Raw genomic sequence first — 71,856 nt, 5'->3', positions numbered from 1 at the left:
CCTTTTGTCCCTCTGTGGGGGGATACTCCCACTAGGTTTATATCTGGGACTCTCCACCATTTGACCTTAGAACTGAAGAAGCTTCTCGGATGAGAGGTGAAACGTCTTCAAGCAACTTAAAGAAGTCCAGACGCTTTTCTTTGCAAGCTCCTTTGACCATGGCAGCTCCAAGTTTGTAACAGGAAACTAGGATTTGGCCCATGTCTGTTTCTAGCCTTCCCTCCATGTTCCCTCCAGGAACTGTCTCCCTGGGCCACTATAACACTCTTCTTCCATCAGTACAACCCTTTTAAAATCCACTTTGTGTAACGATGCAGTAAAACTTCACCACGTACGTCTGCACACGTGAAAACTAAGACTAAATACAGCTCAGCAAAACAAAACTATGCATAGAAATTACTCTAAGCACACGACTATTCAAAGGATTTCACATTAGGTTTATTGAAATAGCTGCTGTCAAACATTAGCATTGGATGATGATCCAGTCTCTTGGAAGTTAATATAACTTACTGCAACAGAGGGGGGCATGAGGAACACAGCAAAAAACAGTAACAACTAATAAACAGCATTAGGTTAGTGTTAAAAATGGTTACAAACATTAAAGTTAATCAGCATTACAAAACAAAGATCTCAGAGGCTGTACACACACATATATATATATATATATATATATATATATATATATATATATATATATATATCGCAAGGCACGTGGACGTCTGGTTTTCCTGTATGAAACAACATGTTTAATGCCTACACACTGTTTGCCAGTGAGACTTTGACAGTCTGGACCTCAGAGATATGAGAGGATTTCTGGATGATGCGGTTGGTGAGAGCGGGCCCGGTGGCACAGCTCTGCTGTAGACCTGAGGCAGATCCTGTGTTGCTCATCTCGTCTGTGATAGTGGTCTTTGCTACAGAGAGAGGCCCTCGGGTGTAGCTCTGCCCTGTAGCAGCGCTGGACACTGGAGCACTGCTCTGGTCTGCAGTGCAGCTCTGCCCCTGGGCCAAGCTTGTCAGAGCCACAGCAGCGTGGATCTCCCTCCAGCCTTGGTCATCTTGTCTCTGCTGGCCTCTGAGTGGCTGCTGGTCCCTGTGAATACATACATACATATAGAGTATACACATATCATTTGTAGATAATTTATAATCACCCACGCCTTCCTTTAAAAAATGATCTAAACGCCAATTTCAGATATCCAGAGCCAAAAACCCCCCACAGAAAACAAAAAAGCATCTCTTTATAAAAGTCAGATGATTAGTGGTTTGATTTCAGTGAGATTATAAAATGTATGTATTCAGTAATGAATGAGTAAACTTACCTGTCACATTTAGTTGAATTGTAGTCGCTTGTATCTGTAAAAGAGAATAAAAAGACTCAAAACGTGCCATGAATCAGTTCGACTCGACAGCAGTGAAACTACAGACAGTTTAGTCATGGGACAATGAGTGTTTGGATTAAGCTTTGGAATCATATATTAGTGATAAATACATGTTTTTTTGTGGATACCCATGGGCTTGTGTGTGCTTGTGTATGTTTTAATGGCAGTACATTCTTATATGTTTGTGTCTCTGGATGGATTTTAACATGCTGAAAAGTGTATTGGTCTGTCTGTCCTCAACTATTCAACTGCTATTCAGTGTTGAGCGTTCAAGAGGGAGAAAAAAATCTTAAATGTACACTGTATCTTGTGGACACCCTGTTTTCATGTTTTTTTTAACAGCCATATGGGTCACATAAATTAATACGACCATCATCTAAACCTGTTAAAGAAAGAAGGATGAGTTGCTCTGTCAGTGCCCTAAATAGAAACAATCTGGGCATTTTTAGGAGCAAGAGAAGAAAAAAAACGAACTTTTCAGTAATATATCGCTACATGGTTTCTGTTTGTGGTCAGCAAATAAGTGTGCATTATATGTAAAACATATTTTCCATTTCAGCTTTGGAATATTGCCTATTTTCACTGGAGCAGATTGAAGCTGGTCAAAAACAGATTTTTCTTCAGAGAGGACTAGACAGGGAAATTAGAGGTCTGCTGTGAAACACAGTCTTTCAATGCTAACAGCCTGAAACATTCCCATCTCTGACTGTGAAAAAACATAGGCCAGGGCCAAAAGCAACTACTTGTTGATAGTAAATCATTTTGCTGTCTTATGCTTTTCTTTTGCTACTGAATGTTCTTCGGCCTATAACCTCGCCAGTAAAATAGTTTAGCACTTCAGTTGTATTTACTACCCCGAAAAAACATTGTTTCAGCTCTGGTGAGTCTTAGATTTGCAGCAAAGATCAGTTACAACAAAATTTTACAAGGGGTAACATGAAGCTGCTGAGACGTCTCCCTGCTATTACATTGTCCCGCAGTGATGCAATGTCATTTCATGTTGGATCCATAATTATGGCCATATAAGGGATGGTTTCATATTAAAAAGAAACAAACTATTTCATTTTGTTCCCGAGTACAACGACAAGAATGATGGCGCTCAAATGTCTGTATAGCAAATAGCCCATAAAACTAAAGCAAGCAAGCGAGTTAATTTAGCTCAGTAAAAACTGTCTCGAGGTAACAAAATCCACTTTTTGATGGATATACTATATTTGTTTCAATAAATGCCAAAGTTTAGAAACATGTAGTAGCTACATAGCAATGTCGTTAAAAACAATATGGTGCCTAACCTGTAAAACTCTATTTGATGTTTTTATAATTTGTTTTTTTTTTTTTGTGTGTGTGTGTGTAGATGATATGACTGAACAGATGGTATAATTAATAAGTTCAGAAAAGCAACATTTTTACATTTGGAAAGAGGCTGTTTTCCCTACTGTTTGGGCTATGCTAAGCTAAGCTAACCATGCTAAACGTATTACTAACCTACTAAAAAATTTGAATTTCTTTAAATATGAAAAAGTAACATAACTTTTGCGTTAACATTGTCTAGCTTATGCAAGTTTCTGGCATGTTGTCATGTATACATTGTTTGAGAGTTTTTGGTCATATTGGTTGTGCCACAGCTACATACAGCCACCGGTCATGAGGGAAAACTCTGTATAAACAGCCTGGTTGGAGATTGGTTGTTGGAAGTTGCTGGCTGGCACTAGGTAATTTTAGTTACAAAGATGTGGCTTTGGCCATTAATGTGTATGATACCAAATTTTCCACAAACATTTGCTAACTACTTGCCAAGTGATAGCAAAGCTTGAAAACTATAAAAGTAAAGCGTTTGCCTTCTAAATAAAAGTTGCGTCTCAGCACAGGCTCCATTTCTGGTCCGTGTTACATTTTTCACTACTGCACAGAGAGTAGCTAGTTAGTATTTTCAGATAAGCCGGTGTGCTTTATACAAACTACGGAAGACCGCGACAATCTGCTAGTGACTATTATTCACCCGATCCTACATTGCCACATGTCCAAAATGGTGGACATGTTAAAATGATGCGGTTAGTGGTCACAAGTTTGCAAAACCTCAATACTATTTAGTAATAAAAGATTAACAGATCACCAAACAATGAATTAATATCTACATGAGATCATTAAAACCTTGGCGCTCTCCCACAATATAAGTTGAAAACCGCTCACATGTCCCAGTGTCAGTGATTATGAATTTTTTCCCAGATGTATAATTCAGATCCACAATACTGCATATACGAAACAAAAACCTTCATCTATGCTTTCACTAGAAACAAAACAGGTAGTTATGCATTTCACTGCTCCGCATCCAATAAAACCTCATTCTAGTCTAGTTTATGACCCTCCAGGCTTTTTAAGGGAAATACTGAACTTGCTGTGAGTGTCAAATTATATAGTACAGAAATTGCTATACAGCCAATATTAACATTGCAAACATAGACTCTGCTACTAGACTTTTACTGCCTGTGGGAAATAAACCGATATCTTTTAGGTGTCCTCGTAGGTTAGTGTGTAGTGGCATCACCTATTAGCAAATCACTTTGAGTTTAGTGACTGTTTTAATCGTCTCCCGGGCAGAGTTAAATGTGTTAATGGTGTTAGCGCCTGTCATGAAGCTGGCAGCTTAACTTTCCACTTCACCTCCACAGAGGAGTTGCAAACGCTGCAAACACCCTTAATATGACCGTCAGGGATACATTAAAAGTTTGTAAAAACATTTCAGCAGCGCTGCATGTAGTGTTTGATGACATCATGAAAACCTCAAAGAACCACCAAAAGAAATATAATTTCAAGTGAGTATATTACACACTTACAGGAATGGTTCAGCATTTTGGGAAATAGAGTTGACCTCAAGAATTATTCTATGTCTACCAGCTAAGCTAAGCTCAAGTTGATCGAAATAACTGAGCTTGTTTGGACTCTTTCTGTAAATAGTGCTGCCTATTAACTAGTTACATGCAGAGACAGATAACTGAATTATAAACAAAAAATGTTGATTTATTGACTGAAAAATGCATTTGAACCATAATTACTGGTCAAAAATTTTTAAAAAAGAATTTACATTTGTTCTCTTTTAGCTAACAAAGCTAATGTAACATTCCTTTAGTTGTGTCTTTCCACCATGTAGGAATGCCATGTTTTGGCATACTATACTTTAAGATAAAGAGGAGTACAACGTTATAAAGTGTAGGATGGCTTAGAGAAGCCCTGACTCACTGATGATGGACTGCCAGATAGAAGAACATTCATTTCTGTAAGCAACCAGTACTGTTGCATGTGTCATTTGACAAGAATTCCTTTCAATGTTGAAAATTCACCATTGCTTTTAACCTGAAGTTAGTATAGGTTTGTAACACTACAAAGTATTGTTTGATCTGTTACCAAGTAGCAACAACCAGGGCTGAAACAGGACGAAATGTGGAAGTGCAAAAAGACGCAATTCCTTCGATGGCCACATGACACTAGCTAACAATTTTGGTTGCTATAGCTAATTTTGTCTTCATTTATCTATCCGAGTGTTGCCAACTTAGCGACCTTTTTGCTATATTTAGCGAAAAATCTAGTGACAAATCTGGCGACTTTTGCTGATGTTATTGGAGACTTATGATGACTTTTTGACGTGAAGGCACATATCGCTCTTACTCTCAACAATCAGCGGGTGCTGCCGTTGGTACCTCGCCCGTGCTATAGCACTCACAGGCAGCGGATAGTCCTTATGCAGCAGTCAACCCCAGCTGCTGTCAGAGCAGGAGATGTTCACACCTTGCTTCCAAACTCCAAATGAATCGTGCATGAGCTCCTGCCCTGACTGTAACGCAGTCAGTTCTTCTTTTACTGTTACTTTTTGTGGATCACAAGGTTTAAAACTACTTAAACACACACACAAACACACAAAGTCGCTGCGCCAGAGTACCTATTTCGGGTCACTTTTGCTGGTCCCAAGCCCAGATAAAGGAGGAGGGTTGGAATTCTGACATTAAAATAAACAATAATTGCTAAAAGAAATTTAATTTGTAGATCTAAATATATTCTAAATGCATTTAGGGTGTTTTTTTTATTCACTTTATGTCTCTTCCACAATGTTATTTCTCCCTCCTACAATGTAGGTTACAATTACATAAGCATGACCAATTATCTTAATAGCAGTTTTCCTTACTAAGGAGTTGGCAACACTGATCTATCCCATCTTCATTTATATCTCACTGTTCAAGGTGTCAGTAAGACCTAAAGTTAGGTGTATGGCCATTGTGACGAGAGCTGTTTGCTAGGTTTAAGTCACTGAAATGGGTGTTGGTTCCTTTACATGGATTTATCTAAAAGATAATATGACCTGTTATATTTTACATCCCATTCAAGAAGTTTGTGCTTCAGTTTTGGTGAGTGACACTTACTGAATAGTTTATAAGTGCAGCTAATTAAGCTTCCTAGCATTAGCTGATAACAACTAGCCTAAATATTTGAACTTTTGCCAAAGTAAACCAAAGTGGCAATGGCAAAAATGCTAATGTTGTGACTTAAAAAAAACAACGAAATATATTTTTTGCTGTTTTAATCGATTAAAACAACAATTAAGAAGCGGCATGTCTTTTGGCATCCTACCTTATTTTATACTGTCTAGATAGATAACAGTTAAGGCAAGGCATTATATTTCATGTGGAATATAAGTTCAGTGGTTTATTTATCTACATATGTTTCTTTCTTAGACTGTAATTTACTCCCCAGGTTTTTCAAGTCAGCCATGACATTTAATTTAGCTTTCACAGAAAATAAAATTATCCATTAAATAACTTCTTTAGACTGGAACAAGGTGATTGCCAGGAAACTACTCTTAACATAATAAAACAGAACCTTTTTTGATTTTAGAGTCAAACTAAAGAGAAGCGCTAAAGAGCAGAATTGGTTTCAAAAATCTTTTCACAACTTTTATAATGTAATGTAAATTTAGATTGACTTTGAGTAAGAAAGTAACACTTGGGAGAATCAGACTGCCAAAGCACATAGCAGTCGAGAGAGCGAAGCCACAACTTCAAACACCGAAGGGGGAAGCCAAATGGATATTAGTGGTCTTGCTCTGCGCTGTCTCACAGATGAGTGGCAGCACCGACAGTCGCTCTATGAGACCTCTCCGGTGTAGTCCTGACAGACTGCTCCATTTCTGCATTTGGCCAAGGTTTCCACTTCTCACCCTGGGAAGAATAAAGTCTCAGACATTCTGTAATTGTCCTTGAGACTGGACTGGACATTTCCACCATGGCAAGAAGCTGAAGCGGAACAAATGGCACATTCTAGAATATGGAAATGATATTTGCGGTGTGCAGCAGCAGCCAGGGCGAGCTCCATCCAATTTTAAAATGAGGGATTTCAGCGTCTGCATGAGACTTTATTAGTAATGTTTGTAGAGGCTTTGGCTCTTGCGCCTTAGCGGATTCGAGGCTTGTCAGTTTGCTGTGCTCCCTATAGGTCTGAAAGGGCACCCAGGTGTCAAACTCCCTCCCACTTTCCCTCTAACTTTATAATTGAATCTCACAGAGCTTCTGACTTTCAGTGGAGTGCCAGAGATTTATTAATATCAGGGCGCTCCGAGGAGCCATGTGGAAGTTTCTGTTCGTTCTGTTCTTACTTTACTGTACACTGTGGTGTGTTAAAAATGAACAGAGGGGAAACAGGGTAGTTAAACTGTCAGTTTGCCTCACATTCAGCTTAAATCCACAATAAACAAGGAAGATGCTTTAGTAATTTCTATGGATGGGGGGAGATCCTACCATTTCTAGACTACTGTGTTGTTTTTGATTGCTGATTGATGCATGAAGCTAATATTGCATCACATCTTTCTAAATTCGTGTATTAACACATACAGATATTGCATTTGTGTTAGAAAAGAAACAGGTCTCACCCATATGGTAGACAAAGTTGGTCTCTGTTTCATAGGACGATGCAGGCGAGACGACATCTCCATCACATTCGTTTGAACTGAACGACTCGGAGTGGCTTCTTCTCTTGCAGGCTGGCGCAACGCCATCGGCCTTCGCCACCATCATGTGCCGCAGGGTGTCGTTCAGGTAGCGATTCAGTAAACTGCTCTTGTACTTGGAAGGAGGGGACGTGCTGTCATCACTGTTGGCGCAGTCAGCCATGGTGAGCATGTTGCCTTGTTTCTCCAGCACGCTCTTGTGGGATGATGACCTGCTGAAGTTTGACTGGCTGATGGGAGTCTGTAAGGGACATTCTTCATCTGCAGCAAAGGAAACAAAGCTGTCACTGATTTCACACTAAATCGATTCATATCAGTGAATATGAAATGTTACAAACTATGATTAAAAAAGAGAGACTGGGTACATCTAGTCTGATGACTTAGAAACTACTAATTCCCTGAAGGTCCTTACCCTCTGAGTCAGTGTCATCACTGCACATGCTCAGCCTCTCCGCGTTTCCCTGGATATATTTATTGTATAGTTTGATCCTCAGGGCCCAGCTCAGGTCTGGCTGCCTCACTGTGTTCTTCAGCCTTCGTCGGGCATTTGCAAACCAGTTGGAAACCTGCACAGATGCCGCTGTGTTTTTTTTAGGACAGCACTGACTCGCATAAATCAGCACTAATACATCTTTCAAATCACTTTTGCTTCATTCTTCTTTCTTGCGTGAGCTCGTCTCACCTGTACTAGTGTCATGTGCGAGCCCAAAGCGAGTAGGACCTTCTCGGTCTTAGTCGGGTAGGGGTTGTCCCGGTGTTTGTATAACCAGTGTTTCAGGGGCCGGGCCATGTCCTGCAACACCTGTCTTTTGTGACGAACTTTTACGCCAGTCGGACGGGACCTGAAGGAGTAAGAGGTCAACAAACATTGTCCAGCATGCTTACCTGTAACCTGATTGTAGCACTGTAGCAATACTTTCGATCTACTTCACTGTCAAATTTGACTAAATTATGTCATGCAATTAATTTAATCAAAGCGTAGATATCCAAAGAAGTACAAGATCTGAGATCGCAGCATTATTTTAGATTCTTTATAGGTTTAATGTGTTTTTCTGCCATAAAAAAAAGCAAAAAAGTGATAAAATACCCATATCTTCTGTACTTCATGGCAGAGTTGTGTTCTGCGGACTCTTGGCATCGCAGCAGGTCCGCGCTCTGTCCTTCTGCTAAACTTGTCTGAGGTACGTCTGCACAGTTCAGTCTGTTCCTCTCCTCTGCTCTCCTGCCGTCGTCCAAGTGAAGCTCAGACTTCATCACAGCAACTTTGTTCATTCTTAAACGCGCCGAGTCTTCCTCAATCAACAGGTGCATCAGTAAACTCCCAGATGTAAAGAAAGGCAGTAGATTCCCATTCTTGGTAGACTTGGTGTAAAAAGGAATAGGTTAAACATAAAAGTGTCCCTTGCTTTTCTTTCGGTGCTCTCGGGAACAGACGTTGACAGACAGAAGAGGAGAATAATGTTTGAAAAGTCAGATGATGTTGTGCGAGGAGAGTTCAAATAACCTGCTGCTCCGCCGCCTATTGGCTCCCCCCACCGTCCAATCGCTTCTGTGGAGGGGTCTGTGAGGCAAAGCTTGCAGAGCAGCGGTAGCACCCGACGGTTTGAGCGAGATTGCACATGAAAAGAATATCAGCAAATACGGTCATTAGATTTACAAGTGAGATTTTTGCTTGGTGTGACTGCAGTCTGTGCTAAGCAGTTCAACATGCCCTCATATTTTCTACATGAGGCACATGATTCATGTGGACCTTGCGGTTTTACCAAAAACCGTGTCAGCAAATAATAGTACATGTTTTACCAAGAGATTCTGGAAATTTATGCGTGTAATTACACGGTTACTTATAACCAGCAAAACCACGGAGCTGTGCCCTGTGATAGGCAGCAAATCCTGCTGTTTTCAGATGGATTTCAGTACAAATTGGCCAATCCACAGAGGCCACACAAACACAAGAAAATGACATTAAACTGTGTGTGTGTAATTATGAGTTTGTATTGCGTCTGGGGTTTAAAGTTTTTAAAGTCTACGTATTTATTTGAGTGTCAGGACTGCATTGCATCCCTTTGCACTGTGAGTAGGGTTAATCCAAAGATAATGCGCATATTTGTTAGTGTGGGTTCCCATTTTTGAGCAACCGGGACTGTAAATAATTATGGAAACTCAGTCTGAAGGAACTCTAACATCATCATTAGTGTAACTAAATGACAACATGTGGGCTCTGAGCCCAGTATTTGAAGACTGGATGGCTCGGCTTAAGCTGTAATTCACGTATGTTTTTCCTCTAAACACTCTTATGTAAGCGTGTTTGGATATACACTGATGACTTTGCCATGCACAATCATAACTTAATAATCTTTAAGCAAACATTTGTGATAAAATGGGGTTTTGGTCATCCTGGCTGCAGTTTAAACTTTGGAAATTGTGGCTAAAATCCAAGTAGCACTTGTTCGGTGTATTAAAGCACTCTAAAAAGTCCCATCCACATTCATAATTCAGGACTATCAGCGGGGGAGGTTGAGTTTCAGTGCTTTCAAAGCTGAAAAACACATGTACCAGAAGCGTCCCCGTTAGGTGCTGTAAATTCCTTGCTCACATTCCTCGGCAGCAGTCGGAAAAGGCTACATGCTATCTCACACCATTTACTCCTGTCCCTCTGTGATATGTTCACCGGCTCAACTGTTGATATTAGCTGGGAACACGCCTACATTTGGCAGCCAGGAGACCTGTAAAAAAATCCAAGTGGAAGGATATATATCTCGCTTTGTTTGGATACTTTGGCACTTGTGTCTGTGTATGTGTCATGCAGGTTCACAAACTCCAGGCCTATCCAAAGGGACAAACACCCAGTAAAGTGTGAAGCAGAGAAACAGATCGCCAAGCATTCTTTTTATTATTATTATTTCTAATCCGTTTGGTTCAAACAGACAATTATTGATAGTGCTGTCAAATGTTGTAGATTCTGTTGCATGCTGCTGGCGCTGTGTCCTATTTTAGCATTTCAGCATTTTTTAGCTAATTGTTTTAGTTTACAGCCTGCAGTTAGTGGAAATGAAGCAGCTCAAAGTACTCTAATTAGTTAGCAATTAACAATAAACTGACAAATTAAGTTTCTGAAGAGGATGCATTTCCCCGGTACATTCAGACATGGTGCTAACCAAAATCAAAAAACTGTAGCGCCAAGATAAATAGGTAGTGCTAGCATAAAACTTAGTCTATTTCTTCAATTATTATTTCTTCAACGCTAATGATGTTATGCTCTGATGAATGGTAAAATGGTAAATGGCCTGTATTTGTATAGCGCTTTACTAGTCCCTAAGGACCCCCCAAGGCCATGAAGACAAAGCGTTAGCATGTCTGTTGATGCTTGAGCGAACTGACAAACTTGGTGACTAGCTCATGAACGCAGTGTAGCATTTAGCGCCTAAGGAGCTAGCCATTTGCCTCTGGAGTGGTTGGACCCAAAACAGAGCAAAAAAGTTAAGGTGAAAATTCGAATTTGATTGGTTGCAAAATTGTCTTTTTGAGATTTTTGTGTTGCAAAGTTGTTTTGAGTTAATGTCAGCACAAATGAGTCAGCCAAAGACTCTCTAAACCTACAGTATTCTGCAATAAACTAAAAACCTTTCCCTTCCTGCTTTAGGTTTGTGTAAGTATCTCCCATATACTTTTACCATGTGCTTTACTGTGTCGGTTGTTTAAAAGTAATGAACGTTTCCTGCTAACAAACTAGATGTTGTTTAACATTGGTTGTATTTATTGTTACATTCTTCAGATAGACAGCTACACGACTGAGCCAAATTATCCGAGACCAATTGACATCATACTTCTGTGTAATGTTTGAAGTGGGAGCTACTCTGAACATAAAACGGCAGGTTTTCATTGGAGCACTCTGGTGTCTTTAATGGCATCATTATGATCTCAGAGGGTGCCTGCAGATTCTCAGCGGTGTGATGAAATTACACTGCCAGGCTTTGGCTCAGGTTGGGCTTCAGACCTGGCAAGAGTGTCGAGTGTTGTCTTGAGAGTCTGCATTTAAAATAGAAAATAAGAAAGAAAGAAATGCAGACATACCAGTGGATGCATCTATGCTGTCTGCGTCCACTCAGTTATGTTTGACTCTTACAATAAGCTTTCCAAAGACAAATAAATATTTGAGACTCGATGATGCTCCCTTTGCTGCTGCAGCCCGATCGACTACGTCTAGCTTCACTGTGTTTTTAAAGTACAATTTTATATGTTGTCATAACTTCTCTCCGTACGTCTACGAAGGCCTACGTCCCTTGAAAGCCATTACCGTCTCCCCACATCACACTGCTCTCTCTTCCTCGCAAACACGACATGATAGAGCCATTAACACTCCTTCACACCCAATTGAGCACACCATCCAAAAAAGAGGAAGGAAACACCACGGCTGTAGTGAAATGTAGTCATAAAAACATTGGATTACCCGCCATGTGTGAGTGAGAGGAGTAAAATTTGTACCCGACGACCAGCTGTGATGCTCAAATATGAGTATTTGTTAATGGAGTGTCACTAATGGTGAGTTTCTGCCAATTGTTTTTAATTGTCTCAATATGTTTTCGGGTAAAAGACACCTCGTTGTGGTTAATGTTCTATAACAAAGGTGATTTTCAGAATAGAGCACTTAACAATTAGTTATTGGACCTTCTGCACCTTTGGGTCTTTGCAGTATTTGCGGCATTCTGCTGTTCGCAATCATAAAACGGTTTTTCATCTTGCTTCAGCAAAAGTTTATGATTATTATCGTGTTTGTGTCCCTGCTCCATATAGCATGTAGCTGGCAAAAAAAAGCCTCCCTGACTGCTACTAATAATATTTCTCTGGTGTACATTACAGTTAATTGAAGTGCAGCAGCTGTCAGAATAATTACATGCTGATGTTTGCGACTTGGCAGGGAGGCATTACACTCAGCCACAAGCTCTGGAGAGTTTCCTTTTTTCCCCCTTCTTCTTGTTCTTCTTCTGCAAACTGAAATGTTTTCACCCAAATGCCAACAGAAAAGCAGGAGCAGAGACAGATGGAGGGAGAGAGAGATGGAGAGAAGTGGAGAAATGGATTCTGCCTAACTGGATGCGCACAAAAGACAATATGGAAAACTTTAGAAATCGCAGCTTTTGTTTAGCCCAGGATTAAAATATGAAATTCAGTCTTCCATGTTGTTTGTTCTAAAATGACACATTACATACAGCTATGTTATATTTTTATTAATTTGTTTTTCTTACTAACTTCATATATAAATCTCAAATCCAGCTGGGCAGATGACTACAGCTTCTCCGTGCTTTTGTTGGTGAGGAGAAGCTCCACTCTGTGGGCACCCACTGGACCCGTGCCTCCTGAATCTTCTCGAGGTCTGACCTCAGCTCTCTGAACGCAGAGGCGATATCTCCATTAACAATCACCTTGTCAAACAGGTGACCGTACTGGCGCTCCATGTTTTCAGCTAAGTCAATCATGTCCTCAAAATCCGCCTCCTGTGAAAGGAAAATAGCGTCACCAGTATCCATCAGGCAACAAAGATTCTATCCCTAGATGGAGTGGTGTACAGTGTTGTGCAAAATGACTGCTCATTTCTTTATATTTTGTCAGGAGAATGGGAGATAGGTGCAGTAATGTACTGAAATGTGTAAACATAAATGGAAGTACTGGCAAAATCAGTTTGTGCAGTTGAAAGTCAATATTTGATATGACCACCTTTATTCTTCAACACAGCCTAAACTCCCTTAGGCAGCTTTCTTGTCATTTCTCTCAGTAGTCTTCAGAAATAGTTCTCCAGGCTTCTTGAAGGACATTCAAAGCTCTTCTTTGGATGTTGGCTACCTTTTGTTGCCTTCTCTATCAAGATGCTCCCACACTGCTTCAATAAATTTGAGGTCCAGCCTCTGGGAAAGCCATTGTATGTTTTTCTATCCAGGTGTGACTTTACTGCATTGGCAGTGTGTTTGGGATCACTGTGGTGCTGAGAAATGAAGCTGTTGCTAAACAGATGCTTTCCAAAAGTTACTGCATCATACAAATCTGACGGTTCTGTGCTCATAATTCCGTCAATTTTGACAAAATCTTCAGTACTAGTGGCTAAACCCACAAACCATGACAGAGCCTGCACTGTGTTTTACAGCTGTAGCTCAACTTACCTCTCTCCTGACCTCCTCTGTCTAATATTGATGACGATTTTAACCAAAAACTTCACACTGAGATGTCTGATGAGGTTTCAGTAAACAGTATATGGATCAACTCAAAGGCCTTTTCTGGCTTTCAGATACAGATCAACAGTTGTATATATTTTTTTAGGCTTGTCACTTCTTCTTTTGTTCTCCACTTGTCCAGTCTTTTGCAGACATACAAAAATTATGCCGGGATATGACAAGTTGTCGGCTAAGGCACAAGAAGCCTTTTCACGCAAGTTGAAAACACAGCCCTTTGAGACGAGCCTCAACTCTGAATGGACAGTACCAAAAACTTACTGCAACACAGCTGCGTCACCTTGTGGGTTTGATAAAGGCAACCTGGGCACATGTGGCCAAACAATGAATCTGAACTCAGATGGGCATTTTTAAAGTTACTTAGCATGTTTTGATTCCGCTGTGCCCCATCAACTTCAGATGCTTCAGTTTTAAACTCCTAGGACCTGCGTCCAGATTTGTGGACATCACATTTTGGGTTGTCTAGAACAAAATACTAAATTTTGCTCTACAACGGCCTGATATCCACTTACGAGGACATTATACTGCTACTGTCCTATTGAAATTTAAAGCGAATGTCCTCTTATGTGGATCTCATTTTTCTCAGAAACAAAAATCAGGTAAAAAAATAAATAAATCATGTAATTCTTTGTTTTTACATTCATCAGATCCCAGTCAGCCCAAATAGCAAAGAGAGATTAAAAATGCATGCCGTGAAGAATTCGGGTCTTAGGAGGTTAAAGTGAGCAGGTACTCAACAGAACAATATAAAATGCACAGACTCTTCAGTCTACATCAATTTGGTGAATAATTTAAGTTTGTTTCCCTATTTAATGTGATTCCTTGCTATCGCCTATTTATTGTTACAGGTTTTTGTTTGTGTTTTCTTTTAGTTTTTCCCCCATTTAAATCATGATCAATATCACACATAAGCTGAAACTTTTATCTCTGACACAAATACGCTTCCTTAGATGTTATCTTATTGGAGAAGGAGCCAATCAGAAAGCAGTTTTGTAACTTCCCATGTCTTCTAAATGCAAACCACAGGGCCAGTGTAAACTAAGGTGTGTGTTAGTTAGGGGTGTGTGCCACAATGTTTGTCCTCATACTGTCATGTCGTTACATGGAACAGGAACCTTAGTTCACCATGCAATTGCTGGACTGTGTGTGTTTTTTCTTACTGAAAAGATCCTGACTTGGTTAATATCCTCTTCATCGCAGACAAATTTAGCTCTCCGTCTGGTGAGGCGTAGCTCCTCTATGCGCGGTGGCTTGACAAACACCACGTATGGTTTAAATTCAGACGTGTACACACGCTTTATTTTCTGTTGGAACAAAAGAGGATTAGATTAGTTGAAGACAGAAGGCAAGTATCTGTAATAAAATATGTTGTCTAAACAATACACATGTGTTTTCTGAAGACTGGGCCACAGCTTCGGATTCTGTTTGGCAGAAAAAAACACAAAATCATAACTTTATCCAACTCCCATGATGTAAAGCTACTACTGTTACTCCAACTGTGGCAAAGTAATTACTTGTGAGAGCTTAGAAACTGTTGTTTTTTTCCTAGAAGAACCATTGTCTCGTGTGTCTCACCATCTCATGTGGAGCCGAGTAGAAATCTTACTTTAACTGTTCACTTATTTCCCATTTAACCAAGCAGAAACGTTGCTATCCGATATAAAACCGGATTAAAATGAGCAGTGTGACACAGCGTATAATTAAAAGGTTTGTCCAAAGGTCCAAAGGCTTTTACAAACCATCAAGGTCAAGGTCAAGTTTATTGGTATAGGACATTTAAAACAACCACGGTTGACCAAAGTGCTTCACAGGCTTTCAATAACAACAAACAAAATAATTACAAGATGTCTAGATTTAGCTCGACATGAAGGCCAGAGAGTAGAAATGAGTCCTGAGGAATGACTTGAATGTAGCAACTGTTTTGGTCAGTTCTAATATGAAATAATAAGGCATTCCAGAGACTCAGGGACACAATTTGAGAGCTCTGTGTCCACTATTTTTAAAGGCTAAATCTCGGACTATTGAGGATAAACCCCCCACCAGAGCGGCCAAAGGTTCGCCATCGAGCCCCACCCTCAACAGAGCAATCGAAGTCACATTGCCCAGCCTCGCCCCCCTTAGTTCCTCCTTACCACCTTCATGCCCTGTCTCCGCAGTCTGATGCGTGATGTGTGAAGGGTCCGGGCTGTGAGGATTATGGCAGTGATGACTTTTCCCAGGAGAAGCTGGGACCCTGTTTACTAGAAGGTTTTAAAATTTCTGTACTTTTAGGTGACAGGAGACATGTGGCCTGGTCAAAACACAGAGAGCTGCACTCTAAAAGATCTTTAAACATAGTAAACATACCTTGTGTGCCACAGACTGCTCCCAAACACGAGGGGACAAGTAATACCTCTAAAACACTTAAGTTGGCTTTATTAAACATTAGATCTCTAGCTGGGAAAACATTTTTAATTAATGATTTAATCACTGAGCACAGCCTTGATTTTATGTTTTTAACTGAAACTTGGTTGGACCAAAGTAACAGTGGAGCTGTTCTCATCGAGACGACCCCTCCTAACTACAGTTTTATCAGTGAGGTCAGGGCGAGCAGGAGAGGAGGAGGGGTTGCTGTCTTATTTAATGAATCATTTCAATGTAAGCAGCTATCTCCTGGAAGTTTTCAGTCTTTTGAATATGTGGCTTTACAGCTGAAGGCCCCATCCAAAGTTGTGTTTCTTAATGTTTACAGGCCTCCCAAATACTGCACAGACTTTTTTAATGACCTCAGTGAACTGCTGTCTGTGATCTGTGTTGATTTTGACTGTGTAATTATTGTTGGGGATTTTAACATTCATGTGGACAACCCTCAGGACAAAGGGACTAAAGACCTGAGTAACACTCTGGGCAACTTTGGGCTGACTCAGCATGTAACAGAGGCCACACATAATAGAGGACACACTCTTGACCTACTGATCTCCAAAGGCCTGAGCATTTCAAAGGTTACTGTGTCTGATGTGGGCCTGTCTGATCATTACTGTGTTTTCTTTGAAAGTAAAATCTCAGCCCACACAAATATATCAACAACAGTGATCACAAAACGGTGTATAACTGAACACAGTAGTGCAATTTTTAACCAGGTCTTCCCATTAACACCTGACCTGCCCAGAGGGTCAGTCAATGAGCTCGTCAATAGCTTCAATGCTAACATGTTAAATGTAATGGACACTATTGCTCCCATTAAGGTGAAGGTTATCTCTGGAAGGAAAAAGTCTCCATGGAGAAACTCCACACTGGTGAAAAATGAAAAAAGAGAGTGTAGGAAAGCTGAGCGCAGATGGAGAAAAACAAACCTCCAGGTTCATTATGACATTTATAAAGAGAAACTTCACAATTATAATTTACAACTGAGGAATGCAAGGAGGTCCTACTTCTCTGACATCATCACTAAAAACAGCCATAATGCTCGGGTCTTATTTTCTACAGTTGACAGGCTAACAAACCCTCCTGTGTCAGTGGCAGCTGAACTTCATTCGACCATGGCCTGCAATGACTTTGCCAAATTCTTCACTGAAAAAATCCAAAAAATTAGACAAGCAATTGGTACATCAACAGCAGATCCAGGATATGTACTGTGTCCACCAAAAAACTGTTTAAACACCATGAAACAGTTTCAACCTATTAACAGCAAAGACCTGGAGGACATCTTAGGTCAACTGAACTCCTCCTCCTGCTGTTTAGATGTCCTGCCAACAAGTTTTTTCAAAAAGGTCTCAAAGACTTTAGAGTCAGACCTGTTACAGATCGTCAACTTTTCTTTAATGTCAGGTGTGTTTCCAGAATCACTAAAAACTGCTGTAATCAAACCTATACTGAAAAAGGACAATCTTGACAAGACACAAATGAACAACTACAGGCCGATCTCAAATCTCCCGTTTTTAAGTAAGATCATTGAAAAAGCAGTTTCTCAACAGCTCAGTTACTTCTTAAAACAGAATAATTGCTACGATGCCTTCCAGTCAGGTTTTAGACAGAACCACAGCACTGAAACTGCTCTGACCAAAGTGTTTAATGACATATGTCTGAATACAGACAGTGGAAAAATGTCAGTCCTAGTTTTACTGGATCTCAGTGCAGCATTTGATACAGTTGACCACAACATATTACTCAAACGACTGGAGAACTGGACAGGTCTTTCAGGAACTGTACTAAACTGGTTCAAAACATACGTAGAAAACAGGAAATACTTTGTATCAATAGGTAACTTCACATCTGAGCAGACAAGTATCACATGTGGAGTTCCCCAAGGTTCCATCTTGGGACCCCTTCTGTTTAACATCTACATGCTCCCACTGGCACAGATTATAAACAACAACAAAATAAACTATCACAGCTATGCAGATGACACACAAATATATATCACAATGTCACCAGGAGACCGAGGCCCTGTACAGGCTCTTGGTAAATGCATTGAGGAAATCAATGACTGGTTGTGCCACAATTTTCTCCAGCTAAACAAAAACAAAACTGAGGTAATAGTCTTTGGCGCCAAAGAAAAACGATTACAGGTCACCAGAGAACTTCAATCTATACATCTAAAAACCACAAACCAGGCGAGAAATTTGGGTGTAGTGATGGATGCAGACCTAAACTTAGAAAAACACATTAAGACAATAACAAAGTCAGCTTACTATCACCTCAAGAATATATCAAGGATAAAAGATCTGATGTCTCAACAGGACCTGGAAAAACTAGTCCATGCATTCATCTTTAGTAGGCTTGATTACTGTAACAGCATCTTTACAGGTCTACCTAAAAAATCAGTCAGACAACTACAGCTCATTCAGAACTCTGCTGCTCGAGTCCTCACTAAGACCAAAAAAGTGGACCACATCAGTCCAGCTCTGAGGTCCTTACACTGGCTGCCTGTCCGTCAGAGGATAGACTTTAAAGTTCTGATGCTGGCCTATAAAGCTCTGAATGGTTTAGGACCAAAATACATCAATGACCTCCTGACCCAGTATGAACCTTCCAGATCCCTCAGGTCATCTGGATCCGGTCTTTTATCAGTTCCCAGAGTCAGAACCAGACACGGAGAAGCTGCATTCAGCTTTTATGCTCCTTATATCTGGAACAAACTCCCAGAAAGCCTCAGATCAGCTGAAACACTCAGTTTATTTAAATCCAGGTTGAAGACTCACCTGTTCTCAGCTGCATTTGAATAAAGCACCAAATCCACACTTTAAGCTTAAATTTCAAAACTTACATTTAACTACTGATTTTATCTACTGTTCTGATTTTATCTGTTTTGATTTTATATACTGTTTTGTTTGTTTGTTTGTTTGTTTGTTAATTAGTTAGTTAGTTTATTTGCTTGTTTTAATCAATTTTAAATCATGCTTTTTATTTGTTCTTGTTTCTAATGTCTCTGTAAAGCACTTTGAATCACCTTGTTGTTGAATTGTGCTATACAAATAAACTTGCCTTGCCTTGCCTTGCCTAGAAGACCTCAGTGCTCTGACAGGAGTATGAGCATGAATAAGATCAGACAAAGACAGTGGTGCCAGCCCAATTAGAAACTTAAAAATGATCAATAAAATGTTACAATTAAACCTAAAGTTGACAGAACTCAAATGGAGTGAAGCTAAAATTGGAGTAATATGTTCATGTTTTTGTGTTCCATTTCTTTCCTACATACAAAGAATAACAATAATACAGTCAATACAATACAATAATAAGAGCATGTATGACTCTGAGTCATAAGAAAGGCAAGGCTGCACTTTGGCCAATAATCTCCGCTGGTAAAAGAAGCAGTTTTATCACAGAAATAATCTGTTTATCCAAGTTAAAAGAGCTGTCAACACCCAAGTTTTTAACCGATTGATAAATGAACGACCCATAAGCCCCTTTTCCATTAGTACCTACTCGAATTGACTCGGCACGGTTCGCCAGGGTTTTCAGGGCTTTCCAATAAGTCATAGTACCAGGTACTAAAATAGTACCTGCTTGGCCGCAGTTAAAAGCAATCCAAGCAGGTACTAAAATGTGACGTCGTCAGACTGCCATGCTACCGATTGACTGGTCACTGGCATCACTTGATGAGTCACAAGAGTGTCTCATTCACAAAGATCAAAACTGCCATTTTTGAAACCAGGAAACGAGGGAAATGGCTACAAAAAACAACGCCCCGGCTCCCGAGTCCGACGAGAAGCAACAGAATACCAGGTATATTGTTGGCTCGACGTCCACTTTGGTTTAGCCTTCCGCATCGCATACTAATTACGTCACGGGATGCTCTGCAGCGTTGCTTTGACGACAACCATGGACATTAGATAGTACTGGATTGTAATGGAAAACCAGTCGATGCAAGTCAGGTCAATCCGAGCAGTGAGAGTAGTGAGAGAGCCAACACAGAGGAAACACAGTCCTACAGCTGCTCACCACAACCAAACATAACAATCTCTGTTTTCATTTCTGTTCATTAAAATTAAGAAAATTAATGTTTAACCAATTCTTTAAGGCAGTCGAACTAAACTTAATGAATTGGGGTCATGAGATTTCACAGGGGAAAAAAAATCAAGATGTTATCAGCAAAACAATGAAAGGATCGGTTAAATTTCTCAAAAAATAATAATAATTTTTAGCTCACTGACATGTGTAACCCAATAGGATTAGGGACAGGATAAAGTGTCAGTCTCTAAGGTTGACAGAAAGAACTGTAGAAAGAAATGACAAAAACTGCACTGCCTCAAATTCCCAAACATTTCCAAATGTTAACCTCAGAGTAAAAACATGTTAGCACTCTGGTTCAAAAACAGTTTTGGCCTGATCGCTAATTTCCCCCTTTATGATAACTTTTTGTGGGATTATTATTTATTTATTTGTACCCCTTAGATGGCTCAAAGTTCATTTTTAAGTGGGGAATGATTATTTTTAAAAGAGGGGCAGTAAAAGCCTGCTTGGTGACCTTGTTTGGTTTTAGTGCCTATATGACCAAAGAATAATAAAGTTGTACTAGCAGTTTGCCCAAGTTATCCGTGTTTAGCAAATATCTGTTCTTGTGCAGTGTACCCATGCTGTCACTTTGCCCACTAAACTTGGTGGTGTTAACTGAAAACTTCCCTGCACCCCACCCTCGGTATAATTACATGTTCAAAATGTTCTGGCTCCCAGAAAACAAGCTGTGAATGTCAGGCTTCAAAGTGGGACTTCAAAGATCTACAGATGATGTCCTGTTGGATAATGCTCATCTCTTATATACAGTCTATGATTTTATCCCATTTTTCCCTCCACAAATTTGGACTGCCCTCATATCCTAAAGCTAACTTGGGGAAAAGTCCACACAGGAATGTTCTTCTTCTGATAGAAGCAGAGTACTCAGTCCTTATTTGTTGCTTTAAACTGCAGGGTTTAAAAAGTGAGGAGGCTCATGCTATTGCTCCACAGATCATGCAAAAAAGCAAGTACAGTGTGATCCCTCACTGGCTTCCCAGCATAACTAAAATAAAAAACTAAACCCTTGTGGTGACACATGGGACTTGGAAACTTTACTTTTATTAGTTCAACGTGAAAAGGCCACAGGACAAAAACCGAACTGTAAATTTCCATTTCTGAAAAAGGTGCTGGCTCACAATGAATGATTATTTAGTATGAAGAATCAGCGTGAACTGTTTATTAGGGACACATGACTTTTTGGATGGCACAATGCTTACACTGGGGTGAACATCCAGGAGGCAGACCTTGCCCTCTGCCATCACTCTGTGCACAGAGTCTAGACTCGTTCCATAGTAGTGACCTCTGTAACTCCCATACTCAATAAGCCTGGAGGCAGAAAGCATCAGGGACAGGAACAGACATGAAAACAATTAAAACGGCAGAGTAGACAGAGTGAGTGGACAAAATGCAAGCGAGATTATTTTAATACCATGGGAACACATGCTAATGGAGTACCTGTGACTCAGAATGAGCTCTTCAAACATGTGGACTGACACAAAATGATAATCCACACCTTCGCTTTCCTGCCTTTTCTTCTCCCGTGTGGTGTCTGTAAGAGAAGAGCACGGCAGGCGGGAGATGAAACGCATTTTAGCGTGCAGGAGATGACAGTCGAGGAACTCGAAAGCGTCTGTCTTACGGGGTACGGTGACGCCATAGCGGTCGGGGTCGGAGATCAGCAGCCTCCTCTTCAGTTCATTAACGCCAACGCCGCTGGGCCCTCGAGACAATTTTCAAAACACAGTGTTCTCCATGTGGGTATTCATTCCAAGTATCACTAATGTGTACTAATGTTTTCCTCAACACAAGCCCAACATCAAATGACGCATCTGTCTTTACCATCAGAGAGGGAGCGACAGTCAGACAGAGCTCTGATTTCAGTCAGATTTTCAGCGTCTGTCTGCGCCCCCCCCATCGAACGTTTAACGCTCCTATACCCTCTGGAAAATACATAGGATTGCACTTAAATGTGACATCTGCAAAGCCACGCAGTATCAATGTCATTATAGTGTAGGATGCACAGGATGAAGCGCACACACAGACACACTCGCGCTGTAGCATCTGGGATTTTCTTCTAGAGCAGGTTTCGGCAGCCCCAGATTGCATCAGACTCTAATGGAGCTCTGTCTGAAAGTGGGATTCCTGACATACCTGCCTTTTCCATCACTGGGTTGCATGAGCTTGATGCATTACAAAATATCAGGTTTATGGACTCTCCGCTCTTACACTTCTAATGCGTTTCACAGCTGCCGCACAGAACCGGAGAGGAGCATCATCGGGCTTTGTGGACGCTTTCCTTTTCAAGAGTTACACGATCTGTGGGCGCTTTAAGTGGCTGGCAGTCACTTTCACCAACTTCCCTGGGGCATAGGGGTCTATTGTTTCATTCAAAGTGCATATGCAGTGCAAACTGAAAGGATATATTTCAAACCTGGTCAAACATCATCCAGCTGGTCCTGGTTTAGTGATCCAAGGTTTTGGTTTTCCCGTCTATAACTTTCATTGCCAATAAGCTATATATTCTTAATGATGACCTCCGGTCAATGAAGAACCCTCACAGCAGACAGTAAAACGTAATCCCGAGTCGGGGTTAGCTCCAACTCAATTAAAGAGGTCTAAATCTAAATCCAAGCCGTCTTAACTGTTCCAAGTTGATGATGGAGCACTTGGCTGACATTATGAGGGATCGTCTCCACCATCCATCTCTTTCTCTCCATTCTTTTATTTATTTTTTTATCTATTCTCTATCTGGTATTGTTTTTGCACCTCTTCAGCTCTTTGTGTTTCTCGCTTCTCTTTTCTTTATCGCTTTTTCCGTCTCTTCGCTTCTCGTCTGCCCTCCGTTCTCCTCAGTCACAGGCGACCTACAGTTGTATCGTAATATGACATTAAAAAGACCTTCAGCGGGGCTCAATCTAAAATTCCCTGGGGAGAGATAGAGCTCAGAAATACATAGAGCAGGCCTGCCGGGCTGGCAGAGAAGCAAATCTGAGGTGGGCCGCTAGGTAACTTAAGAGAGCACGGTATATTCTGACTTTGGGTTTTCTGACAGTGTTTACGTGTTTCTGATGGGAAAGGACTGTTTTTGCGCTCATGAGTGGGAACATAAATCTTCATTAACGCATTGGTTTTTCTTTTGATCAACAACATTTTCAATAATACCGTGCTTTACGTAAATGGGACTCTGGCATTTCTGAAATTTTTGCAAGGGCTAAAAAAAGGGAAGCTACAGGATGATATAAAACAGAATATAACTGACTAATACACCTTAAACTGCACGGAAATATTTATGCTGTTATCTCCATCATCTCACTGGCACATTATTTAACTCTCTCTCTTATTTTTTTTTACAAGTTTATGGCATTTTTTGATAAAATTACTCTCCACACAGCGTGGGTGTGTTCAGGGTGGATATTGCACACACAGAGATAAGTCTTGTACACCCAGGGGAATCAGCTGGACATTAATGTGCCAGTGAAAACTACAAAAAACAAAACAAAACTATGACAGCATTTTTTTTAAAAACTCATTGTTTTTCATCATCATTAAAAAATGCAATGCTTTTTCCTTTTTCTTTAAAGTAGCAAAAACTCCCTGTTGACTTTAATCATTTACTAAACATCATCTTAGAAAAAAAAATCAGCAATCAGCCCAGAGGCTGTTTTGTCCAAGACAGGAATGTCAGTGAATCATATAAATCATAATCATATAGCCACTGCTCCCTAATCCTTTCTTTTCTATTCCACTAAGAAAAGCATAATTTTCCTGCCTAGTTCATCATACAAGTGCTCGTCATAAAAATTACATTTGACAGAGATTTTAGTTTTTAACGAGGTATTGGACTTGGATAGCTCTACAAAATCTGAATGAAATATTTTTTTGAGTTTTGACTCTCCTAACCCACCTAAGTGTGTCCAAATTCAGGGGCTCCATCCCTCAAAGGACACAAAGGAAGGTTGAGAAGGCCGGAAGTGAGTGGCTGATAAATTAGACCAGGGGTAGGCAACTCCAGGCCTCAAGGGCCGGTGTCCTGCAGGTTTTAGATATCACCCTGGGTCAACACACCTGAATCAAATGATTAGTTCAGTACCAGGCCTCTGGAGAATTTCAAGACATGTTGAGGAGGTAATTTAGCCATTTGAATCAGCTCCTTTTTGGGTCAAGGACACATCTAAAACCTGCAGGACCTTGAGGCCTGGAGTTGCTCACCCCTGAATTGGACAAAATGTAACTTTCTAAGATTCTTTGTTAATTTAATATTTGGAACAGTTGGATATTTAAATGCAATAAAACCCAATGCTGACTTTAAAAGTTTATCCCTGGACTGCTTTGCTTGGACCATCTGCCATTTTTCTTTTCCAAAAAATGTTTTACAACCACCAATGCACAATAAATCTTGGGATAGAGTGGGTTGAAAAGGATTCGCCTGATGCATCTTTCAAATCCCAGGGAAAGGAGGACACATTTGTAGGCCTCGGCTGGAGGAGCCTTCGAATTTGGACAGCCTTCGTTGCCTTGCTTTGACGTAAGAAGCCATCAATTGTGGCCTTCAAAGGATGGAGCCTCATATCGCTCCCCTAAAACGTCTTAAAAATACCCCCCCATACACTTTTTTGTTTTTTTGATCATACATACCAACCAGGATGACCACTCGATGTCTGTCCTTTGGCTCCCTGTGGTAGGGGATCACCTCTATGTAGGTAGGTGGACAAATTGAGCTGTGTACCCCGGCGCTCCATCTCCTGAACCGAGCAGCTTCTTTGGCCCAGCTGCTCTTTCTACCGAGTCGGAAACTCCTTCTTAACCCAGCTGGCAAAGAGACACAGGGACTCTTCAGTAAGGTGTATAACTGGAAAGGTAGCTGTAGATATATGGCGGTCCTAAAAACTTGGGTTAGTTCATTTGAGGCAGGGCTACAAAGCCTCTGGTGTGTACAGTTATGTATATGTGCAAGCAAACCAACACGGCAACATTTGGAGCAATATTTCTCATCACGTTGAAAACATTAACTCTCAGTTTGGCTCCGTTATTAGTGTTAGCCACGTATTCTTGAGGGAAAGATCTGTGTTTAGGGCTTTTTTGGTGGAAGTGAATCATAACACTAAAGCTGTGCTTTATAAAATTAAAGAAGTAGCATAAAGGTTTTTATGGCTAAGTCTGTTGATCATACTGTTTCATCATCTGTGTGTTTCCTTTCATACACATCATTGAATCCATTGAATCCAAAATCTTCTAAAACATTTCTGTCGCTCCCTCTTTTTTTTTGCTTAAAGACGACAACATTACTAGTTATTTCTCAAGTCTGAAGAATTTTTATGTTGAGCACATTTTCACACATTAATAGTCAGCAGAGTTGCGTAAGCCTTGATTTAATCTAGGCTTAATTGACCTGCATCTGGATTTTGCTCTTGTTTTGGTAAAAAAGGCAAAGACCAGAACTCTTGTTTTATACAGTGGAAAGGGAAAAGCATTGAGAATTATTAAGGACAAGAGAAAACAATTCAAGAAACCATCTGGTGTCAACTGCTCTCCTGAGCAGCACACGTCTTATTTAAGAGACAATAATTCAGTCTGTCACGCGTCACTGCTGTCCTGTCTGAAATCCAGCCTCTGCCATGCGACTGTGGTCGGGCCGGGCTTGGCAGACTTGCTTTCTTTCATGATGTTAACTAAGTGATGGTGCCAAGCCCTCTCTGACGTCAACCATAATTTCACTTTGTAAGCATGTCTATCCATTTCCTCTCCAGGCTTCATTCTGAGAAACATACCAATATGATTTCAAGCTTTTGTTTACACTGGATTTAAAATGATGAGCTCTCTCAAATATGCGGGTTATACAAACTGTATAAAAAATAATTTTACAAAGCAAAAAAACAAATCTTATTTCCTAAAATCAAATGCGCTCTGCACAAAGCCATCTTGTATTTGTCAGTCTTAAATCATTCTGGCAGGCAAATTATCATCGGTGACTGAAAATGCTCCCAGCCCCACATTTGTTGAGATACTAAAACATATTTCAGATTTACTGATCAGTGTGATGTGACGGGAAAGGAGTGATAAGGCCGAGTAACAGGCCAGCGTACAACATGCTGTGAGCTGGGCCTGAGCTCTTCATGTCAATGTGGTCAGTGTAAAAGAGTTGTGTCTGTAGCATCACAGCCCTCCAACAATACAGTGAGATCATTAGGTGGCACTGAATGATTCAGTGTTAGCAATTAAGGAAACTGAATGACAGGACTGGTAGATTCCTGGTTTGGGACTTCTCCACTGAGGAACCATTTGTTTGTTTGTGACTCAAGAATAAAACATGGACTTAGCTTCCAGGTCAGAAAAACAAAGTCAATGCTGAAGTGCCTTAGATCTCCAACCACAGATGTTGCCATCTGGTGGCGATAGCTGTGGTTGGATGTATTGGAAAACAGCTTTCTGTGTCAGTTACTCATTATGTGTCATGTTGAATATTAAATTAAGTCTGTTTTGTAAATTTTGGTCATTTGGTCATACCATATTTCATAATAAAAGATTATGAAAGCTGGTAACAACTTTCAATTCAGTTCAGTTCAATTCAATTTGACTTTTATAGCACCAAATCAAACAGTTAACTCAAGGCGCTTGTGACTGACAAGTAATAGACACACAAACTATGGTTAAAAATAGCTTTTTCCACATATTTGTCATTTAACAAGAGAAAATATGACAAATGAAAAGCATCTCCATATATTTCAGAGCTTTTACTTCAGAGCAGAGATTACTGCTGCTGTTCGTACTATTTAAAAAGGCAGAGATTGGGCCTTTATCTGAGCCATGGTCTGAGTAACCCCTGCCTTTCTATTCTAAATGGTAAATGGACTGGTTCTTATAGAGCACTCTTCTACTCTACAGTGGCTTGCAGAAGTATTCGGCCCCTTTGAACTTTTCCACATTTTGTCACATTACAGCCACAAACATGAATTAATTTTATTGGAATTCCACGTGAAAGACCAACACAAAGTGGTGTACACGTGAGAAGTGGAACGAAAATCATACACGATTCCAAACATTTTTTACTAGAGACTGAAATCCTTGCCCATTCTTCTTTACAAAACAGCTCCAGCTCAGTCAGATTAGATGGACAGCGCTTGTGAACAGCAGTTTTCAGATCTTGCCACAGATTCTCGATTGGATTTAGATCTGGGCCCTATTTCAGGAAGCCGGTTTAGAAAACTCAGAGTTAAAAATGATACACGGGGTTGAGTAACCCCGAAGTGTCCAACTCGGAATATTCGGTTTCAGAAAGGCTGATAACAATTAGTTCAATCAACGCGGAGTTGCTTTAACCCCAAGTTAAGCGCGCGCACGAGGATACATAAAGCCCTGATTAGTGGAGCACAGATTAAGCGAGTCACCATGGAGACGGAGGGAAAGAAGGCGCGGTCAATGTATCTTACAGCGCTTGAGGCCGAAATTCTGATGGCAGCATATGCAGATAACATGCAAATTTTGCGGGAAAAAAGTAACACAGCCTCAGCTGCAAAAGAAAGGGAGCATGCATGGCAAAACATAGCCGACAGAGTCAATGCGTGAGTGTTAATTTAAACATTGATCTAGGGATTTCCCACCCATTTAACACATTATTTTATTATATTTTATTTTATTTTTTATTTCATACATTTTATTTTGTGACATGATGTGAGCGCAGGTGCAACCCAACAGGCCCCAAACGTTCCTGGCAGCAAGTAAAAATGAAATATAAAAATATAGTCCAAACAGGTAAGGTGTAATTGTATTATGAGCCATAGTGCTTGGTCTGTTTGTCCGATGTAAATCAATTGCAGTTAGAGGCTACATTAATTTCCCCTCTGTAAGCACTTATTGAAATTATCTGAGCACATTACAAGTACATATTTGCTTACTCTGTATGCTCAAATGTGACCCGTTATGGCCACTAGAAAAAAAGTGGAGGCCCGAAAAACAGGTGGGGGTCCTCCACCACCACCACTCACAGAGGCTGAGTAGTTGGCTTCCACATTTGTGATAATGTTGGCAGCATCACATATGATCTTCACAGTGCAGAGAACACAAATTAGCATCCATTACTATAATGAAATAATTTGTTAGTTTGAAATGCTACAGGGAACTATGTACCTGTACATTGATGCTGTGGAAAGACTTCCTGTTCACATAGTCTCCTTCATTTACTGAAGGAGCAATGATTGGAATGTGAGTGCCATCTATACAGCCAATCACGCCTGGGAACCCTGAAAATAAATGTAAAATTTAAGTAGTAGTTCAAATATCACCACATCATAAATTAAGTTTTGTTCATCCTGATACCTGCAATTTTGTGGAATCCCTCTTTGATAAATCTTGTGGGTCTATGACCGGGGAACACCACAGATGAGTGCAGGAGACGTTTCAGTGCAACTGTAACATTCCTGACTGCCCGACAGACGGTAGCCTTGGAAACGTGCTCAGCGTCACCAATATTATACAGAAAGCTCCCGTTTGCAAAAAACCGAAGTGCAATACAAATAATATGTACAGAACTGAGAGGATGTCCGCGATGTGTCACATGAGCAATATTAGGCCTGAGGATGTTATTCAAATCAATTATAGATTGTGCTGAAAAACGGTAACGTTCACACAGGAAATCATCAGGAAATGATAAAATGTCCAAACGCGCTCTAATCACTCTCTCCCGGCGGAGAGCTCTGCGGAGAATTTGGGCTTCAACATCTACTGGCTCTTCAAGGAAGGAACACGCCATGTCTGACACTTCCTACAGTCAGGTTTCTGACAAAGAGGCGGAGAAGGTCAGGGTTAGTTGAAGTAAACCTGCTAGGGGGCAGGTTAGCTTCACGGAGTGTGTCGTCATAGTAACTCACTCAGAATTAATCTAAACTCGCTTTGTGAAACCGAAAACCCAGAGTTTTCGTTAACTCAGGGTATACTTACTCAGAGTTTGCACTAAACCGGCTTTCTGAAACAGGGCCCTGGACTTTGACTGGGCCATTCTGACACATGGATATGTTTTGTTTTAAACCATCCCATTGTTGCCCTGGCTTTATGTTTAGGGTCGTTGTCCTGCTGGAAGGTGAACCTCCGCCCCAGTCTCAAGTCTTTTGCAGACTCCAAGAGGTTTTTTTTCCAAGATTTCCCTGTATTTGGCTCCATCCATCTTCCCATCAACTCCGACCAGCTTCCCTGTCCCTGCTGAAGAGAAGCACCCCCAGAGCATGATGCTGCCACCACCATATTTGACAGTGGGGATGGTGTGTTCAGAGTGATGTGCAGTGATAGTTTTCCGCCACACATAGCGTTTTGCATTGAGGACAAAAATTTCCATTTTGGTCTCATCTGACCAGAGCACCTTCTTCCACATGTTTGCTGTGTCCCCCACATGGCTTGTGGCAAACTGCAAACGGGACATCTTATGGTATTCTGTTAACAATGGCTTTCTTCTTGCCACTCTTCCATAAAGGCCAACTTTGTGCAGTGCACGACTAATAGTAAGAATAAAATGATAAACCAATATGAAGAAGTTGAAAATAATAGAATTTAATTGTAGAAAAATGATCCTTTTAGTTTGATATTTAGTGGTATTGCTCATTGTTGAGTATATTGTTCTGTTTGGTTTGTTTTTTGTTATGTGCAGAATATTGTCAGAGTGTAATTTTGGTTGCCTACTTGTATTATCACAGATAGGGGGCAGGTGTCAATAAGAATTTATTCTTCTTCCTGCTCCTTTTCATGCATGGAAACAGTGTTACTTTAATTGAAAGGAAGGTTGTGTATGGGAAATGAATTACTGCTGTACCACGTGTGAAACAATAAATAAATAAATAAATAAATAAATAGTTGTCCTATGGACAGATTTCCCCCACCTGAGCTGTAGATCTCTGCAGCTCGTTTAGAGTCACCATGGGCCTCTTGGCTGCATTTCTGATCAGGCCTCTCCTTGTTCGGCCTGTGAGTTTAGGTGGACGGCCTTGTCTTGGTAGGTTTACAGTTGTGCCATACTCCTTCCATTTCTGAATGATCGCTTGAACAGTGCTCCGTGGGATGTTCTAGGCTTGGGAAATCTTTTTGTAGCCTAAGCATGCTTTAAATTTCTTAATAACTTTATCCCTGACCTGTCTGGTGTGTTCTTTGGACTTCATGGTGTTGTTGCTCCCAATATTCTCTTAGACAACCTCTGAGGCCGTCATAGGGCAGTTGTGGAGCTGTTTTGCAAAGAAGAATGGGCAAGAATTTCAGTCTCTAGATGTGCAAAGCTGGTAGAGACAAACCCTAAAAGACTGGCAGCTGTAATTGCAGCAAAAGGTGGTTCTGCAAAGTATTGACTCAGGGGGCTGAATAATTACGCACACCCCACTTTTCAGTTATTTATTTGTAAAAAATGTTTGGGATCATGTATGATTTTCGTTCCACTTCTCACGTGTACACCACTTTGTATTGGTCTTTCATGTGGAATTCCAATAAAATTGATTCACACACATTCATACTTCGCTGGATGCATCGGGGAGCAGCATGGGGTTAGTATCTCGCCCAAGGATATTTGGCATGCAGACTGGGATCGAACCTTCCAGTTAGTAGGTGACTGGCTCTACCACCTGAGCTACAGCCAACCCCCTTACTATTGTTTTGTATATATTCCTCTTGACTGCTTATATTTCTTCTGCTTATAAGAAGCCAGAGTACCTGAAGAGTACCCATGCACACACTGGGGAGAACATGCACAGTAAACACCACACAGACTGGATTTGAACCCCCGGACCTTCTTGCTGTGAGTCATCAGTGCTAACCGTGATGCCACTTTATAATAGTTGTTTCAAAATAAGCTTTACTCACTGCCTTTGTGACAGAATCGGTTCAAGAAAATGTGCCATGGATCATTATTTTGCCATGACATACACACACGCAGTCAGACTTGAGTTAAATGGATACACAGTACTCTACTAACACCCTTTACAAAGCTCTTTAGTAAGTTGTATGACTACATATTTCAAAGTTGCAACACAGTACTGTTGTAATAGAATCTCTCTGCAGTCAGACAGACCCACCTGCCTACCTACCAAAATACCTCAGCTGCTTCTCTGATTGATGCATGCAGGATCTTGATGCATGCAGCACTAAGGATGTACATGCAAAATAAAGAGTCTGAAGCTCTGTCCTCAGGTGGAATCTGGCCTCAGATAAGATGAAATGCACATTATTAACTGTACACGACTCTTTGAATTGATATTGTGCAATATCTGTAATTACCTTTCCTTTTACAGGCGAAAGGAGCCTTTTTACAATCAGCCACAAGTGCACTTCCCCATATGAACATCCTGCACTGCTCACATGCACACATGCAAATACACACAAGACATTATTTCCAATCCATGAGATCAAGACAAATGGGATAAACTGTGCAGCTGAAACCACATTTGCTGTTATATTCCTTTCCTCTAAATCTACAAACCACAGAACTACATCACCAAATGAACTGGTTTGTACGGCAAAATACAACTAGGGTCTCCTTTTTTGGTTTTTATTACAGAGTTTAAATATGTGTGTTTTTGTGATCGTTCAGGTTGAAATGCCCCTGAGTTATATTTTGGAGTAGCAGTCTGGCCCCTTTTCCATTAGTGGGATTTGAGTGGGACAAGTCAAACATCTTACCAACATGGATCCCTGTTATAGCTCTATAGTCTGCATCCTCCGTGACTGGAAAAACTGGAAGAGAGAGGAGAAAGGAAATCACAGGTAAAAAAGGAGAACCATTAACAACCATTAACAAAGCTTTAATCTTCGAAATTAAAAGGTAAAGCACGCTCTAGTTGGCCAGTTTGGTTTTAGACGTTACATCTTAGGTACAAACAGAAAACCCCAAACCAAAACCCAAAACATACTCATTACATCATGACAATTATTCTGAAGGTAAGGTTTCGAAAGCATATGGTAACTGACAGTACCTTCCCCCTCCTCTATGAAGCATGTGGACAAAACAATCGAAGTTAGTACAAGAGGAGGGTGGCCGGGGTCACCCTGACCATTAACCATGACCTTCAATAGCTTAATAGAAAACGTTTTATACTTTTCGCGTGTGGTGAGTTTATGGGCCAAAGGGGTGCATCACCTGGTGGCTTGACTCTTTGAGGCTGGAACAGAGCTTTGGGTCGCTGTAGAGCGACTCTTCTGTAGTAAGCCAAAAAAAAGAAAGGCAGAATGAAAGCAGGATAGGTGTGTCCATTCAGAATTTTAAAGTCAAGTGACTTAAAAGCAGGAAAAAGACCTTTCATGCAGCTCCTTCGAGGGGATGAGCCCAGCTCCACCGTTGCTGTCCTCGAGGTGACAGGCCTGCCACCAGGTGTCATCCTCCATGCTAACAATCTGGAGGACGTCACCCCTTTTAAAGGTGAGTGCAGCGTCCTTGCATGGAATGCTAGGATCTTGATTGGGATCATAGTCAAACAGAGCTCGCACAAACAGCTGAGGAAAGAAAACTATGGCATTATACAGCCTTCAAGCAGACAAACTGGTGAAAGGAAAACACACAATGCCTTTTTTCATTTATTTATTCACATTTCTGTTTTTCCACAGCAGCTTCACGAACTTCTGTATTCTGGCAATGGACTGCGCTGGTGTTTCTTCGCATATGTCGGTGTCAGTTTTGAGAAATGACCACAATCACTGAAAATAATTTGTCTTAATCCATTGCAAATGCTCTCTAGCTGCTCTAACAGTTTCCAGCTTGGACATACACTCTGTGTGGTGAAGATGGCCTACAATTAGTTCTAGCTAAGATTGTTGAACTTGAATTTTTCCACATAAGATAGGGATTCATTGTTGATGTTAAATTGAGTCAGTACAGTTTAAACGTTTAAATGATAAAAAGCTGTAAGTTGTAATGACGTTAGCATCTTATCCTTGATGGTCTGATCTGTGCTTACTTCTTGAGAACCCTGCAGCAGCAGTGACAGCATTGTGGCAGAAACACAAAACATAACCCAACACACGAGATATCGCTGATTTCATACATTTTTTACTGAAACCAGGTGGACAGTTTTCTCCATGCAGCCGCATCGCATGCTAATGTCCATGCACAACGCACACTAGCACGAGTGTTATGGTTAATGTTCTTTGTACCTTTTGCTTAGTTGTTGACATTTCTTCCCTGGAGTATGCAGGAATAATTTTGAACCTGACTTCATCCTTAGAGCGAGCCTGCACAAACACAGTGTCATGAAAGCAACAGTTTGAGGTACCTCTTTCATATTTTTACACAAAACAGTCGAAACAAGGGGAGCAAATTGCCTGGATCTGTGAAAATCTTAAACAATAAATTGATTAAAACATTAAATAAATATGCATTTTTAAACCTTAATTATTGGCATACTTCTTTATTTTTTAGGCTTGCACAATCACCACAGTACTTTTGTATTATTTTAGCTAGCTACATCGTCCTGTTTCTAGCTGTTAAGCTAAGCTAGCTATTGCTCAAAGTAGCAACAGTAAACATTTTGTTGTGGTTTGTTTTTTTACTGACAAATAAATCTCACTTTAAATTGAAAGTAGGAAAAAATGAATTTGAAGATAGAGCCACCGATGAAGACTGTAAACAGTCTGAGAGAAATCAAAATATTAGCAGCATGATTGATGTGATAGCATTTGATGTTTTCTCAGTTTTTCCTCGTGTTTTTACCTTAAGTAAGATTTATAGAGTTCTGGCTACTCAGATGTTTTTCATTACATGTTACAATATACTTCTAGCCTTGATCCTACAAAATTTTACCTCAAAGAAAAGTTAAAAAAATGTGGTTAGCTTGTGATATTGCTCTTTACTCTAACCTAGATTTATTGCTCTTGTATTGAAGTTGGTGTCACAAGTAGGCCTTAACACTTTGCACATGACTGGGTAGCAATTTATTGCAAATAGCCTGTGTTGTTTATGTTTTTGGAATAAAATTTTCAAAATATTTACATCACCATCGCTTGTATTTTCATTAGACTGAATATTTGAGTTTGGTTGGACCCCATAAGATTATCTGCTTTTTAGTGGGCTGTTGAACTGGCCGGAATGGCAGGATGATGGCACATGATGTTTTAGCTAACTATCAGCCGAGTTCTCTTTATTTGATAGCGCAGGTGTTAACACATTTGGCTAACAGAGCAAAGAGTTCCAGTTCACAAACCCAGCCTTGTGTTAGGCAAGTAACACGCTACTGTAATCTGTTCAAAACCAAAAAATGTGGTCAACCTTACAGAAATATTGTAATTAGGTAAACAATAATTTTTTTACAGAAGTGAAAGTTTAAGTAACGTGGAAAGGTTTATTGGTTTTGGTGGCTTAATGAGAAAAAACATGTGAGACTAACCAGCAGGGGAAGGATTTCCTTTGGCTTCCTGTGCTCTAGTGGGACTCCATTCACCTCTTTCAGCTCATCGCCTTCATGGATGAGGCCTTCAAAGCATTGGAGATTAATATGGAAACCTGTACCTCATGCTTTTCTTTAAAACATGGAAATGTACAATCACAGCGTTTCTGCAACCTAATGTAAGCGAGGATGAAAGGAAGCATATTTGCAATCAAGAGTCTATCAGCTTACCGCTTTTGTCAGCTGCGCCTCCTCTCATGATCCTCGCCACAACAATAGCCCCGGTGGATGTATCCCTCTTAACTGTTGCTCCCTTAAGGACAGTGATTAGTGAATGAATGGACAAGCATACGAGCAGATGCAGAGAGGCAAAGAGGTCAAACGATGGCGAGTGAAAGTAACATGTTGAATTTATTAGGGCCTAGACAAGCTTCTTATTTAAAGTCCCCTGATTCCAAGGAAGGTTATTTGTATCAAGACAGGCCCATTTAGGCGGCTGCCTTCATGTAACACACAAAGCGCTGGAAAATGTTATTCAAATCAGCATTATTTTCAACAGATGTTATTGATGTGGAGCAAATCGCAATGGAAAGAGCATCTTATGTAGCTGACTACAATCAGCTCATGCTCGGGTGTAACCCTGTTGTCTGGAAAACATGTTGGATTGATCAAAGAGGCTATGTCAGAAAAAGGTCAGTCCCCTTCCAATCTAATTTTGGGATCAATACAAAAGTATGTTCTCCATTATTGGTCCGAAGAGCCTTTTGGAAGCTCAATCACCAACACAGGAGTACACACACACACAAAAGCAAAAATGTCCGTCATTAAGTAAATTACATTCATATTTATCCTGAAAACATATTTAAATTAAACCCATCGCTGGGATTTCTGCGCTGTTCGTTTGTCTTTTGCTTAGTGAGATATCTCAGAAAGCTGCCATTAGAATTCACTGACATCTGTTGGAAAGTAAAGCAACAATACGAAATAATAGAAAAGCCTGGTTTTGTGATGTAGATCCAGGATTTTTCAAAATAAATTTTCACTTTGCATTTGAGGACATTTCTTCTATTTTCTAATAAACTACTGGGCGTACTTGAATGGGGGAAAACCCTGCCATATGAACCCCACTGCTATCAATCACTGACTTTATGGAGATTTTGATCCAGAAGCAACTGAAAAAACTGATTATAATAACAAATTTAGAGGATTTGTGGCATTGGCAGAGGTATGCACGCTTTGTAGTTTTACTGGTTTCCTGCCCCGTTTCACTTGATCCAGGAAATATCAAAAAAAAAAAAAACCTGACAATGGCTGAATGTTGAATACGGGGAATCATTCCGATACCATCGAGAAAATAAGCTTTGATTAAAGACCTCGAAACTAGTTGATCTTCATCAGTAACAATCATTCTAAACGAGCAGAACGGCTTTAAAATGCCATTAAGAGGGTTTTTTTTGGGGTTTTTTTGCTGTTTATACACACAAGTTTTGCACACCATACACATCTGCACAACAATGCTGGAACCGTGCCGCTCGTCTCTGCAGATATATGGCAAAAGAGACGTGGAAGATTTGACTCTGTAAATTTTGAGCTGAGGAAAGCTGCCTTATGTTTCAGCCTAGAGGCAAATGTGATCCTGTCAAAGGCTTTCGTCCTGCTACACCTTGGCATACGCTGCTTTAGCAGTCACGCTGTTCAGCAACACAGCATGAATTCAGTCCCTGGAGAAAATTTCAACCTATTAGATGTGCTCATTGCGCTGGATTGCCCGTGTGTGTCAGTTAATGTGGCTGGACAAATTGCGCATTTTTAGGCACAGTCGCCTCGTTACATGGTAGCTTTGACCTAAATGTTTGCATTTCTCTATGTTTTGCGTGAGGTCTGAGACCAGGCAGGCCGTATTAGAGACAAGCTGGCACGCAGCACAGACAGAAGGAATTCATTTTCTCGGCATGACGTTTTTGTAACCGGCCTCTGGCCTCTGTCACTGGAAATTAGTTGTATCAAATGTGTTTATTTGTTTCGCTGCTAAGAGTTAAATGAAGATTCACATAACCGCTGCATCGTGGCTCTCTCTCTGTCGGTTTCTTTTTTAAAACCTGACCTTTGAGCAGACTGTACTGACCAGAGGCTCTTTGGTTTTGACCAAACTGACAATTTTGACCGAATCCTCCTCGTCCTCCAGTGCGTCATCAGGTATGGGTGGCAGAACAGGCTCAAAGTCTCTCTGAGCTACAGCGTCATGGACATGCAGGAGACTCTGCAAAAGGAATAGAAAAAACAGTCAAGATGGTGTTCAGCTTTGAGTTAATGTCACTTTGCATTCTGGGATCCTGGAAATACACTGGGCTGAGTCCAATCAATCTGACATGCACCGAAAAGAAATACTCCTCTGTAAGTGTCCCAGGCCATACATACTCTGAACATAATGAGGCATGCAGGCTGTCAAGCTGCTGTCAGATTCAGCCTGTGCACAAATGCTGGAGGTGTCATTGGAAAACTTGTCCAGTTTGAATTTAGGTAGGCAGTAGAACTGCTGTCCCCGCTATCCCCAGTGTCCCTAATGTCACCAGCTTACACGTTTAGATCATCTGTTAGGTAAAGCGTAGTCTTAGAAAGGTTGACAGCCAAGCTTCGCCCCGAATACACTTACCTAATCCAGAGGCAGCAGTTTCCTCCTGGAATGTCAGCCTGATTTAGTTTGGAATGTACCACCAGCCTGTGGGCCACCTGAAAGCAGCTCCCCCTCATCACTAACACTGGCTCTGCCTGCAGCCATCTGGCTCAGCTCAAACATCGCGCATCTTATAAAGGATCACTTCCCAGCGAATAGATCTTTGACTTGCTATCAATACCCAGGCAGTTCATTTAAATTCTTTTTGATATGGTTGCTTTGGCAGTGTGAAATCCCCGGTTTTGTTTGCTGAAAAGCAACACACAGCATAAATGTTAATCCCTCTCTCTGCGAGCCTGTGCAAAATGCAGTTCCAAACAAGAAGGTCATTTACTGTAATATGAAAGAATGAGAAGAGGGGGGGAACATGTGCTCATCAACTTAATTTTAATAATCAGCCAATCCATCTGTCAGTTAGTCTACTTGTTATCCGCATATCCATCAACAGTTACTCTGCTCAAAAGCTGCCAATGAGTGAGCAACGTGTCTCTGGCCACTTTCACAGACAGGTTTTAAAAAAACAAACATTCATTTACAGGATATTATACCCAGTGTCTCTTATAAGTATGTGCGAGCCCGTGCACTGTGGCCAAGAACAAACAGGTCATTAGGGCTGTTCAAACAAACCTGTTAGTTGTCGGCTGGCTTCTGCTCCTCATTAGGAAAAGCCACAACTTCTGCAGTTCACTGGAAAACCATATGCGCTGTGTACGTATGCTACGTGTATGTGTATGTGCATCTGAAAAATGACTGTCAGCAGATCCGAAAGAAGGAACTGTGCGTTTGAGGAGTGTGGACCACTATATGAGTGCACACTAATAAACATAACTCGGGAGTAGATTAGCTTCAGTGCTAGTGTGGTTAATAGATGTCAGCACCTCTCAGCTGCAGAATGATGAGGTGTAATCAGTTTAAATGAACTTTACGGTCAGATTAATTTGCCACTTAGAGTGACTCATATAAGAGTGGATTGTAGGAAACATATAGTGTAAGTCGTTTAATGTATATGTGTGCTTGTAGCATGAACGGAGATTGAGCTGTCAGCTACAATTTTAATGTCAACTATCTTGGAAAAAATTACTGAGAAGTACACAATTACTTTTCATTGTTGCTATTGAATCTTTGGTGCTGGAGAGCTGAGACAGAAGTGAACAAAGCAACAAGTTTTTTTGGCTGCTTTTTCATTTCGTCTCATATCTCATATTTCATCATCATATCTGAAAATCCTTGTGGAAGAAACATGCACCCTTTCACAGTTCAAGTAATGTTTGTGTTTAGCAAAAAGAGTCAGTTCCTTGAATACTTAGATAAGACTGAAGCCTCTTTTCTATCGCTCTTGAAAATAGCAAGAAGCTGTGAATTACTAGCATAAGATAAAAACTGTAAACGGGGAAAAATAAGAAACTATTCTAATGAATATTTGTTCCATTTTTTGTGTCGGTTTTTTCTAATAAAACAAGTTAACTGCATCTCCAATTAGGTCACTCTTTGCCTTCTTGCTAAGCTAAGCTAACTGGCTGTTAAAAGACAGGCATGAGGGCAGTATTGATTTTCTGATCTATCTCTCTGCAGCAAAGTGTAAAGTTATCAGCAGCTAAAGATTTCCATGTTTCATATTGGGTGTGCTGGGTAAATATGAAATCTTGTCTCTTGTTACGACATTTGCAACAATTGCAGCTTTAGAGCTTTAGAGCAAGACAAACCAGGAAGTATTAAAACAGGTCCAGTGGCTGGGCTCCTGATGGCTCACTGCAAATCACAGACGTCCATACCACATGAAATTCTTTACAATGCATCCTAAAAATGGAGCTTTACTTATATAGCACTTTTATACTCAAAGCACTGCATATTAGAACCACATCCACCACTATACACACCTTTCATGCTGTTCGCTAAGTGCCTGGCTAGGAGATGAGGGGACTAACATTAGTATAACCAGGAAAGGAAAAAGCCAAATAGAGTGAGTTGTGAGAAAATAATATTTCATTAAGGACTCGACTCACAGAGTCTGCTGCAGTGCTATTTCAGCCAAACAAAAGGACCACAAGCTAAAATATCCTGAAAAGTAAAGGAGATGTTTAACCAAGTCAAAGGGAAAACACTTCTGCTACAGGCAAACACTTGCTACTTACTGGTTGCTTAAAGACTCATCTTATCTCATCTCATCCTCAGGCAAACCATTCAAAGCTGTCCCACTCACTGACAGAGCAGCTCTTCACCAGCTTATATACTGGCTGACTGCTGAATGTGCACTGGCATAGTGTTACAGGCCTTTAACCAATTCTGAAAAAGTCAGAATGCCATGTAAAACGTAAATAAATGTAAATAAAACAGATTCCAATGATTTTTTTTACAATATAGCGTAGAAAACATAAGAAATGTTTAAACTATCAAAATGACAACACCAGAAGCATGTGGGATCATATATTGATTTCTGTCTGTTTTCCTTTTATTTATTTTATGTTTGTGTACACTTATAAATGGTAAATGGCCTGTATTTGTATAGCGCTTTACTAGTCCCTAAGGACCCCAAAGCACTTTACACAACCTGTCATCCACCCATTCACACACACATTCACACACTGGTGATGGCAAGCTACATTGTAGCCACAGCCACCCTGTGGGGCACTGACAGAGGCGAGGCTGCCGGACACTGGCGCCACCGGGCCCTCTGACCACCACCAGTAGGCAACGGGTGAAGTGTCTTACCCAAGGACACAACGACCGAGACTGTCCAAGTTACCTTATACTACTACTACCTTCAAGGTCATTTAAAAGTCTACTGATAAATTTCGCTAAAGCGTTTCTATTAAAATAATCATTGCTGAGTAGTCTCCTCCTCTGTGATTTAGAAGAACAGGAAGTGGTGAGTGGGAGGGACAAGAGAGAACGATAACGCGGCAGATTTTTTAAGCTCTTTAATTTTTCTACTGCTAGTTTTACAAGGTGTACACGGTAAAATTGTGCTGGTTAACTTTAAGTTCTTGTACACCTTGTTAAAAGAAGGTCCGAGATGGATGTCATATGTACTAGTGAAATGATTTTGTTTGTTTTTTTGATTGTGACAGGGGCGCACCAAGAGGGGTCAGGGGGGCCACTGGCCACCGCTCAACTTTAATAGCTGGAAATTAACTAGGCATATAATTCTTTTCCCCCCTCTTTTTTTGCCATATTTTTCAAGTAACCTATATTTGCCAACAGCATAACAAAACTGGAAATTCTGTTTTTAGTGTGCCACCCCAATATTTTAAGTGCCTCCCATATGAAATAATTCTGGAGGTGCTCCTGGATTGTGAGAGAAATATAAATGGAATTGTGGACATCAGTACGAAGCGTGGATGCTGTTGACCAGAGTAGATACAATGACATTTTATATACAGGCATTGCATGGGCTCAGAATGCTTCAGAAATCATTGCCTGTAAACACAGCTCACTATGCCATCCATAAATGCAGGTTAAAGCTCTATCGGGTACTTTTGAAAAGGACCGAAGAAAAGAGGAAAACCTTTCTGTGGTCAGACGGTTCAAAATTCTTCTGGACTACAGAGGAGAGGGACCATCTGGCTTGTTATCAGCTCTCAGTTCAAAAGCCTGCATCTCTGGTATGGAATTGGAAGCTTGCACCATGAATGCTGAAAGGTTTTAGAACAACATATACTCTCATCCAAGACAATGCTAGAATATTATCACTATCAGACAGGAATGGGACAGCATTCCCCTCCCAAAAACCCAGCAGCTTGTCTCCTCAGTTCCCAGGTATTTACAGACTGTAGTTAAAAGAAGATGGGGTGTTTCACAGTGGTAAATTTGTCCCTGGGAAACCTTTTTGAGACACATTGCTTCCATCAAAATCAAATTGAGCTAATATTTTTCTTAAAATGGTGCATTATCTCTGCTGTGTTTTCTGTGTTCTGCTGAAAATAAAAAATATGGGATCAACATGTTGATGACACGCTTTACCTCTGTATATATATTATATATATTATTAGCAAAGGTAATATATATAAAAAAAAACACCCAGCACGCCCCTGCGGGCGGTTTATCCTTCAAGCTCGGGTCCTCTACCAGAGGCCTGGGAGCTTGAGGGTCCTGCGCAGTATCTTAGCTGTTCCCAGGACTGCGCTCTTCTGGACAGAGATCTCCGATGTTATTCCCGGGATCTGCTGGAGCCACTCGCCTAGCTTGGGAGTCACCGCACCTAGTGCTCCGATTACCACGGGGACCACCGTTACCTTCACCCTCCACATCCTCTCGAGCTCTTCTCTGAGCCCTTGGTATTTCTCCAGCTTCTCGTGTTCCTTCTTCCTGATATTGCTGTCATTCGGAACCGCTACATATATATATATATATATTACCTTTGCTAAAAATGCTATATAACTGGCCCAGGAGAGGGGAAGCTTTAGCTTGACACATGTGAAGTTACAGTAACATGTCACTGTGGAAGGAAATATTTTTACCTGAAAGTGGGGTTTGGAAATGAGGGCAAGCAGCTCTTTGACTTCCTCTCTCCAACCCTGGTATATGAGCTCCTCTGCCAACTGGAACAGGGAAGAAGGGAGAGGTCGGATGTTTATAATTAGAGGTACTCTTTTTATGTTAAGGCTTTTGTGACGTTTTCAGGTAGGGGAACAAGCAAAAACGCATAAAAGGTTCATGAAATTTATATCTGCCGGACACAACGTCAGTGCTGTCGTTATTTCAGACACTTTCCTAAAACCCTGTTTGCCTCACGGGGAGTTTTCTCATCCTGGTGTGAGCCATTTGTCTGTTTCCTGTTTTAGCTTTGCGTCTCGAGTCACTGTCGGAAAAAAAAAGAGAACACTTCTGAATGTTCAAGGCTACACAACAGCTGTGGTGACAGCTAAAACAGAGCAGCCTTGACCGTCGGCAGCAAGTGGAGAGGCGGCGAGTGACTGTGTGCAGTCGCCCGTCTTGTCAGGCATATTACTGTAATGACTTCTACTGCTTCAAGATGTCGAGGCACACTCCAGAGACACAATGCATGAAGGTCATTAGTTTCCACTGTGAGCAAACAGAAGCCTCTCTGAGGGGAAACAGAACCTCGGTTTGGCCCTTGCAGTAGGTCCTGATGATTTAAGCCAGGCAGAGAGTGGCTGTCGTACTGAATCTGAAGCAAGGGGACTGAAGGGAGGGAGCTGAAGTGGGGGAGTGTAGCAGAGAGACAGAATGGAAACATGGCAGATATTACAGTATATGGATATGAAAAAAAGAAGAAATGGAAGGAAAAGAGAACAAGAAAAGGGGTGGAGAGAAGAATATATGGAAGGGAAAAGGGTTAAAAAAAATTCAATTTGGACATTGTCCAGGACAAAGGTGGTGAAATCAGAAATAAAGGTGGGGGTTAATCGAAATATACAAATTAGTCATGGGGATGGATGAAAATGAAAGAAAGACGGGATGGTAACAGGAGTGAGGATGACGCACATCTGTCTGTCACGTCAGCCTAAATCTGAAATTAATTGTTTTCCTGAAACATTAGATGGAATGATTTCCGCGGCTCCCGCTTGGTGCTCAGTCTTCAATGATCTAACTCTTGGCTCATGAGTTAAGAAAAAAAAACTCCTTTAAAACAGCCTTTTCAAACGATGATATCTAAGGTGACAGCGCTTGAGACAACATTTCATAATTCAGCACACATAAGAAGAAATCCTCTTTGTGACAGGAAAGTGAGAGAAGACCATTGGTGAGATAACCTCTGTTCCCTCTTCTGTCAAGCTGTCATCCTCGGCAGTGTGTCTATCTGCAAAAGATGTTTGGAGACGGTCACTTACACTTGAGGCCAGATTCGCCGCGTGCTCCTGGATGGGGACGGGGCTTCGCTTCTCAAAACGCTTCAGTTGCTCGTGAATCTGGCAAGTAAGGAGAGGATCATGCAAGAGCTTTTCTCTGCAGTAAAGGGGAACTTTAACTATTACTAGTTACTTATCAATAACTACTAATACTACTGCTGTGAAAACAACTGGCTACTAATATAGATTTAAAGAAATTTAAAAAAAATCCCAAAGTACTGTAAATATAAACCTTTAATACAGCACACAGCTGTAGTGAATCTGTGATATGGTTTTATTGTTTTTGAGACTGGTGGAAAATATAGTACACTGTTGCACTTGCTGTAAAAAAATACAGGACACTGTTCTTTTTACAGTTAAATCCTGTAAATGCTGACGCCTTTAAGGGAAAAAATGATTAAGAGCAACTGCTGAGCTAAGGCCACCATGAGACTCCTGTTGCCCTGAATCACTTCCAGAACAGCCCCCGACCAGATTTTATTTATGTAACAACATTTCATGGAAAGTTTACATGTAATTAAATTAGTTAAACTCAGCATCGAATTTGTGTGTGTGTGTGCGTGTGTGTGTGTGTGTGCATAATTCTTGTCATCTGCAGACTGGAAAATAAGCATTTAATCCTTTTACTTAAGTATAAGTTATAATCATAAGTATCTTAATTGTGCATAATATGTACCTGAAGTACATATTGTGGCACTTTCCAGTGTACATAATATTAACAGCACTCTAATCCAGTGGCATTACTTGTACATAATAAAACATAAACACATAATACTGCTAACAATAGGATCTGAATACCAAATTCACTTTAAATGAAGTGAATTCTGTGACTTGGATGGACAGATTGAGTGATCACAGCTCATTACAGCACAAACGTGCGTTCACCTTGAAGAGCAAGTGAAGCTTCTTCTCCATCAGCATGCTGTGGAGAAACCTGTAGTCCTCCTCTCTGTCGGTATGTGGCTCAGTTCCAGACATCATTGATGATAGCAGCATGCACATGCCTACCGGGTAAGTGGCAGGACATGCATAAGCACACGTACAAACGAACAAACCTGCACCTGCTCTTATCTTCTAGGTTGTGTTTTTGAGGGTCAGAAGGTGAGGTCAGAAGCCAGATGAGAGAGGTCAGAGGTTAAACGAAAGGTGTGATTAAAAGCCTTCTATATGGAAGATTCAGTGTCACTGTGCTCATCACACAGGATATAAGGAAAAGGATATAATGAAACCATACTCTGGTTCATATTCTATATTCTACATACCTCTATGCTCAGTTTGGTTTAGCATCCCTCCTAAGAATAGAAGAAAAAAAAGGACAAAGAAACCATCTCAGCAGACTTAAACTCTCTCTTTTTTCTTGTGTAAAGAGGGAATGTACCACATGTGAAAAGGAAAAAGGAAAGAGTGTATTTGTCTTTAGATGGCCCCGAACAACATACTGAGATATTAGTGCCCCCTATTGCTGATTTTTATTGTAACAGTTCTTATCAAGTATCAACAAAGCCATGTCCATTATTTATATATTTTATTTATATATATATTTCAGTTTGGCGTGTTTAAATAATCAATATTTCTTGCAATAATTTCAGGAAAAGATCAAAACAAAGCTCAGTTATTACATTTCAGTTTAGATCTCAAAATAAATATATAAAAATGCATGTTGCTTTCTTTGCTTGTACAACAGTTTTACCCATGATCTATCCACCGGCGTGGGTAGAGGATAATGTCTGCAGGACCTTTGCACGGGTTCAGTTTTAGATTTATATCTAAAAATCTGTTCTTGGGCTGGAAATGTATGTGAAAACCAAAAACAGTAAGGCCTGCACTCTCACAACAGACTAATTTATGTATGAGTTACTCTGTTGTTACTCATGCATGCAAGTATCAGGTACAAAGAGTTTGAAGCTACACAATACTGTAAAACTGATTTAAACATGTGAAATAATATAATAATGAATATTTTGAATGTTCATACGCATTAACAACAAATAGTAAAAATCATGAGAAATTTTTTAATGCTCTGTCACTAAAATCAGTTCAAAAATGAAACACCTTGAATAGAATATCTCAACATTGATTATCTAGGATTTAGTTTTAATTCTTTTAATATTCCAAGGCCATGTTACAAAGATTATAAAGGATGTTTCTGTCTTATTTTGTTTTTTTAAATTCCAATAGTGTTTACGTAGAAAAAAAGTTACTGCTAAGCAAAACAACAGAAGGATGCACTCACCAGAGACTGTCCATCCCATAAGGGCCAGGTCATGCAAGCCATATCATTTAAAATATGTAAAGAGTACAGGCTGTGTTTGAACATCCACTTGTATTGAAAGGTTATGCACTGTTCCACTGACCGCAATGTAAGAAAGACCGTCTCTTATTCCATCAATATGTGTTCGGTTTGACACAAATAAAGCCAGCAGGCAATCGATACGCCAATCACATCATGGAGGTTACACAGCATGGAGTTTAATGTTGACCTATTTCAGTTCAGCTACCCACATATGACTGCAGACACTCAGTCATGCACAATATTAGTACTAGATAACGTCTTACATGATGAAACATATGGATGTTCTGATTTTGAAAATGGTGATGTTGGGGTCTCTGTTACTATAATGGAATACACTGTATAGCTACAGCTGCATTAGATATCGCTGGTCACAAAGTTCAGACTGTCCATCAGGAACCCTGTACAGTGCTTGTCTCAGTAGACTCCAGACATCTGAGTAGTTGACTATAAATGCCCTGGACTCATTGCATTTATAGTCAACTACCCTATTCTACATAAACCACGTATCAATTAGGCCAAAACCCAGGGGTGGTAAGAAAATGGACATATTAGCCTGCTGTGGCCTGTTCACGCTGGGCAAAGTGTTCGTGCGGGAGCTATATGACAACACCACAAAAGCGACAAAGCGTGCAGGCTGAAGCAGAGTCCCACTTGACAACTTAAAACTACCGAGACGTGAGGTGAACTTTGAGCAGCCAACAGCAGCACTGACAGACTGCGTCACGTTATCCAGACACAGCTGAGCTCATACGGGATATGATGAGACTTCCTTCAAAATAATAGCCCATCAACGCGGAAATGCCACGGTGAGGTGTGAAAATCAAACACTTTTTGTTAGAGAACCACGTGCGGTTATTTTTGTTATTCTGTGCCATTTTGCCAGCATCGCATAAAAAGTATAATTACTTATTTAAAAATGATAACCCAGTTACTTGTGGTTTTGACTTAAGCATATATTTTATAATTTTAAAACGGAAGAGTGGAAGTTCTTTTGCGATATTCTGTTTCACATAATACATGTCTTGCTTTTTGTTAATAATAATAATAATAATAATAATAATAATAATAATCTTCTAAACGCATAACTAAAATTGTATTTTAATTTGAAAAGACAAACAGGAACTTCATCCTCCTAGCCAAACATTACTGCCTTCACCGTTTCCTCCTCCATCTGCTGCCTTCCGCTGAACTACATCGGCCGAGTTTAGCGTATACCGTAACTGCATGGCAGATGGTGCACTGAGGGTGTTTCTTTTTTGTTTTTCTTTTTCAGTAAAGACCAGCCGCTATGCAGTGCTGGTATTCGGTGCGTGACTTTTAGCTCTCTGTTTGGCAGGACAGACTGAGTGCAGACATCAGGAAGCTGAAGAAAAGAGCTGTGAGAGCAGCCAGGCAGTCAGGAGGCCACGGTTCCCCCTCACACACATACACACATCACCACGGTCTTGATGGTGATGTATGCAAGGAAACCAACAAGAGTCAGCGATGGGTAAATCAGACTCAGACCGTAGCGTTTGAAACATGTTTTTCTTACGCCGTTGATTTAATTTGTGCGTTTAAGGTTTACTTGTAGCCGTTAGCTAGCATGGTTAGCCTGCAATTAGTTAGCCGTTGATTCCGGATATGTACCTTAGCTGGTCGACTACCGTTACACCTAATAGTATTCACATCGTAAATCCTGCCTATTCTAGGTATTTGTAAGATATACTTTAAACATTACCGATTCAATGTGAACTACAGTATGAGCTAACACATCATGATAAGATGGCAAGTCAGGCTAACTTGGCTAACGCTAGCTACTTAGCTAACTGTATATGCTCCAGAAAGTCAGTTTTCAAAGTGACAAATAGAAAATAAAAAAACGTCATTGAGAGCTTGCTCTAACCTTTGTTCTGTGTGTCTCCACAGGTGCAACGACAGAAGGGATCCCCAATCGTATCAGGTATGTCATGTTCAGGTTGTTAGCTGTCACCTGTCATGACGATCCATAAACGTAGGTCAGCACAGTGTGCAGGTGATCAGCAACTGTCTGGATACATTTCAGTTTGATCACAATGGTAATTCATATGTGGACTGTCTTACTTCAGCCCTTGTGTTTCAGTTACTCTATCAAAACAAGAATTTACTAGAAATGTCAATAGAATGACAATAAAAATAAAAATGCTCTAATTCAACTTAAAGGGTCTCCTGATTGAGAGGTAAGAACACCACTGTGTGAGATTGAGCATATCTCAACAATTCTGCTGTGCACTGTCCTTTTTAGACCCATAAATCTCAGCCAAAGAGCCAGGCCACAAGCCTTCACCGCTACGACAAGGTGCGCGATGGGTCGTCAGATCCTGTGCCCCCTTACAAGATGCAGCGACGCTCAGACGAAAGTCCTGTCAGCAGACACGGGGAAGGCACGGGACATGGCAAGGCGAAACCCTCTCACAGCGTCAGAGGGAAAAACGGTGAGTCTGGTGGCATTGCACATGCATGCCATTGCAAGATTAATCTCAGGCGGTTGTTATGAAGGGGAAACGGTAACCACAGATGGGCTCAGATAGGCATAAAGGTCAACCCTGTCTTTGTTTCTATGCTGGTCCCTGACATAATATGTGAACTTCTTCTGTCATGTGTTATTGTCATGAAGACTCTGGTCACCCCTGCCAGTTGTCATGTTGTGGGAAAAAAAGCTTCCCATAATACTGCCATCAGATTAAGACGTAAATGTAAACTGCAAGTATAAGCCTAAAATAACAAAAGGCAAGCTGATTTCTTTTCCCTGTTGTGCAGTTGTGACTCTCCCTGAGGATTTAGTTCTTAGCAGAGCCTCGTTTGCTTTCTCTCCTTTGACAAGTGGCTTTGTTGCAGGGACCAGTGGCTCTCCTCAGGAGAACTCCCACAACAACAGTTCTCACCATGGCACCGACTTGCATGCGGCTCAGAGCAAGCCCGCAGACAGGGTAAGGATCTACCCAGTGTTATCTGATTATAAAACCTTCAGCGATTCCTTTAGAGTGCAGCCACGCCACTATGGAACATTTTATGCAGGGCGTGATGGATAGCCATCTTCCTCTCTCATGCAGACATTTATCAAACCTAACTCAACAATGCTTGACTGTAACTTCATAATTATGTAAGAGGCTCCTTGTGTAGTAGATGGTCTGATTAGAATGTGGACTTCCTTGTTTAAACGATTTGCCATTTGTCAGTGTGAATGAGAGACACATTGTTATTTCTCACTGGTTGGACTGCACAGTGGGACCAAATACACAATATTCAACATTGTCTGGTTTGACACTAATTTGAACCGCTCCTGCAAGCACCCACTGCTCCGTGCATTTGTAAGCTTTCCTACAGACTCTTGTCAGAGCACACATGGCTCACTTTAAGTGTGTAATATTCAAATTACGTTAGAGTCTATCTTAATTCTGTTATATCAATAACTGTGGGAACTGCAGTACTAAAAATCAAATTATATAATTTTTTTTAAATGAATTGTTACTAAGATACTGTTGGTTTTACTAGTAGTATGTGGTATCTAATTACTCTTTCCACAGAGAAGGCATGAGATCATATGTTTTAAGGGCTCAAGCCTCACCTACAAAAGCACAGTTTTAAAGTTAGTACAGATGTGGATGAGAAATGTTAGATCCTAACAGAGTCGTCAGTATATGCATCATCATTAATATTAAACATACCAGCTCGCATCCACACTCAAAAGCCCCGGTCCATTATCGAGGCTCGGAAATGAAAGATGTTTACCTCCCAAAGCAAAATGGATTTATGTTTACCAAATGTGCTGACTCAGGTAAGCTCTTGCCAGTATGTACAATGAAGTAGGACTGCTACCTCCAAGCACTGGAATAAACAATTTAAATGAATTCTTCCACTTGTTGATCTTTGCTTTTGAAGCTTCGTAACCCATTTACACAAAGTGATCGATTGCCTTGCGTTACATCAGTTTAAAGAGCACTTTCATATCCTCTCAAGTTGTTTGAAACTTGAATGTGTGCTCCTCAGGAAAAAAAATGTGAGTGCTGGAAAACCGACACTGTTGCTTGAAGAAACTTTGACTTGAGCACTTTGAGACTGGAAAAGTGCTTAGTGGAGCAAAAGAAGGTGTGATGGCTCACGGCTTCAAGAGGAATGTCACTGCTGGGAAGTGGGTTGTGTAATAACACTGAAAAGAGAACTACAGACCAGCAACTACCAGAATGCTTTGCAACCTTTTCCTGTTCACCAGACAGACTGGACTGGTTTGAGGAGGGAGCGTATGGAAAATAAGGAAGTACTTTTATACAGAGCGGAAGAATTTATCTGGGGGAGATTTGCATAAATCACATAGCATGGATGGATTAAAAAAACACAGTCAGAAACAGATACTGTGCTTTCAGTTTTACAGTTCTAGGTTTTTTTAGTATCAGTGAAATAGCCTTTGAAGATTATGGCTCATGAAAACAAGGGAACATCCTAAACCTGTATGAACAGTCGGTACTTAAAATGAATGCATGCTTCTGCAATGGATCGACAAAAAGCCTACGTGCCAGTGCCAATATTTATACCTGTGCAGGTTGCACAGGTATAAAGGGCAGTGTGTAGGGCTTCAGAAAGGTTTGTAGTTGGGATGTACCTAGATCTAACAGCGAAGTGTATGTCTGCCAGTGCTTGATCAGCAGGTTGTATGCTTTACCAAGAGAATAAAGTGGGGGGGATTAGATGCAATCAAAAAGTACACAATAAGTTGAAACTGGCCAAAAACGAACTGTCAGGATTTTCTTTTCCCAACTAAGGTTAAATTTACCTGCTCTTCGGATCATCGTGGCGGGAGGACCATGTAGCTAACTTGGCGTGACTTCTTTGTTAGATTGACTAAACATCAGATATTTTGACTTTGAAGTGAAGGGTCACAACAATAATAATAAAAAAAAATTTATGAAAAATGATCATGCATACAATAATTGCATTACTTTGGCAATGTTATTGGGAAAGTTTTTGTATAAACTGAGCAAAACGAACTTGGGGTGAAGTGTTTTTTTTTTTTTTAACTATTTGACTCTCAATTTTCCTTGTGACTAGGACCCAGCAGATGACTGGACAGAGCACATTAGCTCCTCTGGGAAGAAGTACTACTACAACTGTAGAACTGAGGTCTCCCAGTGGGAAAAGCCCAAGGACCTGCTGGAGAGGCAAGGCTCACTTTATTCAAGTCTGTTGGCTTTTTAACCTGAGACAGTGACTGAGGTTGTTGTTCTCATGCAGAGTCACACATGACGGCTTTAGCACCACAATGCTATCAGAATATCATTAGCTTAAGGCACAGGCTCAAACCGCAGCCCACGTCCTTAACATCATCGCTGTTGCTTTACAAAACCTGTTTGCTTTGCTTCAGGGAACAACGGCAGAAAGACTCAGTCAAGATGGCAGCAAACAGTTTTCCCAGGGACATGGACTACAGACAAGAGGCCTTGCAGGACAAAGCCACAACAAGTACGACTTACCAATAAAATCTTGTTCATGTGTATATAGTTATGCTTCAGAATATAGCGTGAATTCATTCTGTGTTCATCACTCTGCTCGTCTCCACAGAAATCGCATCAGTGGATCAGTCCACAGCAGCCAATTGCGGCCATTCCTCCTCTTCCTCTCAGAGCCTGACCCCTGCTGCCGCCGCTATAGGCTCCACCCCTTCCAGCATGTCGTCCTCTTCTTCGTCCTCTAGTGTTCAGGCGCCTCCGTCTGCCCAGTTGCCCTCGCCGGCGCTGCTCCAGGACCCGGCACTCCTGCATCAGCTCCTCCCGGCGCTGCAAGCAACTTTGCAGATGAACAACGGCAGCATGGACGTGGCCAAGCTGAACGAGGGTGAGGATGAGGGCGCGGTTTACACTGCTTACCGGTCTAATGTCTTATTCAGCACAGAGGCGCACAATAGGTTCTCAGAGTTATATTATGGGTTGTTTGCAACTTCATAGTTGTTTAGCTTAGAAAAAAAAAAGGGGGGGGCGTCCTGTTTGGAAAGCTTGTTTTTACACACAGGTATTCCTGCGTACACAACAAAATATGTCATCTTTCAAAACAACAACATCTTGTTTGTTTTTGCTTTTTGTAACCCCCACCCCCAAGAAGCACATGTGTTCCGGCATAAAAAGGAACATGCCGTGCTCCTGCCTTGAGGCATGACTTCCAAAAAGAGTCAGGATGAGTGCGTGGGCTAAGTTTATGAGAACCAGCAGAATTTGAAGATGCGTGGCAAAACAAGCTAGCAGTTCGGCTACATTTAGGCTTCGTTCATGTTAGCTTCCTTCTGTCTGTTGATATGAACTTAGTTGGTGCACTGTGGTTATAAAGAAGCTTGTCGGACAGGTAAGAGCTGGATTTTTACCCTCTAAGATTTTGCGTCAGACAGCAAAGAGGCCACAGTGTTATCGACCCTTTTGGTGATAGAAAAAAAAAAATTAGAATCTGTGTTTGATTGTCTTTTTTGTTTTTTACAAGTGTTTCCCCTGTTGCACTAACTCGATTCTTATTTCAACTGAGTTTTCTGACTTCTAATGTTTATACACTCACCTGTTGTGTGTTCTTGCTCACTCACCTGTGTGTGTGTGTGTGTGTGTGTGTGTGTGTGTGTGTGTGTACACACGTCCCTCTTTCCTCCCTCCAGTATTGGCAGCTGCTGTCACCCAAGCTTCCTTGCAGTCTGTGCTTCATAAGCTCCTCACTGCTGGACCTGCTTTCAACGTCACTGCTCTGCTCTCAGCTGCTCAGCACTCCAACCAAGGTACGGCCTCTTTGCTGTTTTTCACCATCTGCTGTCACATACTGATTTTCATCTTCTTTGGAAGGTTTCTGCTCTCTGTGTCCTTGTTTTACTGTGTGTATAACTTTAGGGGTTTTTTTTAGATTGACTACAGCTATGTGGGGGGAAAAGAAGCACAAGACATGGTCCCATGTTCTGGGATAAAGGATGTTTTATATGCTGTTGTATTCCCTCTTCAAGCCTTTTTACCTTTTTAACTGTTTGCTGTTAGTCCTAAAAAAACCTGGTCTAATATCAGTGCTCATTTTCCTCCTTCACACTCTGTACAATGATACGTGCAACCTGACAAATCCCCTATTCTTCCACGGCGATCTTATGTTTTCCTGTTTTCAGCCCAGCACTCGAGTCAGTCGCCGGTCTCCCTGACGTCCGACACATCATCGCCGCGGCCGTACGTCTCACCACGGAACGGCACACCACAGAGCAACCAGAAGTCTCATTTGGGTGTGCATCCTGGCAGCGTCTCATCCTCGCAAACCAGGGTGAGCCTTTGAAGCTAAAGTAACAGAGCAGAGACGCTGTGTTTATGACTGCACTCCTCTGGACCATCTTCTCTGTGTGGGTTTTCGTATCCGTGTCTTGTTTTTATTCATGTTTCTCCTCATCGTCATCTGTTTTTCCCTCTTCAGGGCAGCATGTCTTCTGGGAAGCCAGGCTCAGCTTCCTTGTCCCAGACAGCAGAAAAGCGGCCAGAAGACCCCAGGACTCTGCAGCAGAGAAGGTAACTTTCAGGAAGGAATTATTTAAAATCACTTCATCACAGCATAGATTGGTGGAGGCAAAGCCGATGAGTAGTAGCGGGGGGGGGGGATTCAAGAGCTACAAGGACAACTGGCCTGAATTGCAAAAACATGCTTTACAAAATACAGCAACATGTCTTCCAGATAGTGTTTATGGGAGCGGTTTACTTTTGAGAAAGGGTTTGCAGCAAGGTCTGTGTGTTATTTGAGAGTAGTCATTTTGGGGACACTCAGCTCCCAATGATGCAGTTCCCCGAACAACCGGAAATGTTGGTGAGGCTTATAATTCATCCATATTTCCCCATTCATAGGCTAGACGGTGAGATTATAGACTGATCTGTGTAACAGTAATCAGCTAGAACATCAGAACAACTGCAGCAGGATTTTATTAACACGGTCTCCACCTGCGTGTCTTCCTCCAGCAGCCAGGACATGTTGTGCACAGGATCAAACGCATCTGGTGCCTTGTTGCCTCACGCTCCGTCCAGCAGTGCGAGCCACTCAGACACCCCTGGCTCCTTCACTCCCAGCCTGTCAGCTCATTTCGATGAAAACCTCATCAGACATATCCAAGGGTGGCCTTCAGAGAACACAGAGAAACAGGTATAGTCCTCCAGAAGACAGGTTCACATTTTATAAGGAAAAATGTAGAGCTTGGAATTCCATTTTTCGATAGTGAAATTGGCTCTTGAGTGACTTTCAGCAGACTTTGTCGTGAGTGGGCCTGTACAATATATGGATATATCCTCAGTTTTATTACTGCTCATTGTGTTGATGTTTGTATGGACAAACTGAGACTGCAGAAAAAATGATGATGGAGTAAAGAGCTTGTGCTGTGAAATGTTTTCACTGTCACTTCTGGTTGTGCTACTCTGTCATCTTTTCTGCTCCCCGTGTTGGAGTTTTATTTTATGCTGAACTCTCTCTCTCTCTCTTACACACACACACACACACACACAGTGTGTGTGTTCAAAGATGCTGTTCTCCATCGCATCTATGATAACTCTTTGTTACACGAAAGCTGGCGTTTTTCACGTTTTTGTTTTTTGTTGACAAAATGCACTTCTCCCTTTCCACCAGGCGGCTCGGTTGCGTGAAGACATCCACAACATGGGCAGCTTGTACATGTCTGAAATCTGCACAGAGATGAAAAATCTTCGGTCTCTGGTCAGAGTGTGTGAAATCCAGGCCACACTGAGGGAGCAGAGGTGAGGCAAATGGCTACATTTGCATAGACTCAGCTGTTAACACACATGCATTTTGATTTACATTTTCTTTTTTTCGCAACTGCAGAATCTTGTTCCTGAGGCAACAGAGCAAAGAGCTGGACAAGCTGAAGAACCAGAACTCCTACATGGTGTGAGGACCTGACCCGAGAGGAACAGGCTTGGATGGTCCGATTGAGACAATTAGAGAGGGAGGAATAGACACGGACAGCGAGCTGCTACAGTTTATTCCTCCTGCAAGAGCGACTGTTAGAAGTCAGTAACTGACAGTGAAGCTCCGTCATCCTGAACATGTCTTTTCTTTTTAATATATATATATATATATTTTTTTCTTTTCTCCATTGTCCACTACATAAATTGCTCAAACCGACTGTTCGCATGTCGGAACAGCTAAAAAAAAGTGGACAACGGGACCTTTTTTGGACAGCACCTTTTGGACCACGAATCTTGGATTGTGTGTGTTGTATTGGGTTAACTTGTTTTCTGGTGTGTTTTGATGTGTAGTGGTCAGGAAGAGAGTCAAAATGAACTAAGACAAACCCTCTTGTGATTGGTGTGACACTTCTGTGGGTGGGGGGGAGAGCGATCGGGTCCCCTTCCCAAACTTCTGAAATGAACTTTGTCATGCACTGCGATGTGTGGCTTCAGTGGCAGTGATGTTACTGTTATTTTTCTTTTTCTTTTTTCTTCACCAATCAGTGGGTTTGCCAACCCATTTTGTCTTAAAGCTGGTTTGTTTTACATGTCACGAGATTCACTGAGATCTTTGGCCAGACCGAAATGACAGATGTTTTTTGTCCCAAATGATGGGATTGTTCCATTGATGCAGAGTCACTTGGAAGACATGGCTAGTTGTGTAAAAAGCACTTTGAAAGCTGTTTTGATGAAGCTTATGTTATTGGACCTAGGTTGGCCACAAGTACATCTGAGGTTGTTTTCCATTGGTAGCCCTGCTGGCAGTTTTCTTCCTTCTTTTCTTTTTAAATTGTAAAATTGTCAATATTTTGTTTCTGTTCCAAGTCAAATTGGGGACATGTTCATTCCTTACAAGCAGCTTAGCAGGAGGTTGCATAAAAGAATAGAAAAGTGACTGAATTTACAGTCCCTTAAAGCTAAATTATTATTGTGCTGGAGTTATTACATCCTTGTAGTTGTAACGGAAAAGCTTGACGAAGGAATTTTTTTTTTTTCTGTAAGAAACTCATGTTTTGGTTTTGTTTGTTGCTGCAGCCTTTTTATCGACTGACTCTAGACAGGTGTGGTTACTTTTTGCGAATGGTTCATTCGCAATGAGAGGGCATACTTTTATATGGCCATCAGATTAAAACTGCAGTCTTACACTCCAACAGTTTAAAAAAAAAAAGTTCCTTTGTTTCCTGGTTATTTTTTTTTTTCTGTGACACGGAATAGTTCCCACAAGATCGGATGTGCACAATTGTTGGGGTTTCGGGGTGGGGTCAGATTTTTTGGGGGGGCTTTGTATTCCATTAAATATGTGAATAAAATATTATGCCACACCCTTTGCTTGGCTTTCACTGACATCTCAAGCATGCCAACAGAATATCTTCAGTATCACTTTGTAAGCAGTTAACAGACGATTGCCTGTTTGAGTACAGCTGCTGACCACCAGATGGTGACAGTGAGCAATGTTACTTTTAAACCTAATCCTGCCCATGTGATCGTTTCTTGCTGGAATCCGTCATGTTAAAAGAGAAGAGGACTTGGAAATTTTGAAATACCTGGCCTGTATTACGTTTCTGTTCCCATACCGGGGCCATATATCCATAGTACCCAGCCCTTAGATAACCTGCCACACTTTGCTTTCCCCTGCCAGGGGTGTTTCCACACTTAACAAATGGCAATTAAACTATGTTAACATTTGTATATTATAATTTAAAATAAAAAATATAACCTCAAAAATATTCATAAACCCTCTATTTACATTAAAGGCATGAAACTCTACAAATCCCAAATGACACCTAAAAACCCAGAACAGTGTCGCCCCACCAAACTTGCTGCTTGGTCTCTCCCAGAACCCTTAACTAGTAACCTTTAAGAGCTTCCTTTGTCTGAAGCTGGATTTTTGCTTCAAGAATTGAAACATTTCCATCGTGATCTTTGCTTGTGTTGTGTTCCCCATGCGCACAGCTACCACATGCTCAAAAAACCAAAACCTAAAGAGTGTTTTCATGCTTTCACCAAGTATCTCATGCACTCTATATAGAGTATTGGGCCATCCAGTCTTCATCTTTGAATTTCAGTCCCACTTCCAGAGGTGTCCAACTAGCCATGCAGTCTGCCTTTACAAACATTGGTAAGAAATGGGTCTTTTCAAAGAGCTCCGGTAATGTAATAGGATCCTTTAATTACAACAAATCAACTGGTGAGATGTCTTCCCTCTTAGATAATCTATGATCAGCTGTAAGTGGTGTCATTGCAAAGTGGAAGAGTTTAGGAACTATAGAAACTCAGCCACAAAGAGACAACCATGTAAAACTTCAGAGTGAGGTCACATGCTACACTCTGCTGACTCGATAACTGCAAAGCTGCAAAGCCCCTCCAGCATTAACATCAGCACACAAAAGCCGTGTGCTGGGGTTTCAAAGAATGGGTTTCCCTTATGGAGCAGCTCCTGTAGGTGTAATGTGTAGGTGACCCAGTACTTTTGTCCATGTAGTATAGTTCATATAATTCCCCGAAGGAAAAAAAAATCAGATTTATTTTCATTTAGAGACCAAAGCATTCACAGCAGCTATACGAGTGCAGATAAATCCAAATTATTCCTTTAATTATGTCTTCATCCTAATCTGATCATCAGCTTTACTGTTCAGATGTAGGAACACATTCTTATAGTTTCGCAGTGGTCAGCACTGGCCCCTTTGAGGTTTCCTATCTTTTTTTATACACTCCTGGTCTGCTCATTGTGCATTCAGGATTTCCACTCGATTTCATTTATTACCATTTAGTCAGTACAAAGCTCGGCCTGCACCCGAGCCTTTTTCTAGCTGATACACCAGCAGCTAAATGTGCAGAGATCACCAAATTTATCTGCTGCACGGGTTCCATTTGTTCTCATATACTACATGCTGCTGTCAGCGCACAGAGGGCATTGCTCTCATTACCAGTGATGCAACATCTTTTTTTTTCTGTTACACTTAATCACAAGCTTATTAAACATGATTAAATATTGTTGTTTCAGTACATGGTCTATGGCTCAGAGTGGCTCGAGATGGAAATAAAGTTTTTTAAAATTTTAAATCTTACAGGGTCTGTCCATCCATCTCATTCAACTCTTCCAGAAGAACAAGACTGCAGTGTGTCTTGGTTGAAATAAATCCTGACCTGTGTGCCGTTTCATTGAGTTAGTAGTGAAGGCTGTGGCATCTAAACCACTGACTTCAAGTTACCATCATGGCTATTATAATGATCTGTTCCTCCCTCTTTTTCCCCTCACCACTGTTTGGTTCTTGTGTTTCTTTGTCAGTTATATGAACTCACCTCTCATACATTATTTAAGGATCACACTCCTGATTTTCATCTCCTCCTGGGACAGATTCTATGTTATAACTCACCCTTCCTTTCTCATCTTTGTTCAGTATCTTAATTTGTCCTAAGTTGGAAGCTTAATGACTAATCTGGGATTTGTTTGCTGCGCTGAGTAAACAGTGTGTGGACATGACCTCCCAACATGAACACATCTCATTTAAAGTACAATTTAACCCGCGGTGATACCTTGATGGCAGCATTTTTTTATGGATCCTGCCCAAATGCCCATGATGGCAAACCTTTACCTCTGAACCTCCTGGTATGATACTGGTATTAGTTCTATTGTCATGCATCTTCCTTCTACTTTTCTAGTTTTTCCAGGAAAAACAGCCAGACATGGTAAGTCAACATCAACACCTGTTGATTGCAAACATCTTAATAAATTTACTATGAGAGGCTGTTCAAATGTCCTGCAGGAAAAAAACAGTTGTTGACCCACATGGCCAACTGCCATACTTCACTAGAATATACAAAACAACTCCAGTTTAGTAATTTATCAAAAAACACGTGTTTGCATCATACAACATGAAATCGATCAGGGATCTGAATGACAATGATTAATGGGATCATAAATTCATTAATGATCCGTAGGTGTAGACGTATCTGCACAAAGGCCAATTTTTAGCATCACTCCTATAAGTCTACAACACCTTCTGTTACCTAATGCGAAACTATGATAGTTAAAACTGGCTACGTTTGGATATGAGCAAAGCTCAGAACTGGTGATCAAAGAAGAAAAGACGTTTGGCTCGTTGGGTGTCTGAGGCATCGGCCTTGGTGGGTTGTCTGAAAATGCTGTCGAAAAAACAACTTCCTTTTGTATCTTAAAGAATTTTTGTCTCATTTCAGAACCCAGAGAAATAAAACCATAGTGGAAGTGGCTTAAACATGCATTTTACCTGTAGGCCACCAGATGGCGATAGCTGTTGGTGCAAAAAGACTTCCGGTCCTAGAAAAGTCTATGGGAGAACGGCTTTCTGTCTTGACCTCTGTAAACACTTTTCTAGTGAGTTAATGGACTCAGTCACTCATTCTGGCTCATATTGAATAAAAAAACTGAGTCACTTGGTGATTATATGTTTCAAAAAGCTGCTCATTGGCTAACGACTTGTCAATCATTAGTCATTAGACAATAAACAAGTGCTTTAAAAAAAATCCAAGATACAGTTAGGTGAATACTCATCTCGAGGCTTCAAAGCGACGCTTCAGGATGCTGGAATAACTCACTGGATTGAGGCAACCATAGATCGTAAGGTTGTCGCAAAGGCCTGGGTTGGAATCGGGTGTCCCACAACTTTGGATGTCATCACAGCAGCCACAGCAATATTTTACGTGGTCTATGTTATGTTGTTGTTTGGATGAATTATTATAAATAATCTCAGAAATCATTTTTTGATTAAAAAGATGGCTTTTAAAGCAAACACGCACTTTTCTAAATGACCTACAACATTTGTCAGGGTTTCTCTAGTTCGGCCTCTATAAAGGAACCTCTATGCTTTGATCTTCTTCTGCTGGCTCTTCAATTAACTGCGCATCCTCCTCTGCTTTCAAAGTCACTTCCATTGTTTCATCTTCCTGGGTTATACTTGTCTTTGTAGTAGCAACAACATCATTTTTTTTCAGTTTAATTACAGTACAATGGTCTGATCACGAGATTGTTGCTTCCCCCCCCCATTTTATTGTATTTTGTGTGTGTATAACATGCTACTGAGGCAGGAAAGCGCAGTCTGTTTTTATTTTTCACCTTTGTTGAAACTTGTTGACTTATACTGTAATTGTATATTACACGGATGAACTGTTTTTACACTGTCAGCAGCAATTTAAAGTTTTGCCAGCGGTACTCTTGACAAGATATTGTCCTTTTTGCCCATGAGGCAGCTTAGAAACATTGCGCTTTATATCACTTCTATAACCCAGGTAGGCTTGATGGCTCTCACCGCACATAACCAGTATGTCCCCACACTATGTCATTGATAGATCGAGTCACTGCTGCCTTCGATCCTTTAGTATTCACTTCATACAGTGCAGGTTAAAGATCATCTTCATACTCTCACCTTCTCTGCGGTAAGTTTGTTCTCTCCGGGGTATTTTTGTAGCATCTTCTCCTCACGCGCTTCACTTCAATCAGCGGCCCATCAGTCAGGGGGATTTTTTAAGACTCTCTGCAGTCCCTGTGTCCTAGCCCCCTTTCACCAGCACCGTCCTTAGGGGACACGGGTAATTGTCATGATTACCTGTCATACTATATTTATTGCTGTCACACATTTATTGATGGGTCCCCCTGATCCAAGTGAGCCAGATGCAGGCTCTGTCATTAGCCCTGTTTCTCTGTTTATAGCACAGAGAAACAGGGTTAATCTTCAGTTAACCCTGTTCTCTCACACCCCCAGCATTACACCCAACCCCTCCTCTTCTTATCTCACCCCCTGACATTATTCCTCATTTCGCTCATTTTTTTCCTTTTTTTTTGCAGTCACCCACACCCTCTCTCCATCTGTCCTTGTCATCCTCCCCACACTTCCACTGGCCATTTACCCCCCCCCCCCCCCCCCCCCCCCACACACACACACACACACCATCATTGACTCCTTAGTGCTCCTCTCCCATCGTCACAGCCAGAGGGCTTTCACTAAAGTCACCGATCTCGCCTCAAACCGAACCTAGCATCGGGGGGTGGGGGATGTCGGCTTTGGTCGACTTTGTAAAACTTTTGATAAATGAGAGAGCTAGCCAGGGCCTTGTAAAGTCGACGTTATATAGAATGTCATTGAGGCCTGTGAGTTGAGACTGGGACATGCAACATTAGGGAGGCGGCTAAATGTGCCTTGAGCATCTTGGTGAACACTGCATGTTTGACTGTCATTTCTACATTATAATGCAAACCGTCGTGGATTGATGGGCGCGAGGTGGGGGCTGGAAGTCCTTTTGTCAAACAGTGCCATTGTGAGCAATAAATTAAATCTTGTGATTTAATATTATAGGCCCTCTGGGAGCATGCAATCCACATTAGCTATGATATATAACTGAGGCAACTGCAACAAATCTCATGATTTGTTTTCTGGAGTAGCATCTGCCCTCGTGGTCTTGTTTGTACATAGTGAAGGATAGTGCCACTGATAAAGCCCAGAAGACATTTTTTACTTAGTCAGCTTAATTTGATCAATAGTTTACTTAAAGTACAGATAACAGACATTTCTCAAGATTTTTGAGGGTGATGATGAATAACTGAAATGGTTGGGGCTCGATTGGAATACTGAGGATTTGGTAGTCTTTGTGGTTATTACCTAATGTGGCAATCAAGTCTGTGATTCTACACCCACACAGTCATAGCTGGTTTATTTCATTACTTCTTCAGGTAGCAAGAAATCAAATAGCACTCTGCAGATGTCTGGCATTTACTCAACTGATAGATCATCAACCAGCAACTCCTTTGGTAACTGACCATTACAACAGTCAGTAGTAACAGACTGGAAATCTTTGGGATTTCTAACTTCTGAATACGATATAAAAATTATGCCCAAGTTGGGCTGAGTCACGTTTAGCATGCTAAGAGAGATATTACAGGTTTCCTTCTTCCCAGGAATGTTTTCCTTTCCTTTGGGATCCTGAGGTACCCCCAGGCCTTACAAGAAAATATAATTTGTCTAGTGATATCTGCATCTACCTCAGGGTCACCTCCTCCTGGTCATGCCTGGATAACCTTGAAGGAGAGGGGCATCCTAATCATGCCTGAACCACCTCAGGTATCTTCTTTCAACATCTAGAACTCCAATAATAACAATAATAACAAACTAGAAAAAAGCATTTTCTAGCAAAAAGTGGAAATGTGAATGCTGAAAGCTAAAATGTTTTACCTGCAACGTCTTTGGCCTAGAAAAGACTGAAATAATCGTATAGATTACAATATAAAATTATTAAATATAGATTAAAATATAAAAACTGTTTAAGCAAGGATGTCAAACTCATTTTACATCATGGTCCACATATAATGTATATTCACCATACATTCACTGGTCTTAAGTGAAGACCAGTGAATCTCCTCTTGTTGTCAGTGGGAACAAGTACAACTACACATTGAATCGCTCAGATTTCTTGATAGAAAAAAATAGCAATTGCAGACTTTGGCCTTCACAGGCGGGGCCAGTGTATTCTTGGTCAGTGGACACTGACTCCTGGTCGAGGGCCAAAGCCTTCAGTTTTCTCAGCACGGTCTCCACTTCCTCAGACACTGAGCAGGACTTTTCAGGGATTTTGTAACAGGAAATAGGAATGTTTCTTCAAAGTTTTTGTCAAAATAAGATATTTAGAAATTCAGACTATGAACTCTGACAGTCATGTGTAATCGTGAACAAAAGGCAGTGAAATGACTGAAGGTTCCTCCCTGTAGTTGGCTTATAAATACAGATTTCCTGTCATGTATGATCAGTCTATGGACCCTCAGCATGCAGACTGCATTTCTATGAGGTCATAATGTAATAGACAAATATTCTGCAGAAATATGTTTTTAATTTAATTGAATAAAATTTATTTTAGCAAAATACCTGTGTGGTAGTCACTTCAACTTTCTTACAATACCGTGACTTTTTCTGATTACAAAAAAATTGCCAAAAAGATTATCAAGGTCGAAGATTTTCAGCAAATTACAAGTATTTTCAATCAGTGTCTAGCTACTTTGAGTTATTTGTTCGGTTTTTTCAAGTACAAGTATTCATACTTATTTCACACTTTTTTTAAGAGGGAAAAATCCTTAATTTAGTGGTGTTGTACTCTAGTCCAAAGCTAGGATAGAGTACTGCTAACCATACAATCTCCAGTACCATTGGACAAGAGTGTAGATAGGACCAACAAGAATGTAACTGAATACATTTACGCTACGCGACATGACTTCTTCAATGTTACCTCTGCTGTTGCAGGATGGAGTCAGAATCTGTCCTGTGGCGTCGGAAATTGTGTTAAGTATTTTCCTGGCTTCACTGCATCACAATGAAACATGGTCACAAAACTCTTGGAGCCCAGCAGGATGGATGCACTCTCAAGCACTCAGATTAAAGGCATACAAGAGTACCACGAGATGTCAAACTGGGATCTCAGGTCGGTGATGTGCAGCAACTTTCACAGGAAGACAGACAGACGATGTCCCTCGCCTGTTGTATTAATCCAGATCTAAGGTTTAACCACAAAGGGCGTCCTTAAACAACCAGAAAAACAAGCTGCTGGCCCTCAGCTTGACAAGCACCAACCACTGTTAATTGAGCATGGAAGTGCCCATGAAATGGAGACAGGCTGTAGTTTTCAATGGCATCAAAGGCAAGCGTACTTTTTTAACCTTAATTACCACAACTGAGTACCAAAGCTAGACTTTTTGCACATCATAGCACTTAAACTGTGCGATGTCCTGAGTACCCTGGATGTGTAAATAGGCCACTAAATGCTCACAGAGTTGTGATTTCGTTGTAAAAGTTTTCTGCCGTGGACTCGCCATAAAATCTTTTGCCTAATTATTCTTTCTGTTATAAGCAGGCGTTGTAATTCACTCACATTTTGTGCTGTTCTGTAAATTGTCACGTATATAAATCATATATAACTTACCCAAAAAATACAGTTTTAGCTGACTCATCCCTGTGTTACCCACAGTGCCATAAAATCTTTTACCAACAGAAACTTTGTTTCATAAACTATTCGAATCACAACTCATTGTCTCATTGGCAGTGAAACACACTCTCAGAGTTACAATTGCCTTTTTGCCAGTCCCTGTATGCATTTTTTATTTGTTTTCATTTGTTTGCCAGACTAATCTCTGTTTTTCAGCCTGGGGACTCTTGATCAGTCTGTCTAAACATTGACGCTTCATCTCTTAAATTACTTACAAAGAGAATGCATAAAAAGAAAAACATCCAGTTTGTTTTAAAAGACGTGAATACCTTTATGCCCCAAACCAAAGGTGCAAAAAATCATTATGTTATGTACCTAGGCATACATCCTAGGAATATAGTTTGTGTAGAATTTATAGTTGTAAGACATATTTGCAAAGGAATATCTAGAAAATAAGTTAACATGATGTGTACCTGATTATATATACGTTCACTTCTGTCCTCATGCTAGACAGAAAATTCACACAGTCCATAAATCTACACAGGTGCACAGTTAAAGTGGATATAGAAAGTCTACACACCAACCACTGTTAAATTAAACATTTGCTTCAATACAATCCAACATAAAACTGAAATCTTTTTTTAGGGAAAACTAAAAACTTAACAATGTAGAGATCTTTAAACTAATACCTTAGGCGAAGCACCATTTCATTTGATTACAGCCCCGAGTCTATCAACGCGGCACATCTTGACTCACTCTTCTTGCATAAACGCTCCTAATCTGTCACAATGTGGATGTGTTTCCTGTGCACTGCCCCCCGTCAGGTGACCCGGCAGATTTTCAGTTGTACAGTTGTGGTTGTGGTGTTGAAAGTATTTCTCTCCAGCTTCACTAACGTCCCAGTTTCAACAGGAGAAAAACAGCCACAAAGCGTGATGCTTTGCTTCTCTATGATATCCACAGCATCAGTGTTGACTTGTGGTGCAGTGATGTTGTGTATCTAAACAGAATTATTTGAATTATTTGCAAAGCGTTTAACTTGGGTCTCATTAGATCACATTTTCCCACATGCTTCTTGAGAACTGGTGTATATTGTTGCAAAACTTCGCTGGGCTTGAATGTTTTTCTTTATAGGAAAAGTTTCTGTTTTGCGTCCCAGCCCAGAAAAGTTCAAAATATGGGAGATGTAGTACACAACCAGTTCTTTGTACCGTTCTCCTGACTGATATCTTTAACAGTGACTTCCCGTTGATAGTTTCTAAGCTTTTTGCAGACCATAGATTTTAAAGTAAAAATCAACTAAGTAAATGCGAGGAGTCCTATTAGAACAGCTGCTCTTTATTGGCTTTTGGAGTCACTTTAACTGGTGGCAGGTGTGTAATGACTACAATTTAACCCAGATTTTAATGTGTTTTCATGTCAGTTTTGAACAGAAGTACATCCCCAGCTATAAAAGGGTGTGGACGCCCAAACCAGCTCATTCCAGCTTTTCAGATTTTACCCCCTTAAAATATTTCATTTTCTTTTTCAGTGTAAATGCGTAGATTATAGATCACATTCTGAACTGATCTATCTTGTTCTCATTTTTTTACATTACAAAAACGTAAAATTCTAACAGTGCTTTGCAGGTTTTTTAAATCCATTAAATGTGTTAAAGGTAGAAGAAAAGGAAGCCTTTTTATGAGAATGAAGGTGTAATTATACACTCTCACCACAGGAGGGTGCTGTTAGACCCACTGATGTGGTGATCAACTCCTCTTGGCCTCTGATACAAATATAAGCGTACAAAACATTATAAATTAGTGTCCAACCAAAGGAGAAATTATCGTCATAATAAAGTACAGAGAAGCCAAAGCTTACTTTATTAGAATTTTGTGGATTTGCACAAATGAGGATCACTAAAGGGAATGAAAGGAAGGTGGTTTGATGTGAAACCAGACAAAGCTGACCAGTGATGTTAGCAAGTCAGGTGATCTCAGAAGGTGCGGTGGTTGTGAATCACACCCATTAAATCCTGACTCACGATGGAGCATTCATTGCTTGGGCTCTAAGAAGGCAGTCCATGAAAACGTACAAAAAAGGTGTTAAATACATTAGTGACGCAACCAACAGCAGCTATCAGTGCCTCACTAAAAAGAAAAAAAAATACTTTTAGGTTTCTGAGGTGCTCCTCAGTTGACTCGATCGCCTTAATACTTTGTTCGTTCTTCTTTGCACTGTTTTGTTGCTATTTGAGTGGTTGTTGCAAACGAGAAGGCGCCAGTCCCTGTGGTCTTGTGTGCAATACTGCTACAGTAAATGGGGTAAGTCACATTTGTGCAGTGGCAACGTAGAGTAGGTGTATTGGCTTGTTAGAGCTGTGTGGGTTAGAAAGATAGCATTGCAATTAATACTGTATTCATGTGACCCAGATGGATAGGTTTGGCTAACATATGTAATGATATTCCTCCTCTTCATTGTTTTTGTGGCTTTAACAGTGGTTTGTATTGATATAAAGACAGTGCAATAATAGATCAGAGGCGAATTTCAACTCTTTTACTTGTTTCTTGCATAGTGTGCTGCTCGTTTCAGCAGCAACTTTTGGTTGTGGGTACACTGACGGTTTTCTGTCACTCTGATTCATACAGAAGACTTTGGATCAGCTGTTTACACAGAATGTGATTTAATACAGTCTGGTGTTTACAAGTGCCAAAGCACTCAATCGCAACATTGTGACATGCCCAGCAGATATGAATATTTCCACTTCCTCAACTCCTGTCTTATCTTTTTGCCGTGTGTTTGATCAGCTCCCTATAGATGAATCTCTGTCATCTGTTCAGCAGTTGCTGATATCGTGCTGCTTTTAATTCCTAAAGAGTATTAAAAAAAGCCTCTCACAGCGAGCCAGTTCAGCCTGAAAGTTTAATTTTATATTAGGAAAGGACAGATGTGTACACCCCTCTTTGCACTAACTCTATGTCAAAATAAGGGAATGCAGCTAGAAATTAATCAGTTTAAATAATTTACATGGTTGAATCTTTCTTCTAATTGGCTTATGAAAAGGTTTATTCCATCCCTCAGAAAGTGACTGAAATTTTGATTTATCTGGGCGTCTTTATTATGATTGGGCTTTTAAACCGATTATAGTTAAAATAGAAGGCTCCATGTAATCGTGGTGGATGACTAGATCCCCCTGGCATGTAATCTAATAATTGTATAGCATCAAAATACGAACCAAGTGTAGGAAACGCATTTCCGTGTGTTTATGTGAGTCACAACAGTGCGTGCCCACAGAGTTGGGCATTTAATTGAGGACTAGGGCTGGTTTCTATGTGGTCAAAGAGAGGTTAGAGGACTTGAGTGCAACATGGACGGTGCAATTAATGATGGGCGAGATCTGGCATTTTCCTAACCTTTCAAGTGGCTGTTACAATAAGGTCGTTTGTATTTTGTTTTCAATACTTTCACTCTACTGTGTCGTCACTAAAAGTTCTGGAATTAGAGTGTGAGAGGTTAGGCGTGTTTCGAAGAACTTCTATCCCAAGTAGGGGCCAACAAACTCATGCCTGGTAAAGTAATTTCAATGAGCCCGGAGCAGACAATATTCAGCAGAATTATGTTCATGGAAATGAAAATGGCATCTTAGCCTACAGCTGGACTTTAAATGTTAATGCTCAATAAAAATAAACAGTTAAATAAAAAACAATGCATTTTCTTCTGCTTTTTCAGAGCTGGGTTGCAGGGGCAACAGCCTAAGCAGTGATGTCCAGACCTTGCTATCTCCAGTCACCTCCTCCAGTTTATCTGGGGGATCTGGAGGGCATGCCCTGGCCAGCCGAGAGATCTTTCCAGCGTGTTCTGTGTCTGCTCCGGGACCTCCTCCAAGCTGGACATGCCCAGAACACCTCACACAGGAGGTACCAAAGAGGCATTCTAGTCAGATCTCCAAATGACCTCCACTGGTTCCTTTCGATGGGGAGTAGCACCGACTAATGACTAAACTCCTGACCCTATCTCTAAGGGCGAGGCCATCTACCCTCTAGAGAAAGCTAATTTCTTCCACTTGTATCTGCAACCTCGTTCTTTTGGTCACTACCCATCACTAATCGTTGAGTGTTCATCATTCACGGCAGGGAAGTAGCTCAACTGGTAAATCAACAGCTCTGTTCTCCCCGAGGTTTTGTAGATTTGGAGGTGCTGATTCTCATTACTCCTGCTTCACACTCGACTCCAAACCACTTCAGTGTGAGCTGGAGGCCACCCCCTGATGAAGCCAACAGAACCACATCATCTGCAAAAAACAGAGATGAGACTGTGAGGCTACCAATGTAGAAGCCTTCCACCACCTGGCTATGCCTGGAAATACTGTCCAAAAAAGATTATAAACAGAATCAGTGACAAAGGCCGGTCTTTGTCACGGGCAGAGTCCAACACTCACCAGGCACACAGTCCAACTTATTGGTTTTCATTTTGGTGGATAAAGGGAGGTTGCCCAACCAGTGTGTTTTGTGGACTGGAGAAGGCATTTGACTGTGTCCCTCAGGGTGTCCTGTGGAGGGTGTTTCAGGTGGATGGAGTCTCCGACCCATTGCTCTGAGCCATTCTGTCTATGTACAATTATTGCAAGAGTTTTGTCTGCATTGCCGGGAATAAGTAGGACTCGATTGTAAAAATGCACTAAAAAAAGCTCCAGTGTGTACCACCACCTCTTTAAATGGCTTCCAAAATTTAAAAAACCTTCTAGAATAAAACCAATTAAACCAATAACTGTCGAGTTAACAATTTGCAATACTCCCTTTACCGCCTGCTTTATCCCAGGTCAGCCTTAGACAAGCGTGAAGCAAAAAGTACGCCCAAATGAGCAACTGCTTTGCATGTCGCCAGTTTTATTTCCCCATTAGAACAACTAAAAGCGTCATTAATGCTAAGATGACTCAGCTATGAGCAAAGCAAATGTCTTGCACTCCTGAGGAACATCTGGGGAACTTTTATTTATGATTTTTCCACCCATATTCATTCTAATAAACAAGGCTACTGCAGTCCAGTAACAGTCCAACCTTAATCTGCTCTTTAATTGCAGTTCCCTGCTCCTTTTATACATTTTTCTTTCATTAGAACAATTCCTTAAAGAAATGATACTTAGACGTGTACAGTAAACAGAATCCATTTTGCAAATAGTTTACTATAACTCAGTTTGCTTATAATGCTTGCACAATCCGATTTAATTAATTAATCCAACTCTCAGTATGAGGTCCAAATAGATGTCTTGATGCATGTCAATCATCCAGGTAAGTAAATCCCCAAAAGTTGATTCTGTTTATCTGGACGTAACGTTTTCAGTGGGAGAAATGTTTCATCACCCATCCAAGTGACTTCTTCAGTCTCAGCTGACTGCAGGTTTCCCTAATCTTATAAATGCTGGTGCAAGTGGTGCAAGCCATCACTTGGAGTGCCTTAATCATTGATATGGTACAGTCATTAAAAGAATAATGCACCAGCTTAATAACACAAAAGGCCTAAAAAGTTTGAAAAGGGATAAATGAATTGTGAGGATTAAAGAAAGACGCTTTCACAACACCTGACCAGAAACACTCTTGAGGAGATAGCTGTGTCGTTATCAAGCATGGCTGCCAGTGGAACCAGGTCAGTACTGCTTATTGATAATGCGACTGTTGATAGAAGCAGCAGGATGAATTCTGTAGTATACAGGGCTGTACTCTCTGCTGAGATTTAGCCAAATGCTGATCTGAGAGTGCTTCACAGTGCAAATGGATAATGACCCAAAGCATACAACAAAAGCAGCCCAAGATGTTCTTTGCTTTGAGTTTCTCAAAGCAAAGAAGCTCATTGAAAGAATTTTTAAAACAATCCTCATATCTAAAGTCATCTTTCATTGTCCATTTGCTTTTAAGCCTTTCAAAATTGGACACTATGTCTAAAAATGTCTGAAATTCCTGAAAAGTTATTGCAATAATTCTGTCAAACCACCTGAATTAAATCTGAAAGTTTGCGGCTTCAATCATTTCTTTGATGTGACTGAAGTGCAGATTTTGTTTGATTTAAAATCCACTGAGCTGGTGCGCAGAGGCAAAATAACAAATAACGTGTGCGTTAAAATACTTAAGTTGCTCAGCAAAGCAAAACACAATAAGACAAAGGTATAAGCCAATTTATAGTAAATACAATAAAGTAAAACTGAACATATATTTAAATAAACATCAACAAAGCAAAACAGAGTTTAAAACTGTTAGCTGACAACATTAAGTGGTTTATTATATGTGTAAAATATAATGGACAGAGCAGTGAAATAAAGTGACTTACAGTCTGTTGTTGTGAGAGTATAAAGTTGAAATAAAATTGCAAACAGCTAAACCTCTGCTAGACAGGAGTGTTGTAATTCAAAGAGTTATTGCCTGAGGTGTGAAAGCGGTCCTGTCCTTGTAGCAGTGGAGATCAATAAGTCTGTTAGAGAAAGTGCCTTCCCCGCATCACCAGTGTTTTTATTTATTAATAAAGGTGTTCTTCATCAGGGACAAACTTCTTCATGCACCAGAGTTTTCTTCTGTGATTAAAAAAAAAGGAAATATGAACCTAATATTGTGAGGCCCCAATTATAAAATCCAAATGCAAAGATTCAAAACTTAAATAAGGAACAATCAGGGCACAACTAACCACAGAACTAGTTATCAGTCAGCTGTCCAGTTACTTTTGCTGCAGTATTTTTTCGCTAAGCTCTTTCAATTGCTTCTTGATTGCTTCATTTGAAATCTATTGCATTGTTGTTCAGTCTGGTATCTGCTGGGATGAACGATGAGGCCGCCTACAGGGAGGAGGTGGATCGTCTGGCTGAGTGGTGCGACAGAAACAACCTGCTGCTTAACACCGAGAAGACCAAGGAGCTCATCGTGGACTACAGGAGGAATGCTGACCCACATCCACCCATCCACATTAAGGGGACGGCTGTGGAGCGTGTGAGCAGCTTCAAGTTCCTGGGAGTCCACATCTCCGAGGATCTCACCTGGACGACCAACTGCTCCAAGCTGGTCAAGAAGGCTCACCAGCGCCTCTTCTTCTTGAGGACTCTGAGGAAGAACCACCTGTCCTCAGACATCCTGGTGAACTTCTATCGCTGCACCATCGAGAGCATCCTGACCAACTGTATAACAGTCTGGTACGGGAACTGCTCTGCCTCGGACCGGAAGGCGTTGCAGAGGGTCGTGAAAACTGCCCAGCGCATCGCCGGAGCACCACTTCCTGCCATAAAAGACATCTACAGGAAGCGGTGTCTGAAAAGGGCTGGGAAAATCATCAAAGACCCCAGTCACCCATCACATGGACTCTTCACCCTCCTGCCCTCTGGGAGGCGCCACAGGAGCCTCCGGACTAAGACCACCAGGTACCGGAACAGCTTCTTCCCCACAGCTGTCAGACTCCTGAACTCTGCCTCCTGACATCTGACCCACGTTAAACTCATGGACTGAACATACACACACACACACAATGGACAACTGTACCCTCAAACACAATAATAACATGGACTGAACCACCACTCACAACCACTAGCACTTTATATAGCCTCTGTAGAAACTATCTACACCCTCACTTATCTTAACTGCACTAATGTATAGCTCTGTGTAAATAATCATTCTGTACATTCGATAATCTTTAATCCTACAACTGTTTACAACTTGCATAGTTCCCATTTCTGTATAGCTGTATATCCCAGATTCTGTAAAGTTATTTATTTCATATTCTGTATAGTTTTTCATATTTATATCCTGTTCATATCCTGTACATAGCTTGTACTCACTACAGCCTGTACATACTTATAGTTATAGAATATTCACAACATACTTCATACCGTGTACATTATAACATACCATAATAGACCCATTTCTGTAATATACTCACATATCTATATTATTGCTAATATATATTGTAATATATCTATATCACTAAAGCACTTCTGGATGGATGCAAACTGCATTTCGTTGCCCTGTACCTGTGCATGTGCAATGACAATAAAGTTGAATTCTATTCTATTCTATTCTATTTTGTCATTCTACACAGTCTCCCATCTTAAAATGTCCAGCTTTATAGGAAATCTTTATAATTTCCATTTGAATTGTACAAAGATTTGCACCCTTAATTATGCGGATGCGGTTGCATTGAGTCTACTCAAAGTACTTGTTTGGTCTACAGTGATGTGAAATGGAAATAAATACATATATTTTTAAGTGAGCTTTAGTATTTGAGACGACTGATCCCCCACTGATCATTTAAATACATTTTTTATACATAGATATCATAATAAAGTAATATATATAATTTAGAACTTATATTTGTAATTATATAATAATTATATGTGAAAAGTCAAAGTTCAGTGAGACTAGTATCATACACTAACATTAACAAGCTTTTTAGCTCGTCCATCCATCCATCCATCCATCCATCCATCCATCCATCTTCATCCGCTTTGTCCGGGGCCGGGTCGCGGGGGCAGCAGCCTAAGCAAAGAGGCCCAGACCTCCCTCTCCCCAGCCACCTCCTCCAGCTTATCCGGGGGAATACCAAGGCGTTCCCAGGCCAGCCGAGAGATATAATCTCTCCAGCGTGTCCTGGGTCTGCCCCGGGGCCTCCTCCCGGTGGGACATGCCTGGAACACCTCACCCAGGAGGCGCCCAGGGGGCATCCTTGTCAGATGCCCGAACCACCTCAGCTGGCTCCTTTCGATGTGGAGCAGCAGCTGCTCTACTCTGAGCCCCTCCCGGATGGCCGAACTT

General features: G+C 40.8%; 3 protein-coding genes across 5 annotated transcripts; 1 reads left to right on the top strand and 2 right to left on the bottom strand.

The window, feature by feature from the left end:
* Positions 1–753: 753 nt before the first annotated feature.
* On the bottom strand, positions 754–8,734 carry LOC146613836 (homeobox protein Mohawk-like). Its single transcript, XM_085378102.1, has 6 exons — positions 8,462–8,734; positions 8,057–8,216; positions 7,787–7,940; positions 7,297–7,635; positions 1,323–1,356; positions 754–1,093 (listed from the first exon to the last, which is right to left on the bottom strand). Exons 1-6 carry the CDS (start codon positions 8,683–8,685, stop codon positions 754–756), a joined length of 1,251 nt encoding a protein of 416 aa, XP_085234228.1. The 5' UTR covers positions 8,686–8,734.
* A 3,901-nt stretch (positions 8,735–12,635) lies between these two features.
* Positions 12,636–45,147, bottom strand: LOC146613835 (MAGUK p55 subfamily member 7-like). 3 transcript variants are annotated; one of them, XM_085377343.1, is made up of 18 exons: positions 45,129–45,147; positions 44,158–44,187; positions 43,781–43,899; positions 42,878–42,955; positions 41,543–41,623; positions 36,537–36,671; positions 34,643–34,724; positions 34,412–34,497; positions 33,183–33,260; positions 32,329–32,525; positions 32,173–32,231; positions 31,716–31,769; positions 24,705–24,878; positions 21,709–21,789; positions 21,525–21,618; positions 21,287–21,395; positions 14,756–14,899; positions 12,636–12,866 (listed from the first exon to the last, which is right to left on the bottom strand). In XM_085377343.1, the coding sequence occupies exons 1-18, from the start codon at positions 45,145–45,147 to the stop codon at positions 12,636–12,638; spliced, it is 1,851 nt and encodes a 616-aa protein (XP_085233469.1). The 3 variants fall into 3 exon arrangements, with proteins under 3 accessions (XP_085233469.1, XP_085233471.1, XP_085233470.1); XM_085377345.1 differs by lacking the exon at positions 44,158–44,187 and adding an exon at positions 32,009–32,020 and having other exon boundaries at positions 31,716–31,760; XM_085377344.1 differs by lacking the exon at positions 45,129–45,147 and adding an exon at positions 32,009–32,020 and having other exon boundaries at positions 31,716–31,760; positions 44,158–44,182.
* Positions 45,148–46,368: 1,221 nt separating this feature from the next.
* On the top strand, positions 46,369–55,209 carry LOC146613834 (WW domain-containing adapter protein with coiled-coil-like). Its single transcript, XM_085377155.1, has 13 exons — positions 46,369–46,677; positions 47,097–47,130; positions 47,452–47,641; positions 48,045–48,136; positions 50,253–50,362; positions 50,566–50,663; positions 50,763–51,035; positions 51,835–51,951; positions 52,324–52,472; positions 52,620–52,711; positions 53,153–53,333; positions 53,811–53,938; positions 54,024–55,209. Exons 1-13 carry the CDS (start codon positions 46,637–46,639, stop codon positions 54,091–54,093), a joined length of 1,575 nt encoding a protein of 524 aa, XP_085233281.1. The 5' UTR covers positions 46,369–46,636; the 3' UTR covers positions 54,094–55,209.
* The last annotated feature ends 16,647 nt before the right edge of the window (positions 55,210–71,856 follow it).

This window comes from Diplotaxodon limnothrissa, linkage group LG18, assembly GCF_057381915.1.
Source record: "Diplotaxodon limnothrissa isolate DT_005_m linkage group LG18, D_limnothrissa_male_GT1.1, whole genome shotgun sequence".
Taxonomy (NCBI): domain Eukaryota; kingdom Metazoa; phylum Chordata; class Actinopteri; order Cichliformes; family Cichlidae; genus Diplotaxodon; species Diplotaxodon limnothrissa.
The sequence above is the reverse complement of the archived record's forward strand: the minus strand, read 5'-3'. Positions and strand labels throughout refer to the sequence as shown.

Coding starts and splice junctions, on each gene's coding strand:
- LOC146613835 (XM_085377343.1), bottom strand. Junction 42,956..43,780: donor AGCTTCACTTGCTCTTCAAG/GTGAACGCACGT, acceptor CTTACTTGCCAG/ATTCACGAGCAACTGAAGCG. Junction 31,770..32,172: donor TCAAAGAGTCAAGCCACCAG/GTGATGCACCCC, acceptor TCTCTCTTCCAG/TTTTTCCAGTCACGGAGGAT.
- LOC146613834 (XM_085377155.1), top strand. CDS start 46,637: ATGGTGATGTATGCAAGGAAACCAACAAGAGTCAGCGATGG. Junction 48,137..50,252: donor AGAGCAAGCCCGCAGACAGG/GTAAGGATCTAC, acceptor CCTTGTGACTAG/GACCCAGCAGATGACTGGAC. Junction 50,664..50,762: donor GCAGGACAAAGCCACAACAA/GTACGACTTACC, acceptor TCGTCTCCACAG/AAATCGCATCAGTGGATCAG.
- LOC146613836 (XM_085378102.1), bottom strand. CDS start 8,685: ATGCACCTGTTGATTGAGGAAGACTCGGCGCGTTTAAGAATGAACAAA. Junction 7,941..8,056: donor CGCACATGACACTAGTACAG/GTGAGACGAGCT, acceptor GCATCTGTGCAG/GTTTCCAACTGGTTTGCAAA. Junction 7,636..7,786: donor TGATGACACTGACTCAGAGG/GTAAGGACCTTC, acceptor CCTTTGCTGCAG/ATGAAGAATGTCCCTTACAG.